The 72089-nt window shown below is 40.1% G+C and overlaps 1 long non-coding RNA gene across 1 annotated transcript; it reads left to right on the top strand.

Annotated features, from left to right (window-relative positions):
• The first annotated feature begins 30918 nt into the window (after positions 1 to 30918).
• LOC132533023 (uncharacterized) lies at positions 30919 to 66531 on the top strand. The gene is made up of 2 exons (XR_009544906.1): positions 30919 to 31166; positions 66300 to 66531. It is a non-coding gene; the product is annotated as an uncharacterized LOC132533023 (long non-coding RNA).
• The last annotated feature ends 5558 nt before the right edge of the window (positions 66532 to 72089 follow it).

Raw genomic sequence — 72089 nt, 5'->3', positions numbered from 1 at the left:
GTGGTGCAGAGAGGGATCCATTAGAGGTCTAGGCCCATTATATATTTGTGTGGGAGTCTAAGGATTCCCTAACTAGGGCCCCTAGATGATGAGATGGTGTACTATTGACCAAAAGGGCGTTTCTTTTAAGGTCTCTCCTCCTGCTTTGCAGGTGACCACTCTCTCCAAATGTCTGCATACCTTGTCTCTCCTATGAGTATCTCTTATGTAAAAATTTTCTCTTGCTATAAGGACATCAGTCATACTGGGTGAGAGTCCACCCCATGACCTCATTTGTATTTAATTACCTTACCTCCCCAAACAATAATGTTCTGGAGTGCTGGGGGTTAAGCATGTGAATTTGTAGGGCATGGCCTGCCCTCTAAACACACACATCCTCAAATTTGTTAAATACATTCAAAATACAGATGAACTCACCCCAATGAGAGCTCAAGGATCCAGGTTTGAGATTCTAGCCACAATACTGGAGCACCATGCCAAGGGGAAGCTTCACAAGCAATGGATTAGTGCTGTGGTGTCTCTACATTCCTCTGCCTCTATATCCCTCTCTCTTTCTCTAGTCCTAAAAAAACGAGAGTCCACTGGGAGCAGTGAAGCCATTAAAGTCATGAAGTCCTGTTGTTTTAAACCGGGCTGGCTTCATGGGCAGGTAACAGAGATGACCAGAGACACACAGCTGAGCTGAGAATGCAGTTTAATCTTTATTCATGAGCGGGCAAACATGTGCTCTTCTGTCTTTCTTCTCTGGCGGCCGAGAGGGACTCCTAAACTAATCACCATACAGATCTGTCTTGCATCCTTCTCCTCTGGCGGCTGTGGCAGGAACCCAGGAAGTATATAGGGTAGGGGGCAGGGAGAAGGGAGTAGCACGAAAACTAGCAAGGGACAAACCAAATCTCCCGATGGGGGAGAGCAAGACCAAACTAATGTGAAGCATAGCAACAATTCCCCCTTTTCTTTTTAACTAAATGACTATAATATAAGGAGTGTGGGGTGAACAGAAACCTATATCGTTCAGGCATTTTCAAAAAAGAAACTGGCACAAACATGGAGGAACATGTAAGCGAGCAACAAGAAACAGTGTGCTGCCAAGGGAAGGCCTGAGGGGGGTGTTTTTGCCTCTGTGGGCAAGACTTTATCAGCTAAAAATCATTTTCTGCCTCTGGGGGCTTCTTTTGCCTCTGGGGGGCATTACTTGCCTCGACGGGCATTACCTAGCATGGGGGCATATGACCTAGAGTACCAAGGCAGCTGGCTGCAGTCAGTCTTTGAGAAACCCAGCAGCATAAAGGGAAGCTGCTGTAGAGTAGTGTAAAGTGTCCAACAGGTGTACCAGTGAGTCCGATAGAAGTGTCAGTCTAAAGCAGATGTCCACTGAAGAATGCCAGGGGGTGGAATGTTGTATGAGGAAGGTCAGCTATTGGAATTCCGCTTTTCTGTAGAGAACTTGACAACTGAATTCACTTACTTATGAAACAAAACTTGTAGCAGGTTAGAATTTTACCACAAATGATAACTCTATTACAATTAGAAGTCTTTTTTAGTATGATTTTAAGGTTGTTTAAAGTTTGAACAATAAAATGTGGAAAGGTAAACAGAAGAACCATGGGAAAAAAAAACCTAAGTGCATGAGAATCATTAGCATAACCATTGTGTAATCTACCATTTCTAACTGAGAAGGATTCAAGAGTTTTACATATCAACAAGTCTATTTAACCTTTTGTTACACCCATTGAAGATGGAGACACACCCTAGGTGTGCGCAGGTTTTTTTTTAGACTAACTTAATTAAAATATATTGATTTTTAACTAATTTTTAACTCAGACTTTAAATGTAAGTTAATTTTACCTTTATGAGAACTATGTTGAAAACCTTTTTCATTTAACTCTGTCTGGTAAGAATATAGCCTTAAAGTTACATTTTTAACCTTAAAGTTAATGTTTACCAAACTTTAAACACACACATAAACATGGTCTTCAATACACAAGGAGGAAAACTTTTGTTACAAAGATATGTCATTTTAAACACAAGTTTAGATCTATACTGTCTTAGCCGTTCGGGGAGTCCATTGTCCAGCGGTGGCTTCTTGCGCAACTTTATCTCCAGGAATTGTAGGTAGCAATCTCTGCAGGAATCTCTGTGTTTTCTAGCTTTTCTGACTTCAGAGCCGAAATGGGGATCTCGGCCAGGGGGCCCAGTTTTGGCAGGGAGCCCGTGGTCTCCGGGTGGTCCAGGATCTATCCAGACTTCATAGCAGGAGGGCGGGTGGGCCGGCCGTGCAGAAGGCATGGGCTGAGGTGCCCCAGGGTGGCATCCAGGATGGGATGCAGCCCTGCCCGCCATGCCTGCTCCCCTGCTCTTGGCAGCCAAGCAGCATGGGGGGAGCCCACGCCCAATGCCCTGCGCCACACGGCGGAAAGCCGGCTCATGCGGGCTGGCATTGGGCTCCTGCGGGCTGGCATTGGGCAGAAACCACAGAGTGGTCCAGAGATAAATGTTCCAGAAACAGCGAAACAGTCTCATGAAGAAAGGGCAGAGGCCTTTGGAGATCTCTTCACAAGCAGAAGAGAAGGCCATAGTGCATAGGTAGCCAAATTGTCACTTATCTAGGGGATGGGCAGATCACGTCCCATGTTGTAGGTGCCATGTGTTGTTTTAACCAGGCTGGCTTCACGGACGGGTAACAGAGATGACCAGAGACACATGGCGGAGCTGAGAACGCAGTTTAATCTTTATTCACGAGCGGGCAAACTGTTCTCCTCTCTTTCTGCTCCGGCAGCAGAGAATGACTCCTAAACTAATCACCACACAGATCTCTCCTGCATCTTTCTCCTCCAGCAGCTGCAGCAGGAACTCAGGAAGTGCATAGGGTAGGGGGCAGGGAGAAGGGAGTAGCGCGAAAACTAGCAAGGGCCAAACCAAATCTCCCAGTGGGGGAGAGCAAGACCAAACCAATGTGAAGCATAGCAACAAAGTCCCAGCAAAATAACCTCTTATGGCAAAAAACTACATGTGTATAAAAATACACACGTGCAGAATACATTTGTCCCAGCCCAAATATTTCCCAGAAGTTGAATGCTATAAAATCTCTCTACCTGGAGCAGATCTTAGGCTTGGAATTTGAATAGGAAGAAAGGAGTTGAAATAATTTGTCATTCTACCTAAGACCAGAGTTTATTCCTGGCTTAAGGCTCCACAAAGAGAGCCTTTGGTTAACAGGCCTACATTCTCAGGTCAGTTGGAGGGAACTCTCCTGTGAGTTTAACAACTCAGAACTGAACCAGGAGAAAGGAATCTACCTCTTGCCAGACCATGGCCCAAAATCTTCAGGGTGAATTGGTCTAAACATTAATGTTTGAGAAGGAGGATGCATTTATTTCCCACTGCCTTCTTCCAAAGGAACTGATTTCCTCTGTTGTAGGAAAAGAAGACAGAGCAAGCTGATTCAGCTCACTGTCAGTAAAAATAGCTAAATAGGCAGCTTGAGTGAAATTTAGCAGTTCACCTGTTTTCCCTATTATCAACTGCACAAGAGAATGTATCAGGGACTACAAAATTAGAAGCCACCGTAAAAACCAAGGCTCTGTGTAAAAACCCTCTATTAGAAATTGGGAAGTTCTAGGGGCACTCTCAGATTGAAAACAGGCAGCTGCTTTGCATCCTTCTTCTGAAACAGCTGTCAGGGGGGATAGCAGCCCACAGGAAGCCTCAATGGCACTAGTAGCATGTCAGGGAATAGTCTGTGGAGCATTTGCCAGTAGAGGGATTCCAGCAGATCACATGCACAGGGGAAAATCTTGGATTTTCTGTGCTTATCTACAGCCTTCCCAGGTTCAGCTTGTACTTCTATGGAGCCCAACATCCACGACAAGGTCACTTTTATTGTATAAGACGGGAACTTACATGTTCTGAACCAGAATCTTTACATTTACAGTTGAACCCCCTTCCATCTGGCTCTTCACCAACCAATAAGACTTTCTTGAAAGAAGAGATGCAGAAATTCTGCTCCTCAAATGAATTAAAAAAAAAAAAACCTGCCACCTCTGAATCTTATTTGTGTCTACACTCAATGCTAAAGAGAATTCCAATAGCCAAGGCTGGGATTAATAAGAGAAGGGTCAGGAGCAATATGACTTTGGCATTTAAGGAGAAAGAAATTAGTGCACACAAGATTATTCTCAAAAAGGTAATGAGAGTTGGTGTATGGCAACAAAGCAAAGGACTGTAAGTGGATGGGGAGGGGTTTCCAGGTCCTGGGGCATGGTGGTAGAGGAGGACCTAGGCTAGGAGTGAGAGTGTTTTGCAGAAAATTGAGAAACCCCATGTATCAACAACTGTATTTGCTATAAACCATTAAACCCCCTCCCCAAATAAAGAGAGAGAAAGAGAGAGAGAGAGAGAGGGAGAAAGGTCAGGCACATTAGTTTGAGAACACATATTATAGTTTGCAAGGGTCTGGTTAACGTACACAGCAATCCCCTCTTCAAGGACGTGGAGCTTCAAAAGCAGTAAAGCCAGGGCTACAGGTATCTCTTTCTCTCACCCTCTCTGTCTCCCCCTTCCCTCTCAATTTCTCTCTGTATACAAAATAAAACAAGATAGTAAAAGAATAAGATATGGATTAAGAATAACAGACATGCCCCAGCCTGCCCACCCATCACCATGACGAGATGAATCATCATGTTGACAAATTACCCCCATAAGAGAAGACCCAACAGAGAGTAAACATAGGCAGTGTTGCCGCTGGATCTCCCCTAGGGCAATCTGTGCTATGTAGAAGGCCTACACAGTGCACACATGTGAGATTAAAAAAACCACTTGCCCCATCGCATGGATATCTGCTTCCCTGAGGTCTGGGTCCTGCCCAGGAGAGGGACTGGGGCCCTGATTTACACCTCAGAGGACCTGGCCAGGCAGCTGCTGGGACCAGCTCTTGGTTTTATGAGTGCCTCACAAGGCATTGCTTCTAACTTTAGAATTACACTCCAAACTTTGATCTTCCAGCACTGCTTGGCTTTGGGCAATACATAAAATTGAGAGCTGCAACATGTTTTTTAAATTTGATTCCCCTGGCAGTTTCAGAATAAGGCTAGGAATTATTTTCAAATGAGAATCTTTGACTGCATAACACAAGCTTCCAAAATTAAGCAGAAACACATGGCAGCACTTATTATTAAACTTCCCTTGGAAAATAATGGTTTAAAATATCAGGAGGGGACAAGAATTGGGAGTGGGGTCAATTTGATAAAACTTTGAAATGTGAAGCCTAAATTTTAAAAGTAAAAAGTCCTAGTCTGTTTGGGGTGAGGTGTGAAGATTATTATGAGCTTCTCTAGCTTGTCATTATTAATATATATGTTTTTTTAATATGACCATTCTTAAAGGTGAGAAGAAGGTGCTGAGTGGTTTCCCAAAATGAAAAATTTGGGATGTCTGATTATAGCTTCCCCTCATAAGGTGCACTTTTAAGAAAATAATGAAGAAGGTGGAATTTATTGTGTTATAATTTGTACTTGGTACTGTGTCAAGTGTAGCAGGAAACAGAAGCCTTCTAGCAAGGTGTGCTGTGCATTTAAGCTGCTTTTGACCAGGACACTCAGCTCGGCCACAGTCAGATACAGTGACACCTTCTCGCCTCAAAATAAACCAGTATTCAGCTCTGCTCTCCTCCTCAAGCCTTTCCCAGAATGTTAGGGCACACTGATGTTCCTGGAAACCACGCAGTCTCATTCCTCCAGGCACTCTTTAATTCTTCCTTCCCTTCCAGGATGAAATCAATCACTATGTTCTCAATGAAGCCTTTCTGCTCACCTCAATTAAGTGCTTCCCTGTGCCCTCATCAGCCCACATCCTTATTGTGAGTATCACTCATTTAGAACTTACAATTTCCTGCTGGATTTGGTTAGTGATCTTACAACTGTGGCTCTTCCCTTCCCAGGCTTCTTTAGAAGCTCTGCATTGACAAAAAACAGCTCTGATCAATTTTTGGCATCCTACCCACTCTCCCAAAAAACAGCTCTGATCAATTTTTGGCATCCTACCCGCTCTCCCAATCTCATTCAGTGTCCTGGGACTGCAGGGGGAGAAAAGCAATGCTCTAGTCATGACTAGAGCTTATCTTCTAGCATCACCCAGAGGATGCCTGAGCAACAAATGAAAAAGGAAAAAGAAACCCAAACTGCTTCCACCCACTGCCCTCCCCAGATTAAAGAGACCTTAATCTGGCATCCACTGGAGGCTGGGCCTACTGGGGAAGTAGGAAAAGCCACTGAGCATGCTCAGCTGTGACAGAGATGGGGCAGGCCCCTTCCCCATTCCGGGTCTGCAAATGCCTGGCTTTCTTTCACTTATAACCTTTTGACAATTGATTCCTTGCAGTGCCACTGTCTGGATCGAGACTGTATCGAGACTTTCCCCACATCTGCAGGGGTTTTCTCCATATACTCTAGTTTTTCTCCCACAGCCCAAAGAGCCAAAAATGTGCATATGAGGGGCACCGGTGGTTCCCAATGGTCCCAGTCCCAGAGAGGAAGGGAAGGGAGGACCACTCTTTGAGGGAAGGGTATGTTGTGCTAGCTGGGGGTCTCATCCTGTGCTCTGAGCTCCTGGGATAGACTCCAGACCTCAGGACACTGAACTGGAACAAATGTATGAAGTCTAAAAAGTTCTCCTAACAATGTTTCATTTTAGTATTTGATTGTTTTAAAAACTTTTTTGGATGATTTCTGTGCAGCATACTGTTAAGAGAGAGAGAGAGCAACTTCCCACACCATCTCTGTAGCATTTCTGAAATAGTATTAATACCACTAGTACAGGTCTTCCAGAGGTGGGACTATGGAGCACCAGCAGCTGTGTTTCTCTCTTCATCTCTCCCAAGTCAACTAAGAATACCAAAGGAGACCACCTGGGATCGCAACAAGACAGGACTAGAGCAACTTCAGGAACCCACCAAGTCACTGGTGAGTGCTAACACATGTGGCTCATGGCCAGAGAGGAGCCTAGGGAGAGATTAAGTGGCTGGTAACAGTCCAGCAGTTTACCACTTGAGACACCACCTCCAGTCTGTTTCACCAGCAAAAGGACAGCTGAAGGGAAGAGAAGACTTCCCTAAGACTCACCAAATGCAACTCTGAGTCTCCATTGCTACTGCCCTCAGAATCTGGGGCAGCGGCAGGGAAGCCCTGGGCTGACATCAGGAAATAGGGAACTAACTAGGAAACTCAGTAGATCTATGCCCAAGTGGCCTAGCAGTGGGGCTGTGAGAGTCTCCTTGCATAACCATTGGATTATCTCTGCCCCACCCTGCTTTATCTCTTGGTCAGGAGTCAATGATTAAGCTAAGAAGTCTTATTATAGTTTAAAAGCCCTCAGGCTCCCATAGCCTACAAAGAGGCTTTTAAGCCACTCAGCTCCAACTCAGGGATTAAAATAACAGTGAAACAACTGTCAAATTCCATAACTGTGAACCCTTTAATTACCTTACTTAGACACAATTCAATTCAGGCAAGAGTAATTAGTAATTTGAAAAGTACTGAGAGAGGGAACTCATAACACACGCTATATAGAATGGTTAAACCAACAAGAAAAAATATTGGAGAAATGAACCAGGACAAGGGTCCAGCTAAAAGCCCCCCAAATGTTGAAGCACCAAATAATGATGTCAACATCCAAACACTAGTTAAGGAAATAATCACAGGAGTGAGTAAAGAGTTTGAAAGAATTGTCATCAGAAATGCAGAAACAACAAATGAGACCCTGGAATAAACACTAATTATCTCAAGGTTATTAGAAACTGAAAGCTGAAATAGCTGAGCTAAGAACACAACTAGCTGAACAAGCTAAAACAGTATCAGAACAGGATCACAAAATAGATGAACTCCAGAAAAAGTAGAGGGGAGAGAGAATAGAATAAATGAGGCTTAATACAAAATTATCAAGATAGAGGACAAATTAGAGACAACTAAAAAAGAAGTAAGAAATCTCCAAAAGAGATTAATAGATACTGAAAACAACAATAGAGACCTATGGCATGACTTTAAAAGCAATAATATACACATTATTGGCTTACCAGAGGAAGAGAGAGCAAGGGGAAGAAAGAATTCTTCAGGACATAATATCTGAGAACTTCTCTAGTCTAGACAACATCAAAGACATAAAGGGTCAAGAAGCCCGGATGGTCCCAAATAGAATTAACCCAGACTTAAGACACCAAGATACATCATATTTAGAATGTAAAGGAATAAGGATAAAGAAAGGATCCTGAAGGATGAAAAAAACAAACAAAGAGTCACCTACAGAGGAAAACCCATAAAATTAGCAGCAGACTTCTCCACATAAATACTACAGGCCAAAAGAGAATGACAGGACATCTATTGAGTGCTCAATGACAAAGGCTTTCAACCAAGAACACTGTATCCTGCTAGACTGTTATTCAGATTAGATGGAGGCATAAAAATCTTCTCAGACAAGCAACAGTCAAAAGAATCAACTATCACCAAGCCTGCCCTGAAAGAAGTTCTGAAAGTTCTCCTATAAACAGTCAGACCAACATAAATGGGCCATATATATGAATACTCTAAAAATCTACATATATTGTGTTAAAATATCTTCAATATTTGATATCAATAAATGTCAATGGCCTACATTCACCTCTTAAAAGGCACAGAGTAGGAAGATGGATCAGAAAACACAACCCAACAATATGCTGTCTACAGAAAACCCACCTAACTTAACAAGACAAACACAGACTCAAAGTGAAAGGATGGAAAACTATCATACAAGCCAGTGGCCCACAAAAAAGGGCAGGAACAGCTATTTTCATATCTGACAGAATAGACTTTAAATAAATAAAATTTTAAAAGATAGGGATGGACACTACTTAATGCTCAGAGGATCAGTCAATCAAGAGGACTTAACAATTATTAACATCTATGCACCCAATGAGAAGCCATCTAAATACATCAAACGTTTACTGAAAGAGCTACAGCAATATATTAACAGCAACACAGTCATAGTAGGGGACTTCAACACCCCACTCTCTCAACTTGACAAATGATCTAGGCAGAAAATCAATAAAGACATAAGGGAGCTAAGTGAGGAAATGGATAAACTAGGACTATTAGACATTTTCAGAGTCATTCATCCCAAGAAACTTAAATAGACATTTTACTCAAGTCCACATGGGTCATTCTTAAGGACAGACTATATGTTAGGCCACAAAAACAGCATCAGCAAATTCAGAAGCATTGAAACAATCCCTAGCATCTTTTCAGACCACAGTGGAATGAAACTAACACTTAACAATCACCAAAAGATTAGTAAGAGTCCCAAAATGTGGAAGCTAAACAGTAAACTACTTAACAACTACTGGATCCAAGGGGAAATAAAGAAAGAAATCAAAATGTTTTGAGAATTCAATGAAAATGAAGACAAGAGCTATCAAAATACTCTGGAACTGATAAGGCAGTACCAAGAGGGAAGTTCATAGCCATACAAGCACACATTAGGAAACAAGAAAAAGCACAAATAAACAGCCTGATTGCACATCTTAAAGACCTAGAAGAAGAAGAACAAAGGAACCCTAAAGCAACCAGAAGGACATAATATTAAAGTTAGGGCAGAAATAACACTGAAAATAAGAAAACCATACAAAAGATCAACGAAAGTAAATGTTGGTTCTTTGAAAGAATGAACAAAATCGTTAAACCTTTAGCCAGACTCACAAAACAAAAAAGGGAGAAGACCCAAATAATAGGATCATAAATGAAAGAGGAGATATCACAACAGACACTACAGAAATTCAACATATCATGTGAGACTTCTATGAACAACTATATGCCACCAAGCTAGAGAACTGGGAGAAATGGATGATTTCCTACATGCCTACAAACTTCCAGAATTAAATAAAGAGGGACTATATAACATGAACAAGCCCATCACAGCTAATGAAATTGAAACTGTTATCAAAAACCTTCCCAAGAATAAAAATCCTGGACCAGATGGTTTTACAAATTAATTCTATAAAACCTTCAAAGAAGAACTAGTACCTCTACTAGTCTTCCAGAATATAGAAGACACTGGAATACTCCCAGCTTCTTTGAAGCCAACATCACTTTCATATGAAAAGCATCCAAGGACTCAACCAAAAAAGAAAACTACAAACCAATTGTTCTGATGAACATAGATGCTAAAATATTAAACAAAATTCTAGCCAACCAGATACAGCAGTATATTAAAAAGATTGTTCATCATGACCAAGTGGAGTTAATCCCAGGGATGCAAGGTGTGTTTGATATATGTAAATCAATCAACATGATTCACCACATCAATAAAAGCAAGACCAAAACCACATGGTCATATCAATAGATGCAGAGAAAGCCTTTGACATCCCTTTATGATCAAAATGCCAAAAAAAAAGGGGGGGAATAGATGGGAAATTCCTCAAGATGGTAGAGTCTATATATAGCAAACCTGCAGCCAACATCATACTCAATGGTGAAAAACTGGAAGCATTTCCCCTGACATTAAGTACTAGACAGGGCTGCCCACTATTACCATTACTATTCAATATAGTGTAGGAAGTTCTTGTCATAGCAATCAGACAGGAGCAAGAAATTAAAGGGAGACAGACTGGAAGAGAAGAAATCAGATCAGACTCTCCCTATTTGCAGATGACATGATAGTATACAAAGAAAAACCTAAGGAATCTAGCAAGATTTTGGAAATCATCAGGCAATATAGTAAGGTGTCAGGCTATAAAATTAACATTCAAAAGTCAGTGGCATTCCTCTAAGCAAACACTAAGTTAGAAGAAGTTGAAGTCCAGAAATCAATTCCTTTTACTATAGCAACAAAACAATAAAATATCTAGGAAGAAACCTAACCAAAGAAATGAAAGACTTGTATACTGATAATTATGAGTCACTACTCAAGGAAATAGAGAAAGACACAAAGAAATGGAAAGATATTCCATGTTCATGGGTTGGAAGAATTAACATCATCAAAATGAATATACTACCCAGAGCCACATACAGATTTAATTCTATCAAGATCCTAACCACTTTTTTTTAGGAGAATAGAAAAAATTCTACAAATGTTTATCTGGAACCAGTAAAGACTTAGAATTGTCAAAACAATCTTGAGAAGAAAGAACAGAACTGGAGGCATCACACTCCCTGATCTCAAATTGTATTACAGGGCCATTGTCATGAAAACTGCTTGGTACTGGGACATGAAGAGACACACTGACCAGTGGAATAGAATTGAGAGCCCAGAAGTAAGTCCCCACACCTATGGACATCTAATCTTTGACAAAGGTGCCCAGACAATTAAATGGGGAAAGCAGAGTCTCTTCAACAAATGATGTTGGAAAAAATGGGTTGAAACATGCAGTAGAATGAAACTGAACCACTACATTTCAGCAAACACAAAATTAAATTCCAAGTGGATCAAGAACTTGGATATTTGACCAGAAACTATCAGATACTTAGAGCACAATGTTGGTAGAACTCTGTTTCCCCATAGATTTTAAAGACATCTTCAATGAAACAAATTCAATTACAAAGAAGACTAAGGCAAGCATAAACTTATGGGACTACATCAAATTAAAAAGGTTCTGCACAGCAAAAGAAACTATCTAAACCAAGAGATCCCTCACAGAATGGGAGAAGATCTTTACATGCCATACATCAGACAAGAGGCTAATAACAAAAATATATAAAAAGTTTGCCAAACTCAGCAACAGGAAAACAAATAAACCCATACAAAAATGGGAAGGGGACATGGACAGAATATTCACCACAGAAGAGATCCATAAGGCCAAGAAACACAGGAAAAAATGCTCCAAGTCTCTGATTGTCAGAGAAATGCAAGTAAAGACAACAATGAGATACCACCTCACTCCTGTGAGAATGTCATACATCATAAAAGGTAGCAGCAGCAAATGCTGGAGATGTTGTGGAGTCAAAGGAACCCTCCTGCACTGCTGGTGGGAATACCAATTTGTCCAACCTCTGTGGAGAACAGTCTGGAGAACTCTCAGAAGGCTAGAAATGGACCCACCCTATGACCCTGCAATTCCTCTCCTGGGGATATATCCTAAGGAACCCAACACATCCATCCAAAAATATCTGTGTATACATATGTTCTTAGCAGCACAATTTGTAATAGCCAAAACCTGGAAGCAACCCAGGTGTTCAACAACAGATGAGTGGCTGAGCAAATTGTAGTATATATACGCAGTGGAATACTACTCAGCTATATATAATGGTGACTTCACTGTTTTCAGCCGATCTTGGATGGACCTTGAAAAATTCATGTTAAGTGAAATAAGTCAGAAACAGAAGAATGAATATGGGATGATTTCACTCTCAGGCAGAAGTTGAAAAACAAGATCAGAAGAGAAAACACAAGTTTTCTTTTCTTTTCATGTTTTTCTGAACTGAAATTGGCATATTGCTCCAAAGTAAAAGACTCTGGGGTGGACTGGGCGGGGCGGAGGGGTAGAATACAGGTCCAGAAAGGATGTCAGAGGACCTAGTGGGGCTTGTACTGTTATATGGAAAACTGGGAAATGTTATGCATGTACAAACTATTGTATTTACTGTTGAATATAAAATATTAATTCCCCAATAAAGAAATTTAAAAAAATACCACTAGTACAAAAAAGAACATTATTCACAAAATTTTGTTTATGGGACTAAATTCCTCTTTGGAATGATGTACTTTTCAGTTCTAAGAAACTTCCTTTCCTCTTTCAAAAAAGCCAATGCAGTGAGCTCATCCAGTTCTTTGAACAGTTGGGGTCAAGATTTTATTTCCTGGATCAATGAAGACATGCCTGGTGCACAAGAGACAACTTTGTGCCTCTGGTTTAAAATCCAGTTTCTCAAAGTGTGGTCGACCTTCAGGGCAGTACCATCACCTAAGAGTCAGCAATGGAGGGTCTCAGTTTCCACTTAGATTCTGTGAATTAGGACTTGTGTTTTAACAGGATCACCAGAAAGCCATACACACATTATTAACCAGGTTTCCTTCCCAAAAGCCTCCTCCACCGCACCCATTCATCACTTCTACTTGGTATGTGCTTTGCAGAGATTCAGTGGAGAGGGTTTCTCCATGCTTTTACACCTTTACATTGTAAGTTCACCCAGAGGGAAAACTTAGGGAGATAAATAAGCTCCTAGGACTAAGATGCCTAGAGGAAGTCATCTGTTCTCTCTCTTTTTAATTACTTAATTTATTTATTTTTATATTACAGAATTACATGTCAACAGAATTACATGTCCCACCATTCCCACCACCAGACTTCTGAATCTTCACTCTCCCCACTGCAATCCACCACTGTTCCCTTAAGGTTGTAGACTTGGACCAACCATCTTCTCTACAACTATCTGTCCATGCTTATACATAATTGCCCCCCCCTTTTTTTTCTGATTCAATCCTCTCTTCCTCTCTAAGCCATTCATAACATCATAGCTTCTTCCATATGTCCCTCTCCTTTTCCTTCTATCTCACTCTGGGTGCTGATGGAGCTGGAGTTCAGAGTCCTCTAATCTTCATCCTATCACTTTTCTCCCACTGGGAGTATGGATCAAGGTTGTTTCATATGGGGGACCAGAAGGTAGGAGTTCTGGCTTCTGTAACTGCTTCTCCACTGAGCTTGGGCATTCACAGGCAGATCCATATCCCCAGTCTGTCTCTATCTTTCCCTAGTGGACCAGAGCTCTGGAGATTCCAGGATCCTGGACATATTGGTGAGGTCATCTGCCCAGAGAAGTTGGGATGGAGTCATGGTAGCATCTGTAACTTGGTGTCTGGAAGGTGGCATGACCTAAGTTGAGACAAATGGTTTATGAACAGGAACCAAAAAGTAGGATTAGAGCAGATGAGATTAGGGTCCTCCGTTCTTCTCCACGGGGAAACACCACTCTCAAAGTGAGGAGAAAGGTCTAAAGAATTAGGCACGAACCCAGGGACTGGATGAGAGAATACTACAATATATAATGAATCATAGCCCTGATAAAGGGTCCAAGAAAATCAGTAGGTGACTCCATGGTTCTGTGTGTTAAGTTATATCACATGTGCACATGCACACACACACGTAGCTATGCAGTAAGTGAAGGAAGGAATGGAGAGACTCCAGGAGGACATAGAAGAACCTAGTGAAGACCCCCACTGGCTTGGCAGAGTTTTCAAAGGTTAAATACAACCAAAGGCACAGATACTAAGTCCCAGGAGCTTGGCATATCTACTAAAAGGAAGACCTCTTTTATGTCTGGTGGTGTTTCTTAGAGTGAAAATCTCAGGTCACATCCTGGATCCCCAACACTCCTGAATACACCTGAGGTATTTCCTCTGTTCTTGAGATGATCCAAGTTCACTGCCCATACCTGAGAGCCACTAATTAATGCACAAGACAAACAGAAGTAATGGAGCTGTTGCTTACACAGCAGGAGAGGAGGAGAAGAAGAGGAACAGAAAAGCTACTGTGGTTCAGATCAGAGGGGCCTTTACATTTTAAGCTTGAAGAGGAAGGAAGAGGCAGATGAAAAGGCTAAAAATGATAGTTTAGAAGAAAATCCTAACTACTGAGGAGTGAATAAGAAGTAGCAGAAAGCAGCTTTGATAACAAAACCAGAGGAATTATGCAGTTATCTGCCAAAATCTACTGCTTCAGAGAGAAGCTCAAGAGTCATCTAAGTTGTTTTATACAGGGAATCAGACTGACTTGGGATAGGATTTCATTGGGTAGTGGGATAAAACTTCAAGCATTGCTTATTCAATTCCAGGGCTCTCTTGCAATGGAGATTTGAGCTGGAGGGAATTGTGCTGTGGTACATATTTATGTTTGAATGCAAGCCAGTACAAATTCTACAGGCACAAAGTTCTTTCATGCTCAAAAAAAAAGTTTCCTGTTCTTATATACTCTTTCATCCTAAATAGGAGGCACTTAATAGGAAATCTGTGTTGGCAATGCTTGGTATGAAGGATAAGTGTGTGTGTGTGTGTGTGTGTGTGTGTGTGTGTGTGTGTTTCCAAGAGAGAAATGTATATCTTCGCATCTTCACTGCACTGGTTAGTGTGCTTATTTTTCTGTAATGGGTAAAAGAATCTAATAAAGCATTTGCAACATGAAAGGTATTCTTGGTGATGTTTTAATATGCACTGTTCTCCAGGTTCCTTTTCTTTTTCTAATTCATTGCCACCTGCTCCCTCATTACACCCAGGTCTGATTTCATTCACCACAAAAGGTGGCTGTATGGCAGTAGTGCTTAGTGCACCTCTACCCCTCTACCACCCACCCCATCCTACCCCCGTCATTCCCCAGTCCTTCTCATGTCACCAAAATGCAAATCATCCAAAAGCCAAAGATAAAGTCCAGGTCCACAGAAACCTTTTGGAATGTGGGCACGTGGGGCAGATAAATACCTTCAAATTCTCTAAAAGACTTAAAGCTTTGAAGTCAGAAATCAATGACCAGCTTTTCAAAGGCAAGGACAACAGGTGTGCTCAGGTGAGCCCCAGACAGCTGAGTCTGTGAAATCCAGCGTCTGTGCAGGTGCAGTGGCTTCTGCAGCCTGGGATAAAGAATGAGGCATGAGACCGACCTTGAATCAGAGATGATAGGCCCAACCAGCCGTCCACGCCCCATTTGTCTCCAGATATGCAGTGCAGTGCCCTGGGTAGAAAACAACAACAGAGCAGATGGACTTTCTCAGAGGAACCTGCTTCCTGCTCCAAAGCACTCAAGATATGGGTCAAATGTAATTGAGAAGTTTTTGATCTCCAAACCAAGGAACCAAAGCTTCCAGAGCCCAAAAAGAAGAATCACAAAGACAAATAGTCATGGAGCTGGAGTGGAGCAGGCTCCAGATGTGACCAGCAGGGATAGAGACCCTCAGGGTACCTGTTTGACCTCCAGATGTTGGGATATTTGTCTGGGTCTGCTCACACTTCTCCCCATCAAAAGTTTCCCTGGGCAACCTTGCTTAGCTCTGTGTTTTTACATTCCATTTATATACCAATCGCTCCCAATGCTAATTCCTCATCATGACTTCTCTCCTAAGCTTGAGGCTCAATATCTAATGGTCTGTCCATCCTGTTGGATGTCAGTAGTGCCTGTGAGACTGGTGGATACAGACCTGAGTATCTTCTTTTGCACTGTAGCCCTAAATCCCAGTGCCCCATCTCAGAATGACCATCACCAGCTCAAGAGGTAACTTTATCTTGAACCCAGGTGCTCAAGCCGAAACCCTCCAGTCATCCTGGACTTTCTTCTTTGTCTCATTTCCCACATACAATCCATTAGCAAGCTCTGTAGACAAAAGATACCTCATGTCTAATTTCTGTGCAACACGTTGACCCAGTTTCTTCCAAAGCCTCACTAGCTTTTGAAACACTGACAGACAATTCAGATTCACCCACTTGATCCCACACTTGTCCATTCTGTGCCTCTATCCCACTGAAAACAAAGTGACTCCTTTAAAATGTAAATCAAGACTGAGAAATGTTGTGAGGCTTTTAACTGGTGGGATTAATGTTACCCTGCAGGCAGGGAGGGTTTCAAGGTAGAAAGAAGATAGAGCAAAGGAATGGAATAGGTGGGAATCTTTCAGGCAAAACAATGATTATGTAAATCGGCCATAGTATCAGGAATGCAGGGTAGAGCAGGGGGAGCTGGCTTAATTCCCTACATCTCCCCTTTCTTTTTATCTAATGGCCATAGTATCAGGAATGTGGGGTGCTTTGTGAGGCAGGGAGTCTGGTAGGACAAGGCACACCTTTGGGGTTACTCCTGTCCCTCCTTGCTCAACCTCTCAGTAGAGAGAGAGAGACTGACAGGAAAGACACTCCTCAGGTCAAGCCCTGCCAAGCTCAACCACATCCTCATAATTTCCCGACAGAGAAACAGCTCACTAGGTAGGGGAGGTGCCTTGCTATGTGCACTCCTAGGTATGAGATGCTGCACCTCACTGTGAGTACTGCAACACTAGGGAAAGCTCTATAGCTAAGGTATCTGTTTATTTATTTATTTTATAAATGATTTAACATGGTCTAAAATTATAAGATAACAGGGGGTACCTGTTATAAGATACCACACTGTTCCCACCATCACACTTGTATATTCGTATTCCCTCCACTGGAAGCGATAGCAGTTCTCCCAAGATTGTAGATATGGGTTAACTATTATTTCTACAGCTATTAGTCTATATTTGTATATATTTGCCTGTTTTTTACATGGTCCTGTCTTCTCTTCATTTCCAAACCATACACTTATTAATACTTCTGGATGTCCTTACTTTTTTCCTCTTCTCTTGGTCCTTATGGAGTTTGGAGTTCAGAGCCCTCTGGTCATCTTCTCCCTATGAAACAAAATTCTTTAAAGTGCAGAAGATGAGATATCCGGCTTCTCCACTGGATATGGACATTGGCAGGTGGATCCATACCCCCCAGGCTGTTTCTATCTTTCCTTAGTGGGGTAGGGTTCTAGAGATATGAGGTTCCAGGACACATTGATAAGGCTGTCTGCCCAGGACAGTCAGTATGGCATGATAGCATCTGCATATCAGTGGATGAAAGGTGGTAAGATATAAAACAAATGTTTCAATAAACAGGAACCCAAAGGTAGGAATAGAGCAGATGAAATTAGGGTTCGTTGGGTGGGAAGAAGCATAGTCTCATACTCGTGCTACCATCCAGTCTCTCTGAAGAGTGACCATTTTCATTCCTTACTTAGTGATGGAGCTTGGGAAGTAGAGGAATTGTAGTACATTCTTTGAACCCAACAGGGACTTGAAGTACCAAGTTCCAGCAGTCTGTCTCCCAGAATTGTCTGTAAATAACAACAACACTGTGTAAGACAAAGAGGCTGGAATGCCCAGTGATCTCAGCAGTCCCCTTTCAGGATATTTTAAGGTTTCATCCAAGAACAATGTTGTCATAAAGGCAGCTTTGGGCAGTGAGCACTATGGGAGAGAACTGTCAGGGTGCCTGCAGAGCCCCCAACAGGAAGTTCAGAGTGGCAGGTCGTAAGTTATTTTTTATAGGAGAAAGGTGGCTGCTTGAACAGTTATCTGGAGTCTCTGGCCTGCAGCCTGGGCTGAGATGTTACTGAATTTCATGCTTTGGGACAGAAAGTCACACCAGAAAAATATTCCCTGGTGCATCTTGGTGTGCAGTTGGATAGTCAAGAACTTATTCTAATTTAAATTAAATTATCCTATGGAGGTATACTATGGAGGATATTAATCAGGTAGCCTCAGTAAATACTGACAGAGCATTTAGAGTGTTTAACTCTTTGAGAAATTTGGTGATATAACTGTAATGAAAGAAAACAATAGTCTTTGTGGCTGACACAGCTCATATCTTTAAGCTATGTGGAGCATTGTCATGTACCATCCATTGCTAACCTGGAGACAAATGGTTCCTGCAAGATTGCTAATACATTTAAAATAAGTCTAAATGCCCATAAACAGATGAGTGGCTAAAGAAGTTATGAGATATATACTGTACAATAAAAAGAAATGATCTTGTAGACTTCCTAGCTTCTTCCAACATTAAGACCCCACATTTCATCTGTTATACTCTTATCTTTAGATTCCTGATGATTTTTTAAAGTCTTTTTGAAGTATTTTATTTATTTATTTTTTATTTTTGAGAGAGATGCAGATAGAGAAAGACACAGAAACTTAGGCAGAAGTTGAAAAACAAGATCAGAAGAGAAAATACAAGTAGAACCTGAACTGGAATTGGCGTATTACACCAAAGTAAAAGACTCTAGGGTGGGTGGGGAAGAGAATACAGGTCCAAAAAGGATGACAGAGGGCCTAGTGGGGTGTTGTATTGTTATATGGAAAACTGGCAAATGTTATGCATGTAGAAACTATTTACTGTTGAATGTAAAACATTAATTCCCCAATAAATAAATTTTAAAAAGAGAGAGAGAGAAAGACACAGAGACAAACACCAGAGCACTGCTCAGCTCTGGTTTATGGTGGTGTGAGGGATTGAATTTGGGACTTTGGAACCTCAGGCATGAGAATCTCTTTGCATAACCATTATGCTATCTACTCCCCGCAGGTTCCCAATTATTAAACAATTTGTTCTAATTTACATCTTAATGCTTTTCAGCTACCAAATTGCAGATGTTACCATGATGCCAGCCTGACTTCCCTGGGCAGATGACTTCACCAATGTGTCCTGGAAACCCACCTCCCCAGAGCCCTGCCCCAAAACCTAGGGCTATGATCGACTTGTCAGCACCCATGTCCAGAAGAGAAGCAATTACAGAAGCCAGACCTTCCACTTTATGCACCCGATAAAGTTTTTTGGTCCATACTCCCAGGGAGATAAAGAATAGGGAAACTTCTAGTGGAAGAGAAGGGATATGGAATTTTGGTGGTGGGAACTGAATTTTATGGAATTGTACCTCTTTTATTGCCACAGTTCTGTCAGTTGCTATCAAATTACTAATTGAAAATTAATATTACATCTATTGTGACAAAATGGATGGAACTAGAAGTGATTATGTTTAGTGAAATAATAAATGAAAGGGGATGCATTGGATCGACCTTCTCACGGGTGCATCCCGTGAGTACCCATTTATTGGGGAAACTGACGATCCTTCCTAGCCGACTGAATCCACATGGATCCCCGTCACTTTCAAAGCCAGCAACAAGCAGACATCAGGCTCAACTTGACGCTGTTGACTGGCTATGGAAGAAGGGCAAACGCTAGAAGAAGAAGAATAGATGAAAGATAACTACTGGGTGGTTTCACTCATATGGAAGATGTAGAGAACTGATAAACATGAACTTATAAAAAAAAAGGAACAAAATAAAGTAGAGAAGCAAAGAAACTGTTTCTAAGGCTTTATGTGGTTATCTTTGGGAAGTATAATGGTGGGGAGCTAGCACTTTGGTGGTGGGTATGGCATGGAACTATACCCTATAATCTTATTGTCTTATAACCCACTATTTATAACAAAAAATGGGGGAATGGGGAAGCTATGAGTATCACAGCATTAATTTATACCCTTCTGATGATACTACAAGGACTTCCATGATCCATGTGAGACACAGACTCATACTCTTTCTGAACTACAAGAAAAGATCAGCTAGTCCACTCACTTCACTGGGCAGATCTAGGCTTGTGAATATTAATGGACCTTTTGTTAAGAGGTTGGTGAGTTTCTGGTTGTGTAAACCTCCATCCTTAGGATAGAGAAACCTGGGTCTCTACCATCTACTAGTTGCAACAGTCCATAGCAGGTTAGCTCCACTCACATTTTGTTTGTTTGTTTATCTCTTAAAAATGGACCTGCTGGGAGTCGGGCTGTAGCGTAGCGGCTTAAGCGCAGGTGGCACAAAGCACAAGGACCAGCATAAGGATCCCAGTTCGAACCCCGGCTCCCCACCTGTAGGGGAGTTGCTTCACAGGTGGTGAAGCAGGTCTGCAGGTGTCTATCTTTCTCTCCTCCTCTCTGTCTTCCCCTCCCTCTCTCCATTTCTCTCTGTCCTATCCAACAATGACGACAACAACAATAATAACTACAACAATAAAACAACAAGGGCAACAAAAGGGAATAAATAAATAAAATAAAAAATAAAAAAATTATTAAAAAAATGGACCTGCTAATGAGTGTCAGCTCAGATGATTATATAAAAGACAACAACAAATAAATGAATAGGGAATAATACCTGTTGTGGAGTAAGTGCTCAATCATGTGTATTTTTTTTTTTTTTTGCCTTTTTGCCAAGAAATGCAAGTAAGCAGAATAACTCAATTATCAGTAGTACTCCCCGGCTATTACTCATACAATGTCATCTCCTGAAAGAGAAGGCTAGTTTCCATCTGGCTCTGTGTTCTGGTCATTCAGGACAATGACTGACCAGTGCCTAGTACATTGAATAATATATAATCATTTCAATACATCTCCCTCTTTTTCCCCCCAAACAAACAAACAAACAACAAAAAAAACTGAGTTCCATAAGCCATCTCATAACCCTATGCAGAATCCACAAAACTGTAGGCAGCTTCCTTTGGGACCAACATTTTCTGGCTAATTAAGATGAATGTTGTATCGATGAAAGATTATTTTTAAATGGTACTGATAGTGTTTAGACATTGTCATAACATCAGCCGGTGGATCACTAATTTGCAAATTTTACTAAAGATCTTGCCAATTAAAACCCACTCTAGACACTCTCAAGCACACTGTCGGTGACAGCTGATAGACCACATGGTAAAGACATGATCACATTAAAATCACACAAGACTGCTCTCCCTGGAAAGGCTGAGGGAACGAGATGGGGGCATGTCCCACAAGCAGGACCCACCGAGTCAACCCAGCCAGGCTGTCAGAGGAGAAAAGCAAGTCTTCGGGTTTTCTTTTACCCTCACTATTCTCCAAAACAAACAGTGCAACTGCTCAAGAAAGTCTGCAGGAAATGATCATCCTGAAAGACTGTTCCTGTGTTTCTCTTAGTGAGACTAGCCAAGAGAAATCAGTCTCTGCATGCAAGTGAAATTCACCCAAGGCAAAAGTCAACTTACCTGGGAGTCATTCAGCCTTAGCCCCAGTTCCTTTGGGGACAGTTTCCCCTTCTCCAGGAGTGTTGGAAGGAATAACAGTAAGAGTTCAGACTCTCTCTGAGAAGATATCCCCCAATTAACAGCCAGAGAATTCTTGTAAAACTCAGTTTTATTTATTTATTAATTTATTTATTTATTTGTAACTTAATACTGACTTACAAAAATTATAAAATAACTGGGATATAATTCTACACTGTTCCCACCACCAGAGTTCTGTGTCCCCCATCTCCTCCATTGGAAACTGCTTTAGTTCTCCCAAGGTCACAGATATGGGCTGAATATATATATCCATTTTTCAAAGGCTCTACCTTCACTTCCTTTCTAGAACACTCCTACACCTATTATGACTTCCAAGTGTCCTTGCTTTTTTTCTAATCTCTCTCAGATAAGAGTAACAGTACCTGACTTCCTCTGGAAGTCCTACTGATTGTTTCCTTTGTTGCCATGTTTGCAAAATATACATTGTTTGTCTGCACATTCCTTTGACTAATAATACCATGAGTTCTGTTTTCCATACTCTGTCTCATTATCACATAATCCTGCTCTAGGGCAAAGTCTCGATATCCCAGAGATTCTGCCCATGATCAGTAGAGGGATATATTGTCACATGCAATAACCCCTAACTCTGATGTCTGGCTGCTGCCCTAAGGGTCTGGAAGTTGTGCATGGGATAGCTGAAATAAACTCAGTATCTTATGGCATCAAAAGAAGGTACCTGACAGAATGAGACTTGGATAATTACAACTTCAAGCACTCTTATCTTGATGTCCCCCCTTGGAAATGTATTCTGATCTTTATCTGTGGGATGTGTAACCACCTGTGATTTGTACCTTAATAAATACTTGGAACCTTAGAATGGAAGGGGACACACTTGACATGGTCCTAGGTAGGGGTGTTGTTGGGAACAACACAGTTCACTTACAGTGAGCACAGTGGATTATGGGACATGAATTTGGGCTGGGTGGTGGTGGGGACATGAACTTAATTAGTATATGGCAGATATCAAGGCAATACAACAGACATATGTTAACTCACAAGGGATTTTGGGTAGAAGAAACTATTTAAGCAAGCACCTGGCAGTAGTTCACTCCCTTTTTGGCTCTTCTCCCCTTTAGTGCCCTTTTCCAGCTTGCCCTTTTGGCTCTCCTCACAGCCTTTCCACTGATGCTGGAACTCCTGGCATGCCATTTCCCCAAGACCCACCATGTAGCTTTAATGCTAGTAAGTAAGATTAAGGACTCCTGGGTCCTGCAATATCTCCTATTTTCTGCATCATGGTTTGTATGTACCTAAATAACCCACACTGTAATAAAACTGCAGTTTGTTAATCCCCAAGAAAGCCCAACAGAATATTTTATTTTTCTATATATGGCTCCCAATGTGGGGCAAGAATACATAACCTTGAGACTAAGAATTGTGTGCTTTACTGACTAAGCTAGCCAGGTTCCTGCCACATGCCTTAGCTAGACTTCTCCTATTTTCTCATCATAATTTTTAATGTACCTAAATAAGCCCTCTTTGTAATAAAGTTGCTGTTTGTTAAGCCCCCAGCTAAGATTCCAGAAGTTCTTTATTTTTACTATAGGATGTCATGTGTGTTTTCCCACCTGACTTCTGATCAGCTGTAGGGCAACTGGCTGTGGCTATTTTTTCTCCACCCTGGGACACATGTGATCTCAGCACCCTGGCAACTGGCCAAGGTTCTCCACCCACATATTATCTAGAGCTGGTATGTCGGTTCCTTTCCACAGGGTCCCTTCATAGATTTTTCTCAAGACATGGGTTTGATTTTAAGAACATGTCTCCTAAAAAAAAGGACGGGGAGTCATATGGAAGGTATCTCACCTTTTATGGACTCACCTTGGAAATCTTCCTGCCTCACAAATACCCATCTGCTCACCAATTAAAAGTCAGTTCATATGTAATAAGAGGAGGCAAATAAGACTCCACCTTTCGCTAATAGAAATGTCAAAGTCTTCCCCCAAAATGTAATAATTGAAGCTATTAATTTTCATTTATATTTAATATATATTTAGTTTAATATTGCTATGATCACTAGAGAAAACATTCATTTATACTTAATGTACTTTAAAGAACAAACTTCTATACATATACTATATGAACTGTCATAGAACATTCATTTATAGATAAAAATTCTAAGCTATTCTCTAGAGGAAATTTATCAAGTCCATATTATTATAAAGCACTAAAATATTTTTATCTTTATACACTTAATATCTTTCTTTTTCCCTTCAGGAAGTAAATCTTGAAAACACCAGAGGAAGTTAGGCACTATTTCTCTTATCCAGTGGAGAAGAGGAATAAAGGAAGGGTGCTTGGAAGTAATAATAGGGTAGGTGTGGCTTAGAAAGAAGTGAAGAAAGGACTATCTAAAGATGGGCACTGTATCATCCAGGGTCCTAGTCAGGGAATCCAGGGATTCCTTCATAGATGTGATGGGCTTAGGCATCTAACAGATCTCTGTCTTCATCATGACTTGTCATCTCCGACAGGAACAACATCATAAATCCCCTTGTGGACTTCTACAGGACATTGCCTGGTTTTATTAACCGCATGGAGATCTTGGAGGAGGCACCATTTACCCGAGTGCTTTTTAATCACAAAGACAGGAGTATTCCATGGGCCCAGAGAATGGGAAATGTTCTCAAGGACAACTGTTCTTGGACAAGCTCTTTTAAAGTTTCTAGCTTCTCCCTGTCAAAGGCCACTGCTCCACCCAGACAGGCTCGTTAGAAAGCCAGTCTAAGTAAGGAGTTCTGTTACTAACAGTGGCAGTTAGTATTGGGGGTGCTGGTCAGATCTAGAAGTCTAATGGGAGTGAGTGTGATGCCCCCCAGAGGCATCTGAGGATATTACCACATCAAGAGATTCCAGCAAGTCTCTGCCCAATAAATTGGTGATAATATCAGCTATCAAAGGATGAAAGCATCTGGTAGTCCCGACTGGGTCTTCCCACACTAGCAAATCTCATGTGAGGAAAGCTGGTGTCAATCCTCCAATGCCATGTAGATGTGGTCCTGGAAGGAGTTCCCAACTCTGGGGAACCTCTGCTTACCTTAAAATTGTCTTGTCTGCTCCAGTATCAATCAAACACTTAAAAGGAATTTTACCAATCCTTACTGTCATAGTAGGGCAACCCCTTTCTAAAACAGGTGGTCCACAAAATCTCAGGCCCTGAATCTGCACAGTTCACTTGCTCCAGGCAGCTATTTTTACACTGGGAGTACCCACACGCCACACGCTCCTCCTCCCTCTCACCCTCTGTTACTGTTACATGGTGTGGTGGGCGGAGCGATGGATTGGAACCCCGGGCTGGGCTCTTGTTTACGGAAGAAAGGCGTGGTGCCAAGCGGGTGACCCACTTGACTCCCTCTTGAAGGCAGGGCTGTGGGATGCCCCGCACCTATTTTAAATCCCTGTTTAAATCTAAATTTGGCAGGGGAGTGCAATTTTTATGAAACTTAGACCAACAATCTTTCCTCAAATGAAAACCTTTCTGGCATCTAGGACAAGGCATTCGGGGCCTCTGGTTCCCTGACTGGAAGCGGGGTCGTGGTTTATTTTCTGAACACCGGTTATGCCAATGCCCTTGGAGACCACACTGGAAGCTTGCCCCCTTTTTCTTATCTAGGGTGCCTGCAAAGGCCTGCATCATAATGGTTGCCTGATAAGAGCTTGATCCAATCTCCTGTGTCGCTATAATCGAGGTGTCTGGGTGTTCGTTTTTAAGACTGAGGCATGCTTGACAGAAGTCAGGAAACATGCCATCCCAGACAATAGAATGCAGGAGGAGAAAACGAGCCTCAAGATCATGAATCTTTCTCTCCAAACCTGATTGGACCCTGGTAATGAATTTAGCTAGGGATTCATCAGGTTCTTGGCAAAGGGAGAGAATGGGAGCTGATGCCACTCCCATGAGGGGTGTTAACGGCTCCCACGCTTGTAATGCACAGAGGCGTACCTGACCAAAATAGCTGAGGGAAAATTTCCCATATGATTGCTGAAGTCCTGTCTCCCACCGTCCCACCCCAAAAAGGGTCTCAAAATCCCAGTTGGGCTGATTCTGGTTATTTCTCTTGGATTGCTGTAAACATTCATCTCTAAAAAATGCCTCCCATTGAAGGAAGAGCGGGCCTGGGAGCGTAGCGTGAGCTACATCCCTCCAGTCTTGGAGGGTATTAAGGTTCTGGAGAAGGCCTTGTAAGATCTGGTTCATGGAACGTGGACTCCATCCTCATTAGTGGTCTGGTGAAGTTCCTTAAGATCTGTGGAGTAGGGAGTCGGGCTGTAGCACAGCGGGTTAAGCGCAGGTGGCGCAAAGCACAAGGACCGGCATAAGGATCCCGGTTCAAACCCCGGCTCCCCACCTGCAGGGGAGTCGCTTCACAGGCGGTGAAGCAGGTCTGCAGGTGTCTATCTTTCTCTCCTCCTCTCTGTCTTCCCCTCCTCTCTCCATTTCTCTCTGTCTTATCCAACAATGACGACAACAACAATAATAACTACAACAATAAAACAACAAGGGCAACAAAAGGGAATAAATAAATAAAATAAATATTAAAAAAAAATTAAAAAAAAAAAAAAGATCTGTGGAGTAATACAGGTACCATGCCTGAGGTCTCTGTCTATTGGGGGCAACATTTACCAGGAATGTGTGGACTTACTCTGGAGGAAAAGCTCCGTCATGAAGCCGGCAAAGGTATTCTGTGTCTGACAGTGGCATAGCGGTGCAGAAGCAGTGGCAGCAGCCAGAGACGTGTCTGCTGAAATGGAAGCCTCTGGGCGAAATGCAGAGGGCTTAGAGTGGGTCAAGATCGAGACAGGCTTTGCTTTCTCTAGAAAGCATGTATGGTGCTGGGTAAGCAGAATGACCTGTTCCCTTAAATCTTGTATCACAGCCTCAAGGTCCCTTAGCCTTTTGGGAGGGGACCCTGCATAGCTCCTGAAAGCTGCGACCATGGTCAAGAGGATCTAAGGTGCGGCCCCAAGCAAAATGTCCCAGAGAGAAAACCTTTCTCATGAAAAAAGAGTAGAGGGTTTGGGAGACCTCTTCATAAGGAGGAAGATCACCCATGGTGGAGGGGTTTCAGAAAAACAAGAAGAGGGAGAAAAGAAACTGCAGTGCCTTCGTTAAACACGAGGCTGCAGAGAGCCAAACGGCTGTATAATTATCTGAGGCGCCTTCATACGTCTGCTGCTTGTGTGGACCCGATGGAAAAATTGGGCTAGGGAGATTACTCCGTGGTGTCACACATACATTAAAACCCTCACTTCATTCCCCCAGTACTGCAAATATATATATATATAATTTTATAATTAATTGACTTAATGACTTCTAGGTATCATGGATGTGGCTCAATGCAGAGTATATACATAGGAACCTAAAGTCTGTTTGCAGAACTGCATAAAAATAAAATCAAATGTCTTCCATTTTCTTTTTGCATGAGTTTGTACACTGATACAAAGAGTAAAAATGTAGAAACATTTACATCACAGAAAATTTTCTGTAAATACAAGGAAAAGACATGCTTGTATTCTCACAATCCTAGGAGCAAAAAGAGAAAGTGTAGTCAATTTGTTTATTAAATATTAGATAAGTTCTTGATGACTTGCTTCACTGGATGCAACCAATTTACTTTGGGTTTATGTAATGTTTATTGATGTTAAGTAAAATAATCTCATTTATCTACATGGCCAGTATTCAAAATCATATTTCCAGATAAACTGGGCTTAAATATACTATCAATAACTCCCTCATCTGACCCTCCTGTTCATGATTCAGCTTCCTAGGTTTTGTTGAGAGTTTCAGCAGTGTCATGCTATATTTCAACTGTTACTACAACATTCCACTATCCATGTAATTTTATCAGCAGCACAAATTTGAATGATTTCGAGGAGGATCACTCTCAAAAATTTTATATTGCTTTTTAATTTTATTTATTTATTTATTCCCTTTAGCTGCCTTTGTTGTTTTATTATTGTAGTTATTGTTGTTGTTGATGATGTTGTTGTTGTTGAATAGGACAGAGAGAAATGGAGAGAGGAGGGGAAGACAGGGGGGAGAGAAAGACAGACACCAGCAGACCTACTTCACCGCTTGTGAAGCAACTCCCCTGCAGGTGGAGAGTGGGGGGCTTGAACAGGGATTCTTACAAGAGTCCTTACAGTTTGTGCCAACTGTGCTTAACCTGCTGCACTACCGCCCAACTCCCTTCATTTTTTTTTAAAGCTAAGCATACCCACACTGTGTCAGGAATTCTCAAGGTTGGCCTTCAAGTTTGTAAAAAATTCCCAAATTCCAAAAACTTCTGTGAGTTCAGACATTTCAAAATAAACTGCCACCATTCCATTCAATATCCTGTGGGGCTTAATCAGCACTCCCTGCCTCCCCTAATCAATCTCCTTCTAGTTTGTATTGCAGCATATCAAACATCTCCCGTATCCTTTCGGCTCTCGTTTCTGAAGTTATTTTTATATTTGAGTTTTTCTTTGACTCTGAAGACTTACTACAGAATTACTAAGAGAACAATTTGATGTATGTAAAAGAAGTAAAAAAAAAAGTCTCCAGTAGATAAGGATCTTCTTGATTACAAAGTCCTATGTAGGGTGGAGGGTAGATAACAGAATTGTTATGCAAAGAAACTGTCATACCTGAGGCTCCAAGGTCCCAAGTTGAAGCCCCAGCACCACCAAAAGCAAAAGATGAACAGTGCTCTGGTAAATAATAATAATAATAATAAAATAAATAAATGGAATGAGACAATGTCCTGCTTATAAAGATAACAGAAGGACTGAGCTTTGTAATGAAACCTCTAGATGCCACACATGGACTTTCAAAAGATGATAGATAAGAAGCAGCCTCACAGCAGCCTATGACACGGTCTGGCATCGTGGTCTCCTAGTCAAGATCTCAAGATGCCTGCCTCCATGGGTGACCAACACTATATCGTTTCTTCTCCAAAACAGAAGATTCCGGGTGCATCTGGGTGACAAGTCTAGCAGATGGAGACTTGTCTCAAGTGGCCTCCCCCAGGGCTCTGTTCTGGCTCCTACGCTATTTAATATTTACATCAATGACTTCCCAGAACTTCTTCAAGGAAGTTCATCTACGCCGATGACATCTGCTGTGCAACTCAGGCATCCAAGTTCGACATCCTCGAGGAAACATTCACGAAAGACATGTCTCTGATATCTGATTACTGTAAAAAATGGCGACTAATCCCTAGCACTGCAAAAACAGTATCATCTGTTTTCCACCTACACCATGCCTCGGCCTTGCGTGAGCTTAATGTGCAGCTTGACAATACGAGAATCCGGCATGAAGCCCAGCCAGTCTATCTTGGCGTTACTCTCGATCGCACTCTGTCATTTCACAAACATCTCATAAAAACTGCAGCAAAGGTGGGCGCGAGGAATAACATCATTGCAAGACTGGCCAGCTCCTCATGGGGCGCAAGCGCTTCCACACTACGATCATCATCTCTGGCATTATGCTATTCCACTGCAGAATACTGTGCCCCAGTATGGTTCTGTAGCCCCCATGTCCACTTGGTTGACTCCAAATTATACTCCTCCATGAGGATAATTTCTGGAACCATCCATTCCACCCCGGTTCCATGGCTGCCAGTTCTTAGCAACATCGCCCCACCAGATATTCGTCAGGATGTGGCATCATCTAAGTTCATTTCCCACATCTACGCTCGACTGGACCTGCCAATATACGCGGATATCTTTGCCCACCCTGTCCAACACTTGACGTCTCATCATCCAATCTGGTCTCCTACACCTACACTGAACTTCTCTGTTCCAGACTCTTAGAAACAGAGTTGGCAGTCAGCTGAGGTAAAGAACAAACACCTCATCACAGACCCCTGCAAGCGTCAACCCGGCTTTGACCTAGAACGTTATGATTGGGCCCTCCTCAATCACTATCGAGCAGGCCATGGCCGGTGCGCCGCTATGTTCCATCGCTGGGGAGCCAGAGACGACCCGAACTGCCCCTGCGCCTCCAGACAGACTATGACCCACATAGTCAACGACTGCCACCTCTCCAGATTCAAAGGAGGTCTCGAAACTTGACATCAGGCTCAACCTGACGCTGTTGACTGGCTACGGAAGAAGGGCAAACGCTAGTAGAAGAAGAAGAAGAAGAAGAAGAAGAAGAAGAAGAAGAAGAAGAAGAAGAAGAAGAAGAAGAAGAAGAAGAAGAAGAAGAAGAAGAAGAAGAATAGATAAGAAGTAACAAACACCCCCAGCTCCCCACCTGCAGGGGAGTCACCTCACAGGCAGTGAAGCAGGTCTGCAGGTGTCTATCTTTCTATCCCCTTGTCTGTCTTCCCCTCATCTCTCCACTTCTCTCTGTCCTATCCAACAACAACAACAACATCAATAACTACAACAAGAGAAGCAAAAGAGAAAATAAATATTTAAAAAAATTTTTTTTAAAGATTTAAAAAAAAAGAAGTAACAAACAACATAAGTGATTATTTAGAGCAATTGATAATCCATACTAAGAAAACACAATAATGTATACTTTAAGAGAACGTTTTAATTTAGAAGCAATACTGAAAAAATGTCTCTGGAAATATGAGTAATTAAGCCTTACGGAAAATAAAGGTATAGTAGCCCAAAGATTTTCCTCTTCCACTCAGGAAGAATACACTTTTTTATCCATGTCTTCTCTCTTTGTTTCTAAACTGTTTTGTTCTACTAGCATTGCCAAACAAAAAGGTAGGGATTGCTCAGTGGGTAGAGTCCTTTGCCTCACATGTAGCAAAGGGCTGAACACCAGCACTACACAGTAGATACTGTGGTTCTGGAAGGAGCTCTGGGTTTGTAGCTTTTCTCTCTGGTGCTGTGGTCTATCTTTATGTCACTAACTATCAGAGAAATGCAAATAAAGACAACAATGAGAAACCACTTTACTCCTATGAGAAAGTCATACAGAACCCATAGAAATATACTACAACTTTCAAGCATGAAAGGGGAGGAAGAAATTGACATATAGGATGGTCAATCAAAGAATTGTGGACAAAAACAATTGAAAAGAGACCCTCTTATTCATACTCATATACAATATGTTTATGTACAAATCATATCTGTACTTTTATGTATAACACACTTAAATGTAGTTTTCTATGTCTTAGATGATACCATCCTCTCTTCAGTACTTTTTAATCTTTATTATATCTTTTTTATTTTATCATATTTTGAGGTTCTTTAATTTGGTGTCTGTGTTTACAGACTGTCTGTTTTAGCTTATATCTGTTACCAATAACCTGTATTTCTCTGAAGGACAACTACCAGATGATTTTTCTCATAGGAACACTATAAAGTACTGATACACAGGAACTTGTTAAAAAAAGTAAAAAAAAAAAAAAAAAAAAAGAAAAAGAAAAGAAAAGTAGTAAAACTGTCATTAAGACTGTGAAGGGAGTTGGGCAGTAGTGCAGCAAGTTAAATGCAAGTGGCGCAAAGCCCAAGGACCGGTTTAAGGATCCCGGTTCGAGCCCCCGGCTCCCCACCTGCAGGGAAGTTGCTTCACAAGCGGTGAAGTAGGTCTGCAGGTGTCTATCTTTCTCTCCCCCTCTCTGTCTTCCCCTCCTCTCTCCATTTCTGTCTGTCCTATCCAACCACGATGACATCAATAATAATAATAACTACAACAATAAAAAAACAAGGGCAACAAAAAGGAATAAATAAATAAATATTTTAAAAAAAGAAACACACACACAAAAAGACTTTGTGAAAAGTGATTATCCTCTGAGAGAGGCAGGAAGGCCAAGAGCTGTGGTGGTGGGTGCAGGGTGGAACTATTCCCTTGCTACCTTGTGATCTTGTAAGTCATTACTAAACCACTAATAAAAAAATTTTAAAACCATACATAGGAAAAAAACAGCTCTTAAAACTTCCTGTTAACATTATTGCTAAATAGTTAACATCTTCCTATTGCACTATTACTCAGAAACTTTCAAACAGCAAAAGTAGTATTCTTTATTTTTGTATTTTTGTACTAGTAATTTAATGGTGACTTACATTATTATAAGATAATAGGGGTATAGTCCTATACCATTCCCACCAAAGTTCTGTATTTCCACTCTACCACCCTTCACCAGTAACCACCATAGTTCTCCTAAGGTGTTAGATAGGAGTTGACTATGTATTTTTATTAAGTTCATGTGTTTCAGTTTTCCATATTCCACATATGAGTGAAATCAGCTGGTAGCAGTCCTTCAGATTCTTACTTACTTCGCTAAACAGTCACCACCAGTTCCATCCATTTTGTCCCAAAGGACACAAGTCCCTTTTTTTGTTTTTTCTCCAAGGTTATTACTGAGGCTCGTGCCTACACTATGAATCCACTGTTCCTGTAGGCCATTTCCCTCCATTTTGTTGCCCTTGTGCCCTTGTTGTTGATGTTATTGTTTTTGCTATTCTTGCTGTTGTTATTGTTGGATAGGACAGAGAGAAATCGAGAGAGGAGGGTAAGACAGAGAGAGGGAAAGAAAGAAAGACAGACACCTACAGACCTGCCTCAACGCTTGTGAAACAACTCCCCTGCAGGTGGGGAGACAGGAGCTTGAACCAAGAACCTTACGCTGTCCCTTGCACTATTTGCCATGTGTGCTTAACTTGATGCCTGCTGCCTGGCCCCCCACAAGTCTTTTTTAATTGCCTACTGGTACTTTATTGAATATAAGGCCCATGACTTCTTTTTTAAATTTAATTTTATTTATAAAAAGGAAACATTGACAAAACCATAGGATAAGAGGGGTACAACTCCATACAATCCCCACCACCAGATCTCCATATCCCATCCCCTCCTCTGATAGCTTTCCTATTCTTTAACCCTCTGGGAGTATGGACCCAGAGTCATTCTGGGATGCAGGAGGTGGAAGGTTTGGCTTCTGTAATTGCTTCCCTGCTGAATATGGGCACTGACTGGTCGATCCATACTCCCAGCCTGCCTCTCTCTGGGAAAGCAGAGCTCCAGGATACATTGGTGGGGTTGTCTGTCCAGGGATGTCTGGTTGGTACCAGGCTAGCATCTGGAACCTGGTGGCTGAAAAGAGAGTTAACATACAAAGCCAAACAAATTGTTGTACCATCATGGACCTAAGGGCTGGAATAGTGCAGATTAAGAGTTGGGGGGGGGTCCTCCATTTTGTTGATAGATAGTAGGTATATTTTAGTTATATTCCAAAGGGCCTGTGGCTACACTAGCTTTTTTTTTTTTCCCCTGAGCCTGAAATCTGATATGCAGGCAGATCCTAGTTATTGTCTGAGGAGATGACGTCATGGCTGGAAAAGGAATAAAAAGCTGGATCAGGGAGCTGGAAAAGGAATAAAAAGCTGGATCAGGGAAGAGAGTAGCTCCAAAATATGGGAAAGGGTTATAAATACTGTTGACTGTAAACCCCACTGGTTTGACTTGGTCTGGGGCCCATATTCAGCTTAGGACAACTATGTGACCTCTGCATCCCTGTAGATCTGAGTTCACATTCTGTGGTCATGAGTAGGAACATTCCAAGCTGCCCCAATATCGACCCATCTTCCTCAGGTGTAGCATAGAGTATGTTGTCCAGACTCCTGTCAGAGGATGGGGAACATTCTCTACCATTGTTGATCCAAGTTGAGGGCAAGGTCCTATGGGGGCCCACAAAGGGCTCTATTTTGTTGTTCCTGATAGAGATGACCAGTAACAATGGAGAGAGGAATGTATTTGAGGTCTAGGCCCATCATGTCTGTTTGGGAATCTCAGGACTCTCCAACCAGGGCCCCAGCTGATGGTATGGCCTGACAGTGACTAAACAGTCACCATTAAAGTATGCCAGGCCATGACTTCTTTATATATATATGTGTGTGTGTGTGTGTGTGTATGACAATATACATATATATATGTATATGACTCAAATGACTTTTACTGCATTGTCAGTTTTATTTCCCTCTTACTCCATCAAAATAGTCTTAATAGGTTTGTTCCCCCAGGTATTTTAAATTTCTAATCAGGAAAATGAAAAGGCACACACCAGAGAAGCATATGGGCCATTCAGACAGAGATGGCTGACCCCATGCAGAAGCTGATGCTCTTTTTTATTTACTTTATTATTATTTTTTTATTTATAAAATGGAAACACTATCAAGACCATAAGATAAAAGGGTTATATTTCCACACATTTTCTACCCCCAGAGCTCAATATCCAATCCCCTCCCTTGATAGCTTTCCTACTCTTTATCCCTCTGGGAGTATGGGCCCAGAATAATTATGGGGTGCAGAAGGTGGAAGGTCTGGCTTCTGTAACTGCTTCTCCATTGAATATGGGCATTGGCAGGTCGGTCCATACTACCAGCCTGTCCCTCTCTTTCCCTAGTGGGGCAGGGAGCTGGGGAGGTGGGGCTCCAAGAAACATGGTGGGGTTGTCTGCCCAGAAAAGTCAGAAGCTATTCTTATACCTCTTATAAATTTTAGGTGTCCATTTTCCCCTTTCCTGTCAGGTAAGAAAAACAGGGCCTGACTTCTTCAGATGGTCTCCAGATTCTTGATTCTTCATTATGGGCGAAATACAAAACTTCTTGGTCACAAGAGTTCTGAGTCCTAGTTATCTTCCCCTAACACCTACCCAATTTGAAAGTAGGGACCAAAATTCTCTTAGGGGTGCAGAAGGAAAGAGTTCTGGTTTCTGCAATTGTCTCTCCAATGGACACAAATATTGGCCTGTCGATCCATATGCCTAGCTTGTCTCTCTTTGTCTAGTAGGGTCGGGCTCTGGAGAGGTGAGGTTCTAGGGTACACTGGTAAGGCCATGTGTTCATTGAGTTCATGATGGGATTATAGTAGCCTCTGAAATTTGGTGGCTGAAAGCCATTAAGATACAATGCAGGACAAGATATTCAATAAATAAGAATCAAAGAATAAGATTGCAGCCAATGAGAATAGGGAGCCTAGGATGGAAATAAGCTTAATTATCTATTTTAGGTATGTTTCTAGGAGCTCAGGACTTTAATAATCTTTGTTTGAGCTTAGTTGCTAGGATGAAATGAAAATGCACTAGGTGATGAGGTGGCCTGGCATTTGCTAAAATGGCCATCATCTTTAAGTGAGCCAGTCACTGTCCCTACCCAGTGTTTTTAGCTCCTCCTTTGTCTGACAAGCTGAAGCCTGTCTCTCAGTTGTTAAGGCCTTGAAAGCCATTTGTTATATTCAATCTGGTGTTAGATTTAGAGTCCAATATTGAGTTAGAAAGAAAAATAGATCTAGGTTTTTAGTGGGATCTAAGTCAACCTCAAGTTTTTGACATTTCCTTGTTTGATAATTATTATAAAGGTTGTCATAGGGACAATAGTACTCCTTTATTTTATTTATATATATATACATATATATATGTACATATATATATATATATAGAGAGAGAGAGAGAGAGAGAGATTTATCTCCAGACTATCTGTTGGCCAATTGTATATAGTGACACTAGTGTTCTTCGTGGCAACAAAATCAGCTGTCTTTTGAAGAAGAGAAGCAATACTCCAAGTCAATCATGGATATGACTACGCATATCCATTTGTTCTCATTATTATCAAAGCATGTTAGCTTAACAGATTTATTTCCTCAATAATTTTCTGTTTTCTTTATATTATCATTGGTTTATATTATTTTTCCCCTAATACTGTTACAGTTCCCTTCCCTGTTAGTTTGCTATGATCTTGGCATCTAAGCTTTCACAGACTCACTTAGTGATGACTATATAAAGTTGAGGATCAATGAGTTTCAGTGGTTCTTAGATGAGTGAATAGAAATATCAATTAAGGTCTGAAAATGGAATTGCAGACTGGCCTGTGGATCTCAAAGCAATTTACCAAGCATCAGTGTATGAGCTTACGATGTCGAGGGCGAGTGATTGTGTCTGCATTTGTACGTGGGGTTGCAAAACCCAGGGCCCATTTCTCTTAGTGTGTTATGCCCCACCAAGCTGATGATAAGCCTGGGAACTCTTGAGAAGCCAGTGGGGGCCAGTGAAAGCTCTGCTCTGCAGGGCAGCCTAGGGGTTACACTAGTTTCCAGAGGCAGAGCTTGCAGATCAGTTGTCCCACCAGGAACCACACAGCAGATTGAGTACTCCCAGACATGAGATCCTTCCACTTGAACTAATGGAGATACTTTTAGGTCCAACCAGTGTCTTTTATGTATAGAAGTTGTTGACCCAGATCCTACCCATCTGATAAATCCATACTACTAACATCCAGGTAGACACTTCGTAGATCAGTTCCACCCAACAATGCAAGAAAGCAAGCAAAATGAGACTCTGCTTCTTTCTTCCAAAGGCTAAGCAAAACTCTCATTGTAAGCTTTTCATTGTCCTTTCATTGCCTATAACACCTCAGTTTTTTCTTTCTGAGGATAAATGCAACTACCATCACAAGAGTCTTGAAAAGACACACACATACACACACACACACACACACACACAAAGAGGATAGAAATACTAAAATCATGCATAATTCCATCACCAGGCAGTAAGCAACTAATATTCATTAAATATTTTCCAGTCTTTTTTCTATGCAGCTTACATATAAACACATAAACCATACAATAGCACAGAAACCATACTTTATACATTATACATGTTGTCTTGTATTTTGTATTTAACATTATAGTACGAATAGTTTTTCTTGGTAAATATTCTACAATATGATGACCAGATGTTCCACAATAGTTCACTATGAATCATCAGGATAAGTTCCACAGATGGTAAAGCAGTATTTCCCCTATTCTACTCTACTCTACTTTAATCTACTCTACTCTACTTTAATCAACTCTACTCTACTCTACTCTAATCTACTTTCTCTTCTCATTTTATCTTATCTTATTCTACTCTCATCTACTTTCTCTTCTCATCTTATCTTTTTCCTTCGCTTCCCACTTCTTCCCTTCCCTTCTCTCTCTCTCTCTGTGTCTCCCTCTTCACTCCCTCCATCTGTGTTGTTTTCACCGGGCTGGCTTCACGGGCAGGTAACAGACGACCTGGCACTCATGGCTGGGTTGTACACAGTATCTCTTTATTCATGCAGGATGCAGCGCAATCTATACCAAGCTAAGTTAAAGTAACTAACTACAAACAATCTTGTCCTTATAAATATACTAGCCCAGTAGGGTGGGAACAGGATGCGATGCAGAGAGGGTGGAGAGAAAAGTGACTGGTGAAAATCAGGGTATGACAAGGAGAGGGGGCGGAACAGGCAAGAATTCTACCACTGAACCACCAATGCCCTGGAGGAAGGGTAGTGCTTATTAACAGAGGTTATGTAAATAGAATACAGTGTTATGTAAATAGAATGCAGGGGGGATTAAACCAAATGAAACAGAAGGGGTTTTTAAAAGCAGAATTAGAAGCATACCAACACATCTGAAATAAAATAGCTGATGAAACAGTCATCAGAGTTTGTAGACACACAATAAATAAACAAATAATACCATTGGGTAGCTTTCAATGCAGATCATTACACATATACATCTCTGCTTGTTTTTTGGTATACCATAGGGTTAATGTGGCCATGAATACTTTAAATGCTTATGATGCATATTTTCTATTTGTGTCACCTCCCCTCTTAAAATATTGTATCAAGTTATGCTCTGATCAAGAAAGCAGACCAGTAGTCTGGGAGATGATGCAGTGGATGCACTGGTCTTTCAAACATGAGGTCCTGAGTTCAATCCCCAGCAGCACGTGTACCAGAGAGATGTCTGGTTCTTTGTCTCTCTCCTATCCCTATCATTAATAAATAAATAAAATATTTTTTAAAAAGAAAGCAGAGCATAAGGCTAAGGTTAGAGAGTTATGTTCTGGTCAGGGGAGCAGAAAATAAATCCCTTAGGCTAGAGAAATAGTGTAACACTAATGCAAAGGGCTTAAACACAAGAGGTCCAAGGCAGCACTGAGTGGTGCTCTGGTGAAAAACTTTAAAGAGAGAGAGAAAGAGTTTCCACCAATGGGATATAGAGCAAAAAACAATATAGGTTGAATCCTCAATGGACAGCACATTTGGACTATCACAGGACATTTGGTGACTCAGAAGGGACAAGGGAAGATTGCTAAGTGGAAGTTGAGGCCTTACGTCCCTATAAAGAGTAAGACTGTTTTTGGTGAGGGTGAAAGATATTGATACCTATCATGGGAAGATGTAGATATATACCTTTATGGAAAAAAAAAATCCTATGAGTCAACATTTCCTCAACAAAGCGAGAGAGAGGGAGAGGGAGAGGGAGAGGGAGAGGGAGAGGGAGAGGGAGAGGGAGAGGGAGAGGGAGAGGGAGAGGGAGGAGAGGGAGAGGGAGAGGGAGAGGGAGAGGGAGAGGGAGAGGGAGAGGGAGAGGGAGAGGGAGAGGGAGAGGGAGAGGGAGAGGGAGAGGGAGAGGGAGAGAACCTTAAATGTTCTTTGGTCATTTCCTCCCACTGGTTTGCTCTTGAATGAAAATGAACATTGTTGCTGAGGAATTATTCTGATGCAATCTCCGCCCCCAGGTTTTACTACGCCCTGCAAAATCCTAGCAGTGCCCCCTTCAGCCAATCCTGGCCCCACACATCACCCCTGGTTGTCGCTCAATAAAAAGCCCCCTCACCCCCCCCTCTGGGCTCTCAGCTCCCCCTTTCTCAGATCTCGCCCCCTTCTCTCTCCCCGTGGTCAGGTAGTAGGGATGGCAATTGCCTGCTGGCTCCACGTGGTCTGAACCAACCCCCCCCCCATCCTATAATAAATATTTGTGTACCCCTTTGCTCTGGACGTCCACTCTCTTCTCCGCGGTGCAGCCCGACACCATTGATACCTATCATGGGAAGATGTAGATATATACCTTTATGGAAAAAAAAAAATCCTATGAGTCAACATTTCCTCAACAAAGCGAGAGAGAGGGAGAGAGAGAGAGAGAACCTTAAATGTTCTTTGGTCATTTCCTCCCACTCAAGTTTGCTCTTGAATGAAAGTGAACATAATTATTGCTATCTAGAAGTAAATATTGCCTTGAGGGCCAGGCAGTAGTGCAGCAGGTTAAGCGTACATGGCATGAAGTGCAAGAATCATTGTAAGGATCCCAGTTCAAGGCCCCAGCTGTCCACCTGCAGGGGTGTTGCTTCACAAGCAGTGAAGCTGGTCTGCAGGTGTCTGTCTTTCTCTCTGTCTTCCCCTCCTCTCTCAATTTCTCTCTGTCCTATCCAACAATAACAGTAATAATAACAACAACAACAAGGGCAACAAAATGGAAAAAATCCTCCAGAAGCAGTGGATTCATAGTCCGGGCACTGAGCCCCAGAGATAACCTGGAGGAAAATAAAGAAAGGAGGGAAGGAAGGAAGGAAGGAAGGAAGGAAGGAAGGAAGGAAGGAAGGAAGGTAGGTTGCCAGGGAGCCAACGGAGTACTTAGAACACAGTATAATTTCTACCAAGACCCCAACACTCCCCATAAGCTAACTATACTGAATTTGGAGTCCTGTATCATGTGATATAAAAGAGAGATGACAGAATTTTATTCTCTTCACAAATGAAAAGAACCCTAAACCTAGGTCTTATACTTAAATTCCCCATATTTAAGAAAGAACTAAACACAAACTATTCTTTCTGCATATAAAGAAGTAAGTCAAACGAATAACCTCTATACAACAAACTTGAAATATTTTTCCCCTGCTACTAAAGAAGACACTTTCTTATTTTTTTCAACCTGTGTAAATGTTTCAAAATTTCTATTTCTCTCAAACTGTCATGAAAAGGACTCATTATTCTGTGCACATATACTTCTACATTTTTCTGTGAAAGTCAATATTTATTGCACTTTTTCCCCTGCATTTCTTAATGGAACATGTGTGTGATTATTGAATAAACATGAATGTATTGAGTTTTGCAACACTTCTTCTCCAGTAATTTGTTAGGATTTTTTTTCACTCTTCTAACTCAAAACAGATTTATTTTTCTAATAAGATTTTGCAAGTTCTTCATCCACAGTATCCACTAGATTTATTTCATTTTCAAAATATAAACTGCCGCACCTGGGCAGCAAGTTTTTGTGACCACTCCAAATGGTTTGTAATGGTTCCTAGCATAGAGCCCAGAGCAGTGGTGTGCACACTCACCAGATGTATGTCCACTCATGCATTACTTTTTGGTTCAATATTTTTTGGTCTGCTTATTCCATCTCAGTATCCCTGACCACATTCTCAGGTTTTATTTCATCCTTATTTGCACATCATGCAAGACAGCATTTCAGCAGAATAAAGAATCCTTTGAAATATCTCACCTGAAAATGGACAAGCTAGTAAATTTCTGTTGTAAGAATTTATTATTGTTATTGTGATTATTATTTAGCATGGGTAAAACATCCCTGCAGTACCCCCTGGGTTTTTTTTTTTTTTATTTTATTTATTCCCTTTTGTTGCCCTTGTTGTTTTATTGTTGTAGTTATTATTGTTGTTGTCGTTGTTGGATAGGACAGAGAGAAATGGAGAGAGGAGGGGAAGACAGAGAGGAGGAGAGAAAGATAGACACCTGCAGACCTGCTTCACCGCTTGTGAAGCAACTCCCCTGCAGGTGGGGAGCCGGGGTTCGAACCGGGATCCTTATGCCGGTCCTTGTGCTTTGCGCCACCTGCGCTTAACCCGCTGCGCTACAGCCCGACTCCCCCCCCTGGGTTTTAAAAACCATCTTCATGGCATTGTCCTTCTTTAGCCTGCCTATATTCCTCAGTCATTGTCTCTTCATGAACCCAATGACCCAATAATGAGGAATACTAAGACCTGCTCCCCCCAAAAAAAGAACTTCAAATTTTACTTTTTTTTTTAACATTATCATGATTAGGTTAGCTTATATATTTGTTTCTTCCTTTTTCTGTGGGGTTATAGATTGACTTGTCCATGGCCAACTGAGAATCAATTACAGAAGTCAGAACTCCCACTTTCTGCACCCCCAAAAGAATTTTGGTCCATACTTCAGTGAAGGAGAAATGATAGAGGGAAAATGACCAGAGGACTCTGAACTCTAAACTCCATCTGGACCTGGAGAGAAAAGGAAAAAAGAAGGACACTCAAAAGTAGTAATTGTGTGTAGGTGTGATTTAGAAAGGAAGAGAAGTTGGGACCATGGGAAAAAATGGGCAAATATATATATATATATATATATATATATATATATATATATATATATAAATATAGACAACTAGGTATATAAATAATAGCTAACCCATATCTGTGACCTTGGGAGAACTTCTGTAGCTTCCAATGAAGAGAATGGGGATATAGAGCTCTCGTGGTAGGAACAGTACAGAATTATATCCCTGTTGTCTTCTAATTTTGTAAATAAATACTAAGTCACTAATAAAATTAAATTATATATTCTTCCTTTGTCCAATGAGTTCAAAATATCTTATAAATAAAAAGTATAATTTTCTTCAATATCCATGTTTTCAGCAAGATTTCATGCATTTGAATAACACCTACAAGACCTTTATATCTCATTATAATAAAGTGAATCCATAGAAGTAAATTCAGGTATTTTCAAGACACAATATCTTGTTAATTTATAATTATTTAATATGATCATTTTCATTATTGCCCTACTTGCTGAAATAGTGGTGGTTTTAAGCTTGGAAATTTGATTCCACAATTAAGTAGTCTTCCTCACAGAGATGTCAGTGCTTTACAGTTTTTTTGTTTGTTTGTTTTTAATGCTTTAATATATATTGATTTACAAAATTACAAGTTAGCAGGGGTACAATTCTGCACAGTTCCCATCAACAGAGTTCTGAACCCAGAAGTCCTCTATTGTAAGCTACAGCAATTCTCTTAAGGTTGCAGATAAGGGTTAACTATTATTTCCACAACTATGCATTGGAAGGAAAGGAGGGAGGTAGGGAGAGAGAAATATAGATGAAAGAGAGAGAGAGGGGCGGGGTGGGGTGGGGCAAGGCGGGGCAAAACAAAACAGCATGCAAGCCTGGCTTTAGCCCAGGCAGTTCACCTCTGAGGACTCCTTCTGTCCAGTACACATGACCTGGTTTGAGTCTAATTCTCACTTTACTAGGGGTAGTTTTTATGTGTGGTATCTTTCCCTCCTTTCTTCTCTCTCTCTCTCTCTCTCTTGCTTTTAATTTGAAAAAAAAAAAGTTAATCCAAAGTGCTAGAGGCCCAGAAATGACATTAATATATATATATATATATTTTTTTTTTAGAAGAGAAAGCAATCCACATTTTCTACACAAGTTAAGCATATGTATACGTTTGAATTTTTTTCAGCCATCATCTTTGCTTTCATATTAAATAACAACTCATACAGCAATCAATCTCTTGACAGCACTTGAGTGATGAAAAGACAACTCAATAATCTATCCCCCAAATCACCGTCACATCATTCTCATCTAGTCTCACCCATTTCACCATGAGTCAACTATTTGTTCGAATAAAAACCTTCAAGTTTTCACTGGTCACCCCCACCTGCTTTCTAACATAACATGCGATACCAAATCCTAGTGGCACTAACTGTAAAAATCCATGTAAACTTGGTCACTTTCTCTCTCTCCATTGGTATCAACTTGTTTGAAGCCAATATCCTTCAGAACAACTGAAACTCAAGAGCTTTTTAATCATATATATTCTTCCAATCTACGAATAAAGGATATCTTCCCATTTCTTTAGTCATTCATTTCTTTTAAAAATGTTCTATAATTTTCACTGTAAATGCCCTTCACCTCCTTTGTTATAGTTGTTTAAGATATTTACATCTCTGAGTTTAACTATTATTGCTTTCTTTTCCCTTTGACTCATCATTTTTGGATAGAAATGCCACCGATTTTTGTGTACTGGTTTTGCTTCCTGCTACTTTACTGAAGTTATTGATGATTTCTCATAGTTTTTTAGTAGGTTTTTTTGGATTCTCTAGACATATTACCACATCATCAGAAAATAGTGATAGCTTAACTTCTTCCTTCCCCATTTGGATTCCTTTAACATCTCTTTCTTCCCTAATTGTATTGGCACAGACTTCCAATACTGTGGAATAGTAGTGATGATAGTGAACAAACATGGTTAGTGCCAGATTTTAGCAGAAGAGCTTTCAGTCTTTCCTAATGGCATATGATGCTATCTGTGGAGTTGTCATACATAGCCCGTATCATGTTGAGGATGTTTGCTCCTAGCCTGTTTTTTAAGGGTCTTTATCACAAAAGGTTACTGAATTTTGTCAAGTCTTTATGCCATCTATTGAATTAATCATGTGATTTTTTATCTTTCCTTGTGTTGATATGGTATATGATACTGATTGTTTTGCATATTTTGAACCAATCCTGCATATGTGGAATGAATCCTATCTGATTTTGGTGGATTGTTCTCTTTACAGGTTTTTTTTTTTAATCCAATTTGTTAAGATTTTGATGAGGATCCTTGCATCAATATTCATCAGTTTTCTTTTTTGGTAGAATCCTTTCCTGCTTTAAGAATCAGAGTAGCGTTAGCCTTATAGAATATGTTTGGGAGTGTTTCTCCCATTTCAATTTTTGGAAGTACCAGGGGAGTGCAGGTTGTAGTTTTTCCTTGAATATATAATTTACTAGTATAGCTGTCTAGACTTGGGCTTTTATTGTCAGGAAGACTTTCAGTTACTGCTTCAAATTCTGTCCTAGTGATTGGCCTGTTGAAGTTGTCTACTATCTCCTTTTCATAAGTTTGGATTTTTGTTTGTTTGTTTGTTTGTTTGGATAATTACAGAGAGAAATTAAGAATAAAGAAGAAAATAGAGAAAGAAAAAGAAATACACCTGCTGAACTATTTTCTTCCTCAAGTGGGGACTGAGGGTTTGAGCCAGGATCCTTGCACATTGTGACATGTGTGTACATGTGTGCAACCCCACCTGGCTCCTCTACTTCTTGCTTGGCAAGTGGTATAACTATAAAAATGTTCATTTCATCTGTTTTGTTTAATTTATTTGCATAATGAATCCCATAGTACTCTCATATGATCCTTTGTATCATCAGCAGAAATCTCACCTCTCTCATTTCTGATTGTGTTTATTATAACTTTCTTTGTTCTTAGTGAAATTAGTTAATAGTTTATCTATTTTACTTATGCTTTTTAAGAACAAATTTGGGTTTAATTAAGCTTTAGATGGTCTTTTGGGTTTCTATGTCATTAATTTTTGCTGATTTTGACTATTTTCCACCGACTACTGGCAAATATATATATATGTATATACGAAACACTGGCAAAACCATAGGATAAGACACAATTCCCACCACCAGAACTTCATATCCCATCCCCTCCCCTGATAGCTTTCCTATTCTTTATCCCTCTGGGAGTATGGACCCAAGGTCATTATGGGGTACAGAAGGTAGAAGGTCTGGCTTCTGTAATTGCTTCCCTGCTAAACATGGGTGTTGACAGGTCAATCCATACTCCCAGCCTGCCTCTTTCTTTCCCTAGTGGGGCGGGCCTCTGGGGAATCAGAGCACCAGGACACATTGGTGGGGTTGTCATTTGTGTCTCCTCATTGCTCCTTTTCTAGCTGTCTCAGTTGTGATGTTAGATAATTTACTTGAGATCTTTGCTCTTTGTTAACAGGGGCCTGTATTGCTATACATGTCTCTCTTAAGATTGCTTTGATCACATCCCATAGAATTTTGTAGCTGGTTAGTTTGTTTTAGTTGTTATTCAGGTAACATTTATTTTCTCTTTTGGTTTCTTCAACAGCTCACATGTTATTCAGAAGCACATTTTTCAGTCTTCACACTTTTGAGGTATTTCTTTTTTATTTTGCTTTCCTGTTGTTGATTTCTAACCTTTGTCCATGGTCTTAAAATATACTTTATATATATATAATTTCAATATGTACTTATTTGTTAAGGCTGGTTTTGTTTGTTTTTGCCCTCACATATGGTCAGTACTTGTGAATATGCCATGAGCACTTGAATAGAATGTGTATTATTTCTTCAGGGATAGAATATTCTGTATCTGTAAAGTCTCTCTCCTCTATAGATTTATTTAAGGTTGCTATTTCCTTGCTGAATTTTTTTTAATCCTAGTGAACTGTCTTTTCCTATAAGTGATGCCTTTTTAAAAATATTTTTACTTATAAAAAGGAAAAGTTGACAAAAAACCATAGGATAAGAGAGTACAACTCCACACAATTCCCACCACCAAAACTTCATATCCTATTCCATCCCTATCCCATCCCCTCCCCTGATCGCTTTCCTATTCTTTATTCCTCTGGGAGTATGGATTCAGGGTCATTAATGGGTACAGAAGGTGGAAGGTCTGTCTTCTGTAATTGCTTCTCCACTGAACATGGGTGTTGACAGTTTGATCCATACTCCCAGCCTGTCTCTCTCTTTCCATAAGTGATGTTTTAACTGTCCTACTATTATTTTGCTGTTGCTGATGTCTCCCTTGAGGTCAGTTACTACTTGTTTTATATATTTGAGTTTACCCATGTTGGGAGTGGATATATTAATGATAAGTTAGATTTTCTTTTAGGATTAATCTTTTGACCATTATGTAGTATTCATCTTTGTCTATTTTTAAAATTTTTATTTATAAAAAGGAAACACTGGCAAAAACCATAGGATAAGAGGGGTACAACTTCACACAATTTCCACCACCAGAACTCCATAACCCATCCTCTCCCCAATAGCTTTCCTATTTTTCATCCCTCTGGGAGTATGGACCCAGAGTCATTATGGGGTGCAGAAAGTGGAATGTCTGGCTTCTGTAATTGCTTCCCCACAAAACACAGGCATTGGCAGGTCAATCCATACTCCTAGCCTGCCTCTCTCTTTCCCTAGTGGGGCGGGGCTCTGGGGAAGCAGAGCTCCAGGACACATTAGTGGGGTCATCTGTCCAGGGAAGTCTGGTGGCATCATGTTAGCATCTGGAACTTGGTGGCTGAAAAAGAGTTAACATATAAAGCCAAATTGTTGACTAATCAAGAACCTAAAGGTTGAACCAGTTCATATGAAGAGTTGTGAGGTCTCTGTTTTGTAGATACTTAGTAGTTCTATTTTAGTTATATTCCAAAGAGCCCATGACTATACTAGTTTTTTTTTTTTCCCCGAGCCTGACATCTGATATGCAGGTGGATCCAAGTTATTGTCTAGGGAGATGGTTTTATGGCTGGAAAAAGGACAAGAAAGCTGGATCAGGGAAGAGAGTAGTTCCCAATTATGGGAAAGGTATATAAATATTGTTGACTGTACCAAAACCTAGACACAGAGAATGTCCCATGAGATAGGATATATGTTCACATGTATCCATAAATTACTGCAAAATATATACCTGAAAACAAAAGTGCACAATAGTCTGCATTGAGTCTGTTATGCAGCAAGCAAGTAGATCTAAAAAGACTTAAAAAGACACCATAAAGTTCCTAATGAAATAGTGTCTACTTACACTTAGATACCCTCCTCGCCTACTTCCTATTAAACTTCCCTCATTCACTCCAAAGTTAACCTTATCAAAGTAAGGAATGCAAAAGCTGAATAAGGGCGAGAGACTGGAATACTTTAATGATGACTCTTTAATCTCTGTCAGGCCACCCCATCAGCTGGGGCCCTAGTCAGGAAGTCCTGATATTCCCAAACAGACATGATGGTCCTAGACCTTAAATAGAACCCCTCTCTCAATTGTTACTGGTCATCTCTATCAGGAACAGCACAGTAGACCCCTTTGTGGGCCCCCATAAGATCTTGCCTTCAACATGGATCAACAATGGTAGAGAATGTTCCCTGTCCTCCAAAGGAAGGCTGGACAACATACTGTATGTCCCACCTGAGGAAGATGGGCCCTGAAATTGGGTCAGCTTGGAACCTTCCTACTCATGATCACAGAATGTAAGCTCAGACCTACAGGGAGGCAGAGGTCACATAGGCTCCTAAGCTTAATATGGGCCCCAGATCACATCAAATCAATGGGGTTTACAATCATCTTTGTCTCTTATTACCTTCTTTGCCTGGAAGTCTATTTCAGTTGATAGCAGAATCATTGTTCTTGCACTTTTTTTTCCCTACAGTATTGGCTTTGAACACATTGTTCTACCATATTATTTGGAGTCTGTTTCTCTTTCCTTTAGATATATGTTCCCTGGAAACACAGAATAAGTGGATCTTGTTGTTCAATCCATTCAGACATTTTGTGCCTTTTAATAGGTAAATTAGGCCATTCACATTTAAGATGACTACTGATATATGCTATTCTGGTTTTTCACTGAGACTGTTTTATATTCTTATTGATTCTTTTCCTATTTTCATATATCTGTCTTTCCATGTGAACAGGTTTAGTTTTTATGTATTTTATTAGTGATTAATATTGATTTACAAAAATTGTAAGTTAATAGTAGTATAATTCCATAGCACCACCAGAGTTTTGCCCCCCACACACACACACACCTCCACTGGAAATTGCAGTAGTTCTCTCAAGATCACTAATATAGGCTGGTTCTGTAGCTATATATCTATATCGACATATATTTCTTTTCCATTTTTTCAATGGTCCTGCCTTTACTTTCTTTCTATGTCTCCCCTATACCTATTACTACTTCTGGGTGTCTTTCCTTTATTTCTGTCCTCTCTCAGATAAGAGAAACAGTGCCTGATTTCCTCTGGTGTTTTCCAGATTCACTTTTCTTTCATTGCTGGTATAAAAACAAGATTCTTGGTGACAAATGCTTTTGGTACTGATAGAATGGGGATGCAGAGACCTCTGGTTTTATTCTCCTATCATTTACCTCTCTGGGAGTATTAACCAAAATTCTTTTTGGGGTGCAAAAAGTGGGAGTTTTAGCTTCTGTAATTGCTTCTCTGCTGGACATAGATGTTGGTAGTTCAATTTATACCTCCAGCCTTGTGAACGGTTTTCATTTTTTTCTAAACTTTTTATCTTTACTATTGAATAGAGACAGCCAGAAATCAAAAGGGAAGGGGGTGATAGAGAGGGAGAGAAACAGAGAGACATTTGCATCACTGCTTTACCACTGGAAAAGCTTTCCCTCTGCAGGTGGAGACCAAGGACTCGAACCTGAGTCCTTGCACTCAACTAGGTGTGCCACCACCCAGCCCCATGAACAGTTTTCTATAATGATTCTTTTCACTAGTTTTATTTGTACTTTCTATGGATTTCTGTTCAATATTTTGTTTTGGTATTACCATAAGCTTCATATCTAACTTATTATAATTATCTTTTTTAAGTTGGTCTTATCTAAGCATCATTTGATTATACTGCTCTGTCTTCCCTTCTCCCTTTTCTACCACTTTCTTCTTCATATTGTAGTTGTTTGTGGTTTTGGTTCTATTCCAGTGCTGATCATCTCTCCTATAATTTCTACTCTTCTATTTATTCTTTGCCTGTGGAACTCTTTTTAATAGGCTTGTAAGACCAGAATACTGGTGAAAAATTCTTTCAGTTTCTCTGGATTTTAAGACATCTTTAATCTCCCTCATATTAGAAAGATATTTTACAGAATAAAGTATTTGTGACTGGAAACTTTTATCTTCTAAAACTTTAAAGGTTTCATTCTACTCTTGTTTCTAGAGAAATATAATGAAATCCTGACAGCTTTACCTTTTTTCTTATACCTAGAAACCTGTAATATTTTTGTTTAAGCTTGAGTTTTGATAGTTTTACAATGATGTCTTGCTGCAGGTTTTTTCAAATTCAGAAATTTACCCTTTCTCTCAGCTTCCTAGATATCTAAGTTCTAAGCATTAGTCTGCTGTAGAAAGTTTTCTGCTATGATTTCTTGAATATGGTCTCTATTCTTTTTCCTCTAATCTCCCTCTGGAATCCCTATAACTCTCACATTCATCTTTCTTATGGAATCTTCTTCTTCACAGAGAGTTGATTCCTTGTTCCTAAACTTTATATTTTTTTTCTTTTAATTTTTTATTTATAAAAAGAAAACATTGACTAAACCACAGGATAAGAGGGGTATAACTTCACACAATTCCCACCACCAGAACTCTGTATCCCATCCATCCCCTGATAGCTTTCCTACTCTTTAACCCTCTGGGAGTATGGACATAAGGTCATGTGGGATGCAGAAGATGGAAGGTCCAACTTCTGTAATTGCTTCCCCACTGAACATTGGCATTGACAGGCCAATCCATACTCCTAGCATGTCTTTCTCTTTCCCTAGTGGGGAAGGGCTCTGGGGAAGCAGAGCTCCAGGACACATTGGTGGGGTTGTCTGCCCAGGGAAGTCTGGTTGGCATCATGCTAGCATCTGGAACCCTATTCAGAGAATCCCTGGTCTTAGTCTGCTGCTTGTTGGAGCTTATGCCAGCCACTGCATCCAAGTCACCATCTTTGTTCCTAAACTTTATTCACCATCATCTTTAATATCATAGAGTGTGCACACTATGTACTCTAGGTCTGATATTCTCTTCTCTGTGTCATTTATTCTACTTCCTAGATTTATCATTTGAATCTTACAAGCATTCAAAGAGTTATTCACACCCTGTAATTCTATTTGTTTTTTTTTAAATGTTTCCTGTTACCTTACTGAAATAATATCTCAAGTCATAAATATGTTTATTTATTTTAATTTCAGTGCTGGATCATAAGGTATTTCATTGTTCTTTCCATGGGAATCTGAATTTAAGTTAAGTAAACATATTCAGGACTTGAGATATACTCTCAGTAAGGTAATGTTTGTCAGACTTTATGTAGTTTCTTCAAAAGTCTCAGCTGTAGTTTGATGATATTGTTGTGTACTTTTGTTGAATTTCTGGTTATCTCCAACAGTTACAAAATGACTACAACTACTCCATCATCATGCCTCTACAAGTCTCTATAGATGATCTTTCTATGACTGATATATTCTTACAAATTAAGACTTAGCACAGATGTAACATCCTTAAAAAGATTATTCATGCCCATTTCAATTTTCTCTGACATCACCCGGCCTTATTTCCTTCCTAGTAATCATCTCTTTTAAAATTATCTTCTTAAGTTTGTTTACTATTTAATAGCTTATCACTTCTCTGTAATATGAGCCCCGTGGGAGGAGAAACCTCATCTCTCATTCACCACTGTAATACTACCAAAGTTTACACATGAAATGAACGTTCACTGAATGAATTAATTTTTCAGCCTGGAAATCAAATTCCATTCAAGTTTCCTTACAATCCACCTCTAATATACACTCTAGCCTTTTTCTCAGTGTACTATCTGCAAGCTATATCAACTACACAGTAACAGTTCAAGACCCAGTGGTGTTAATCAGACTATTAATTCATCTTGAAGCATCCTTTCTCAACTTTCCCTCACATCTCTACTCGTCTACCCTCCCATCTACCCAGCCACACTGCATTCAATTCTACTCAGGGCTTTTGTTCTCATCCTCTACTGAGCAGCTAAAGTCCTTTCCTCTTGATCCACAGCATTTTGTCTTTCCATCAGAAGGTCCTTAACACAGCAATGCTTCCATAATTATACATTTATTTCATACTTCTCCACGATACATACTTTTCCCTGAAAGCAAAAGCTTAATCAATTTCTTGTCCTTCATAGTAAATAGTCAAGTCACTGGTAGGAATTCAGTAAATGTTTTCTTCTGACTGAACTGAATTGAACTAAGAAAAAGATAACCCAAAAGCTTAATTCTGTGCCTTGAATCAGATGTTTTTAACTCCCAGTTGGTTGCAAAATACACAGATCTTCAATTTACTTATTAAAGTTTTCTTTTCCTATGAGATAAAGAGCCAGGGAAATGTTCATATCTGAAATAAAGTCTCAAAACTAAATGTACATCCAATAGTGCCTCAGGCATGCAAGTCCTATGCTCTACACCAAACTGTCTCACTTATGAAATTAGATGATTTAATGGAATAAATGTTAGAGTTCTCTGTGATAATGAATTTTCTGAGTTCACTGTGCCTCTTGCAAAGACAGATGTGGTCAGGAATCACTGAAGTCATGTTTTTTTGTATATTTGTCTTAAATAACCAGCTGCTTGTTTACCCTTTATTCCTATGTTTGGCCGAAACTGGATTGCTTCTCCCACACATGTTTTTCCTTCAGAGTGTTGATATTGGGATATATCCTAAATGATAACAAAATACCAGACTTCTAGGGTCATTGGCTTAATGCAGCTGTGACTGATTGAGGTTCATGAAAGTCACCACTTGTCATTTGTTTATATTGTTGCTCTAGTGGTTTTAGGAACTTTCATTGCTAGATAGTTAGAAACCTCATCCCCAGGCCCAGACATTCCCCTACTTATTGTTAACTGGTATAAAAGTAAGAGATTGTGTGGCACAAATCATCCTGTTAATGTTTAGCAAAGACTCTAGAGCATCTTAGTAGATTGTTGAGGAAGAAACAGACTCCAGTGGTTCCTCCTTGAATTAATATACTCTTGTTCTAAGGGTAAAAAGAACACTGTAGCAGGATGGAACACTGTCTTCTCAGGCAAGGCTGGCTCACAAGAAAGTATGACTAAAGAATCTTAAGCAGCTCAAAAAGAAAGTGGTCATATATAGGTATTTTTGTAACTAAGAAAAGAAAACAGCAAAGTTCTAACTGAAGCAAGGGAACAATATGACACACATGTGTAAAATGCACAGGTCTTAAATAACCCAGGACTAGCTACATTGCAGACAACAAATATCGTCTCCTCAGTTCTAGTCTGGAAGTCTCTGTGGCCGGGGTGTGTGTGGGGGGTGCGGTGTGGTGTATGATTCCTATTCCTGACATGCCCATACAAGATGAAGTAAGTATGTACTATCACATGGTGGCAAACATCTAAGAATAAGGAGATGCTTTAAACTGGCCAGAGAAAGATTTTCATTTTGCAGCTTTACTCTTAGCAACATTCCTTCTCTTCAAGTTCCCCTCTTTTTGCCTCCTGCCCCCCCCCCAAGATAAAGAAATTATCTTCTAAAGGAAACATAGAATACGATAAAAGAAAAAAATTAGTTTCACTAATTTGGGTACACTAAGTTTGTATCAAGAAGGAGAAATGGAAGGTGGGTTCAAGACTACCTGACAGAAACTTCTTCAGTTCACTCTGATGCAGGTTAGTTGAATTCAGTAGTTAAGATTCAAGGAGTTAGGGAAGAAGAAAATAAGAATGTTTGAGTCTAAACAGAGAATGTATTGCACTATAGGATGATACGGTTACAAAACGTTTACTAAATGGTAGTGAGAAATACTGACCCACAATCAGAGTAAAAATACAGCCTCTCCTAACAGTGCTCTCTGTCTGATCCTGCCTCAAAAGTCACTCAATAGTGTGCACTTGGTTTCTCTGCTTTCTTTTTTAATCCAACAAGTCAGGATATGTAACAAAGATCATCCTGAGTTTCTCTCCCTCTGTCTCCATATCTGCTCTCAATCTCTCTCAGTCCTATAAAATAAAAAGAAAGAAGACAGAGGGATGGGGGGGAAATGCTGCCAGGGGAGGGGTATTCATGCTGTAGGCACCAAGCCCCAGCAATAAACCTTGTGGCAATAAAAAAAATAAGTAAAATAAAAATACTTCTCCACTTTTCTCCATTGCAGTGGACTCTGAAATGTGTCCCCATGACTTTGTGCCAATGAAGATTTGTCTGAAACATTTGGGAATTTACATTGTTTCAAACAAAACAAAGAAGCTTCATTAAGATATCACTCCAGGAACCTTATAAGAAACCTATCCCTTGGCAGAGTTGATCCCTGTCTGCTACAGACAGGAAGATACATTTATTTAGATACATTAACTTACACTGATGGAGAAATAGATCTCTCTCTCTCTCTCCCCACCGTGTGTGTGTGTGTGTGTGTGTGTGTGTGTGTGTGTGTGTGTACATACTTTGTGCAAAAGAGAAAGAAAGAAAGTGTGTGTGTTTATTTATTTAAAGGACTACCAACTGAGCTGCAGGTTTCACAGAGAAATAAAAGTAAATAAGAAATCATGAGTAATAATGAAATGTGTTGATGTAGGGCCTCACCATCTACCCTGCTGGGCTTTGAGAAGAATTTGCAGGAATCTTTTGCCAAGAGCAGTTTGCAGAGTGGATATTCAGTTATTCAAATACTAAATATTCAGACAGTAAAAATTATTGATACAATTGCAAGATACTGATTTCTTGTAGTAATTGTATGTTATGATTACAGTAAGTTTCTCATGATATAAAGTACAACTACTGTGGTCCACTGGGAAAAAAATTCCTTGAGAACAGCAACATTTACACCTTTCCTCTACCACTGCTACCAGGATTAGCTTTTCATACAAGCAAATCTCCCATTGAAGTAAAATGTCTATTTAACCCCAGAAAGATAAAACAGTGCCTTGAAACTGAAGGGAACAAGATATACTTAGACTCAAGTTAAATTGCACAAGAGATATTTAAAAGACAAGCAGGACTCTAAGTTTTTTGAAGTAAATGTGCTGACTAAGTAGCATCATGTTCTGCCAAGTTTAGTTGCCTTGAAATATTAGAATTATATTTGAAGAAAGTGGATGTGGGCAACGGGTCATATGTATTTGATCATTTAATTACAATGTTCAGATCAAGAGACAATATGTGCTTACATGTTAGTTGGTTAGTCACACTGGGAACTTGGTTCACTTCTGAGTGCTATATTTGAAGGTAGGGGAGGAAGAAGATTAAACAGAACTGTTCCATAGTGGTGAATGATTCAGGATTATTTCCCAGGAAGCAGAGTTAAGGGAACCATAATTACAAATCTGAAGACAAGAAGAACAGATCAGACAGGAACAGGAAAACCTTTTTTTCCTGGTCTTCTTTTTTTCATGTTTTTCATATTGCATTCGTTATGCTTTTCCAAGTACACTATGGTTACCTGTATAATTTCTTCTTTGTACAACTGTTTTTGTCCTTCTGACTGCTGACTCCTCCAATTCCAACTCAGTATTATTGCTTCCAGAAAAGCTTCCATAAGTCCCTTCCCCTGCTATTAGTAGAGGATTACATATTCTTACTTTTTAATTGATGATTATGGTAAATATCTCTGTGTGCTTCTTTTTCTGTCTTTCTAAATGAAAAAGTGACCCAGAACGGGTCCTATTTCCCTTAATACAAATAACAGTTTTAATAGAAGAACTAGATCAATGGAACTGTACAGAGTGAACAAATAGACTCATATATACAGACAACTAAATCTCAATAAAGATACAAAGCAATTGTAAAAGAAGAGTACAATAAGAAGGTGGACAGAAGATATAAATAGACAGTTCTCTAAAAAAGAGATATACATGGCCCACAGACATATGCAGAAATGGTCCAATTCACTTATTAGAGAACCGCAAATTGAAACCACCTTGAGGTTCCACCTCACACCTGTGAGAATGGGCTCCATCAATAAAACAAGAGAAGCTAAGTGTTGGAGAGGCTGTGGAGAGAGAGGAACTCTGCTACACTGCTGGTGGGAGTAAATTAGTGCAGCCATTATGGAGACCAGTATGGAGAATCCTTAAACAAATACAAATGGAAATACCTTATGATCCAGCAATTCCACTACTAGGCATATAGCCAAAAGATATAATAACACTGATTCAAAGATATATACATATATGATGAACATAGACTTTATCAAATAAGCACATAAAAAGTTTCACCTTAAGTCTTAAAAAATGTGAACTAAAACCCCAATGAATATGACCACATACTAATTAGAAGTTGAAATGACTATGTCAGATATTGAGGAAGATGTGGGACAACCACAAAACTTATCCACTGCAGATACAGATGCAAAATGGCAGTTCTACTCTAGAAAACAAGCTGACAGATGGTTAAGGTCTGATGACTAAGGACTCAACAAAGTGAAACCTGTTATTGAAAAGTGTCACAGAAATAGCCTTCTTAAAATTACTCTTTGGTTATGTCTGTCCTGTAATCAATCCAACAATTCCACTCCCGGTATTTATCAAAACGACAGACTCCTGTGTATTTATCAAAAAAGCATACAGCTGTACAACATAAATACTAATGTTCCTAGAATCGTATTTATAGCAGGGAAAAAAAAGACCCCAGAAAGAATCCAGATGTCCATAAATAAAGTACAACATATTCTATAGTGGAATACTACTCAGTAATGAAATGATCTCTCGATATGCTCTTTGACACAGATGAATTGCAAAAGGGCACAAAGACTTCTGAAGGAGATAGATATGTTCATTATCTTGCATGTAGTGCTGATTTCACAGATGTATAGAAAGCCTATTGAACTGTATTCTTTAAATATGTACAGCTTATTACCAGTTATCCACTTAAAGAAACATTTTTTCTTGTCTTTATTTATTTATTGGGTAGAAACAGTCAGAAACTGACAGGGAAGGGGGAGATAAATATGGAGAGAGACAGAGAGACACCTGCAGACCTGTTTCAATACTAGCAAAGCTTTCCCCCTGCAGGTGAGGAACGGGGCCTTGAACGCGGGTCCTTGCACATTGTAACATGTGTGCTCAACCAGGTGTACCACCACATGACCCCTCCATTGAAAAATCTTTAAAAGCACAGTAATAGTAACTTCTAGAATCTAATTTTTCAATATGCCTTAGATGTAACAAAGGACCAAGATATGTTAACACATTAAAGGCCTAGCTAGGGTGGTATTCCAGACTGACTCTATAATTCATTTTTATACTATTTAATTCACTGAGGCTAGGAGACAGAACCAAAGAATGATTTTAAGAAACCTATTTTTATGACACTCTTTATTAACAGGTTCCTCTTTGTTGAATTTCCAGCTATCAATGTTTACATAAAACCTTGATTCATGAAAATGAATTCAGCAATTATAGAACTGCTTCTTTAGAAGCACTAATTGACCATGCAAGCTGCGAAAAAAATGTGTGACAGGCCTACTTCTTTAGTGTTTCTTCCATATGATAGGCCAGAAAAAGGAATGATTTCCTTTTAAATGCCATGCAAAGGGAGAGCACTAGAAAAACTCAGAGGGACTCACAATTTTCTGGTTGTCAGCCCCAAGTTCTGCTTCCTCAGGCGCAGTAGTTCACACAGGTGTAGCCAGTTAGCTCGTTGTTCGTTTGATGCTGAATTAAAGTTGTGCACTGCCCATTCCAGGTTTAGCCTTTTGTTCCTTTAGATAGATGATGTTAACTACAGATGTATGGTGCTTGCTTCTTAGGTGGACATAGGCTTATTTTTCTGTTTTTGAATCAGCAGGTCTCTTCTCTAACGATGTGCAATCACAAATCTGGCAGACTGTTTCATTCCACATGCAGAAAGAGACCACAGGAAGTATTTCCATTCTGAATCGCATAGAATTTGTGATTTACATGCACCTTTTGAGTCAAAATCAAACATTTGCCCTGGATTGGCCCGAGTTTAATTAAAATGATGAGAATGTGTGATAGGCATTTGGTCTGAGGCAAAAAGGATGCACAGTATTGAAATTTGGAACAAACATTTTTTTAAATGAGAAATGCATGGTTGGCAGTGATAAGAAATGCCAAGACTATGTATTACATGGGATCACGGGTTGAAAATAGAAAATATCCTAAAAATTCTGGCACACTGTGAAACTGTCGTAGAAGGTTTGGATCGGATTACACGCTTTATGGATAATGTCCCTGTAACTAACACTGTAGATGTTCCTAATCTTTTCTATAGTCTTTTTGTGGCTCCCCACGTAGAGCTGATGGGTTGCTCATGAGTCCTGGCAGATTTTCCCATTTCACCATGCAAAAGAAAAGGATGAGAATGTTTATCTCAAAGGGTTAATTTCAGCCAAACTGATGATCCTCCAAACACACTAATGCCAACAAAGTCATCAGGAAACAAAGTGTGAATGGCCAACTACAGAACGTAGATAACTAATTATTTGATTTGAGATCAAAACTGACCACTTTCTCCACTGCAAAAATTTAAAAAAAAAAAAAAGCAATGAAGGTGGGTGATATTAAAGAATGTTTGTTGCTGCAGTGTATTTGGGCAAATGTACACACACATCATTTACTAAGTGGATTTGCAGGTGAATATTATCTGGGCTCTCGAAGTGGAAACAGTTGAATTAGGAAAAGTTTGAGCTCCTGATACTTTCTCATTCGTACAGGATATTCTTAAGCTTCTTAGTTTACTATGTAAACATTAAAATTCCTAGATAAGGTACTTGAAATCATCCATAAAAATTATCACATTGTGAAAACATATCATACTAAGGTAGATTGGCCTAACCTAATATATTTTAAACCACTCAATAAATAATAAGTAGAATTATTTGCACAGGTGAGTAAACTGGACTATCTTTTAATTGGAACCATTGCATTAATCCATAAAGAAATGTCTAGTTTCTACAGAGAGGGAGAAAGAGAGAGAGAGAGACAGAGAGAGAGGAGTGAATGGACTCTCTTTAGATATCCTAAGACCAATTTCCAGTGGGAGTGTGTAGAGAATTCCCCACACCAACAAATAATTTGGGGCGCTTTCAGGATGTCTGAGAATTCAATCCAGATCAGTTCTGACACTGTTGACCCAGAAACACCATAAGATCCTTCAGATAAACAACTCTATCTCCCAAGACCAGTGTCCACTTCCAACACCAGTCACAAGTCCAGGCTGATACTTGCGCTTCTGACCAACTGACTCTTTAAATCAGAGGTTCCCAATATCCCTTTTGCAAAAGCACCTCACAGAACTGAGGAAAGCAATATTTCCAGTGGATCACTGATTTATTAGAATATATATATATACATATACACCATATATATATATATATATATATATATATATATATATATATATATATATATATATATAACATCCAGACAGGAGAAATGCAGAGAGCAAGGTGTGAAGAAGAGGTACAGAGCATTCACACACTCTTCAGGACACTGCTTTCCCATTTCTCCACTTGCTCATCAACCCTGAAGATCTCCAGCATCTACTCTTTGTAGACTTTTTTTTTTTGCCTCTAGGGTTATTGCTGGGGCTCGGGTCCTGCACCATGAAGCCACTGCTCCTGGAGGCCATTTTTCCCCCTTTTGTTGTCCTTGATGTTGTAGCCTTGTTGTGGTTATTGTTGTTGTTGATGTCGTTCGTTGTTGGATAGGACAGAGAGGAAAGGAGAGAGGAGGGGAAGACAAAGAGAGGGAGAGAAAGATAGACATATGCAGGCCTGCTTCACCGCCCGTGGAGTGACTCCCCTGCAGGTGGGGAGCCGGGGGGCTCAAACCCAGATCCTTAAGTCGGTCTTTGCACTTTGCGCCATGTGCGCTTAACCCACTGCACTACCGCCCAACTCCCTTTTTAGAGACTTTTATGTAGGCTTCAGGACACAGGCATGATAAATTTTTTGGTCATTGGCAATTAAGCTTAATCTCCAATTCCTCACCCCTCCTTTGAGTTCTGAAGACAGGACTGGAAGTCCCATTCCTCTAAACACAGAAATGTGTCTCGGCAACCCTTCCCAGACTAGGACATTTTCCAAAACTTACCTTCATTACCTTAAAAAGGGACACCTTTAAGACTTTCAAGGTTTACTGCAAACTGTGACCCAGAAACTTTAGGAAAAGACTAAATATGTATTTAAAAATGCACCTTGTTATCTAAATGACCAAATGTTCACTTCTTTAAAAAAATCTCACTCTGATGGTGGGAACTGTATGGAATTATACCCCTCTTATCCCACAATCTTGTCGGTCACCTTTAAATCACTAATATGAAAAAAATATATCATAGTATCAAAATCTCTTATACCATCTCCATGGGATTCAAATTCCCAACTTGAATGCCAATTATGCAATCATTCTTTAAGTTTTTTCACATTTTCTTTCAGTCACATCATCTTTATTTCTGATGTTAAAGTTACTGATATTTTATATAACATTTCTGCAAGTTTGCATGATTAAACTATGCGATTGTGCCAGCTTGCCAGACCTGCTAGTTGGTTGAGTTGTTTTCTAGAGTCATCAAATAGCCATCTTAATGATGTTATAGATTCTAACCTATTATTTGTGTTTATATTTTTTAATCTTCTAGATTTTAATTTATTTTGGATAGAAATAGAGAGAAATTGAGAAGAAAAGGGGGAGATAGAGAGGGGGAGAGGAAGAGAAACACCTGCAGTACTGCTTTACCTACTGTGAAGTATGCCCCACTGCAGGTGGGGACCAGGGTCTTGAACCTGGGTCCTTGCCCACAGGTCCCATAGTAATAAAAAAGTTAACTTTAGTGTTGTGTTGTCTTCTTCCCTGTCTCCCTATCTCTATCTACATTTCTGTCTATCTTTAAAAGCCAGCTTAAAACAAGGAAGCCATAGTGATAAACTGAAAAGGAAAAAAAAAGGAAGAGGGGAATCAAAAATCATGAATGCTAAAGCAGCATGTAGCCAGATACTTAATGATAACCTGTTAGAGTACAGAAGCTCAATTTCCTCTTTCTTAAATTTATTTATTTATTTATAAAATGGAAGTATTGACAAGACCAATTCAGTCTCCTGCAGCACCACCTTTGCTGAAGTGGTACTCTGGACTCCCTGGGGCTCCTCTCTACTCCCCTCTATTTAAACATGGGAATTTTCCAGACATTTGAGTACATATCTCCAAGTCTGATTCTGGAATTTTCTCCTTTCTTTGGATCTACCTTTTCTTCTGTGGTGTTTACAGCATCTCCCAGGTTGGAGATATGAGCAGCAGCAATGCCATACTCACATGTCTCAGCTTCCTGGGATATGGGTGGCAGTTTCACCCATAGTGCTCCCATCCCCATCCTTCCTTTCTCATTTCTGAATTCCAAGTAGCTGTCCATGCTTCATTTCTGATGGCTGACACTCTAAGGCTTCACTCCTTTCCTCTCTCCTTCTCTTCCTTTCTCTTTCCCTTTTTTTCCATTCTCTTTATTGCCTCCTTTTCCTCTCTCTTTCTTCTTTCTTGTATCTTTCTTCCTTTCTTTCTTCTCTCTTTTCCTTCTTTCTAATGGAGCTGAGGTCTTGCACATATGCAATTTCACTGTTCCAGGCCACTTCTTCATTCAGAGAGACACAGAGTGGAAAAGATGCCACAGCACTGGGGCTTTCTCTGGGCTTGAATCAGGCCCATGTCCATGGCAAGGTATTCACCCTTCCTGGTGGACTAAATCTTTGGTCCCCTTTTCTGTTTCTGCTTCTTTTTCACTGACTGTTTTGTTGTGTTTCATATAACTCAAGGATAATTTTTTAGCTATCAGTATGAGGGTTCTTTGTTTCAATCTCTTAGCAGGAAGGAAGTTGCAATATAAAGAAAGTGATGTGTATGTGGAAGTGAGTCAAGAAAAGAAACAGGAATGGAGGGAGGGAGACAGAGGACTAGAAGGAGAGAGAGATAAAAATGAAAGGAGAAGAAAGAAAAAATGAAGAAGAGGAAGTAAATAGTTCAGAGGAGAGAGAAAGATGTCCAGTTTTTAAAAAGAAAAGGTTGGAAGGTGATTTTTCTTAGTGAAATAAAGAGGTGAAAGAAAAATACCACATGGTTTTGCTCATATGTATAATCTAGGGAACTGAACACATGAACTTGAAGAAGAGAAAGAGGAGGAAAGAAGGAAAAAAAAGAAATAGAAGAAGAAAGAGAGGGGAAGAAAGAAAGAAAAGCCTCTAAGATGTTTTGAGAACTATGGTGGCAACATTGGAGGGTGAGGAACACAGAATTTTGGCAATGGTGGTTGTTCTCTGATAATCTTGTAATCCATCATTAAATCAATAATTAAAGAGGTTGGGAAAAAAAGAGTGGGGAAGGATGAGAGTCAAGTTTCCGGTGTTCCTCAGAGTGCACCACAGACAGCTTATTTTATTTCCTTTTCCAAAATATTTATTTCTGAAGGGTATTTTCCAGACCAAAAGATCTTGGTTGCAATCTCAGGAATTAGATTCATAAGTCACATTTCTCTGAATTGCTGAGAGAAAACTGGGTCCACAATTATCTCCAGGAAGAAATGAAAGATTGTTTTGAATTATTTAAAAGTATAGATTTCCTAAAACTCCCTGAGTTACTTCTCTCCTGAGTTTTCATATTATATTTAAAACAATATAAACACCCAAGACCACTAGGGATAAACAGAAACAGACCTGCCAATGCCCATGTTCAGAAGAAAAGCTATTACAGAAGCTACAACAAACACCTTCTGCACCCCAAAAATAATTTTAGTCCATAACCCTAGAAGAGGAAAAATCTTGAGGGCTCTGATCACAATCCAATTCTATCAAGACCCTGAGAGAGAAGAGAAAAATAGGAAAGACACATGGAAGTAGTAATAGTCTTAAGTATGACTTAGAAAGGAAGAGAAGGCAGGACCATAGGGGGAAAAAAATGGATATATGTCGGGGTTGCATCAAGGGAGAGAGACCAGGAACTTGTGGCGGAGCGGGAACACAAATCTTTATTTATGCGGACACCCAAGAGTTGGGTGGGATCACAGCGGGTTTAGACCATGGGGCGCTAGCATAATGGCCGCCTCCCACTGTGCACGCCAGCCCTTCTCCAGGTCTTCTCCAGATCAGAACACTGAAGAGAAAAAAGGGGCGAAACTAGGAATAGCAGCAGGTTTTATAGGGTAAAAACGGAAGTGGCAATTCAGGACAGAATTGGCTAGGAAAGAAGGTGGAGAAAAAAAAAAAAAGCATTCTGGGAACATCCTTAGTTGAGGTTGCTGTAGTTTAGCTGGTGGGAATTAGCAATACCCTGAGGGGATAACGTGGTGGGGGATATGTAAATAATACTTGCTTGGAAATATAGTGGTTTGTGGGTCCTGCCAATGTTCAACCACATCTGTACAATATCCCAACAGATATATATCAACACATATCTGTGATCTTGGGAGAACTATGGCAGTTTCCAATGGAAGAAATGGGGACACAGAACTCTGGTGGTAGAAATGGTGTGGAATTATGCCCGTTATCTTATGGTGTTGTAAATCAATATTAAGTAACTAATTTAAAAAATAACATATGTATATTTTTAAAGGTGGTATAAACATTTTCTTGAGAATATCTGCCATAAAGAAGGTCAGGCTGGCAACAACCAAGTCCAGCAGAGAAGCAATTACAGAAGCCAGAAATCCTACCTTCTGCACCCCAAAAACAATCTTGATCCATATTCCCAGTGGAGAAGTGATAGGAAGAAGAGGATAAGAGGGTTCTGAACTCCAGCTCCAACGGGACCTGGAGCGAGAGGAGGGAAAGGGGAAAAACATTTGGATGTAGGGTCAAGACTGGCTTGGAGGGGAAGAGAGGACTGAACCTGGAAGAAAAAGAGGGTAGGGTATGTACAAGTGTAGACAGATAGTTGTAGAGATGACAGTTAACTCATGTCTTCAGCCTTGTGAGAACCACAGTGGTTTTCTTTTCTTTTTAAATATTTATTGATTTATTCTTTTTTATTACCCTTGTTTTATTGTTGTAGTTATTATTGTTGTCATCATTGTTGGATAGGATAGAGAGAAATGGAGAGAGGAGGGGAAGACAGAGATGGGGAGAGAAAGATAGACACCTGCAGACCTGCTTCACCGCCTGTGAAGCGACTCCCCTGCAGGTGGGGAGCCGGAGGCTTGAACCGGGATCCTTACACCGGTCCTTGTGCTTTGCACCACCTGCGCTTAACCCACTGCACTACTGCCCGACTTCCCCACAGTGGTTTTCAATGGAGGGACTTGGGATTCAAAACTCTGGTGTTGTTAATGGTGTGGAATTATACCCCTGTTTACATGTAATTTTGTGAATCAATAATAATAATAAATTTTAAAAAAGAACCTCAGGCTGGCTGCTGAAGGCTTATGCAGAAAAAAGAATAGCCCTGTTCTATTATATCCACCATAATCACCCCAATTCTGCCCCCTCCCTGTGAATGGGGGTTTTGAAAATATCCTGTTCTGGTACTGAGAATTCAAGTTGTCCCTTTACAGGAATGTTCAAAGTAAAAGATGACAATCTTCGAAGTAAAAATACTAGATTTTGAACCTTGTTCTTAAAAGTCATTCACAAGAGAAGCACTTTTCCATCTGATTCTTTCAGTCTATTGCTTCTCAGAAAAAGAAAATAGGGGCTGCATGGTGGCACACCTGGTTGAACACACATATTTCTATGTGAGAGGACACAGGTTCAAGACCCCCACTCCCCTCATTCAGGGGAAAGCTTTACAAGTGGTGCAGTGTTGTAGATCTCTCTCTCTCTCTCTCTCTCTCTCTTTCTCCCTCCCTATCTTCCTGTCCCTGTAAAGTTCTCTCCGTTTTATCAAATTAAAAATATAATAAAAATATTTTTAAAGAAAAGAAACAGACTGTTAGTGTCAAGTACCAAAGACTTGCAAGGATTAAGACTGTTCCATGGGGTCCCAGAGAACGGTAATATTCAGTTTGCACATGGGACTGGCATCCTGGTGCTACTAGGCACTTGTCTGTTCTTAAACCCTACCCTAGGCAGGATGTTTGAATACCAAGCTATTCAACAAAAGTAATATAAATCACAGTTTCTGCTGTCAATCTGTCCACTCCTCGAGTACAGAGTTGATACTTTGAAGAGCTATTAGAAAATTAATTCTTGCAGAAGCCTTCTGGTTCTCACAGAGCTGCTCAGTGTTCCAAGCAGCAGGAATTACTGTTGGAACTGAAGACGGTAATAATACCCTCACTCCCACTAATGCAAAGTAGCGAGGCCTGAGCCTTTCTGTTTTGCACTACACACTGATTTGGAAGCAAATATTTTTCCAACAACATCACCAAATTGAAAGCATTTTGAAGACTCGGAAGCCTTCACAGAATACTGTTTTGGAATAACCAGCTCGCGTGGATCTGTCAGTGACATAAGCCATCCCCTTCAGTTCAGCTAAAAAATGAGAACTCGCTCTGTCACATAGCTCCAAACTATATATGTTTGTAGACAACAACTGAACACAGAGTATCCCAATATCCAGTAAATAGGTGGGAAGTGAAAATAAATAAGTGAAATAGTTTTTTTCCATTACTTATCCATGAAATGATGACATCTGAGGATCTCAGTATTGTTAGAAGCATATCTATTTGTATGTAAGGGTTTCAATCACTCTCATGAATCTAAAACATTCAATCAACTATGCACTGTTTTAATTATAACTTAACCAATACCCAAATAAGGATCGCAGGTAATACCCTATGATGAGTCCTATGACTAATATAAACTTATTTTGGAAATGAAGTTGGAAATTTAAGGAATTTAATCTCTACTAGAGGAGAAAAAAGGAGCACAAATGTCTGAATTCCAAAACATCATTCTTAAAAAAAAAATAAATAAAATAAAAAAGCATCTTTCTTGCTTCTATACTCTTCGAGCGTAAGTTAGGTTCAAGAACCACTAGTGACCATCCCACATGTATCTACCTTGTCATTTATCAATATTCAAGGGAAGCTTACAAAATAAACTACAGCTGCTCACAAACTATATTTTTTGTCTCACACACTCCAAGGAAACACACTACCACAGAAAACCTACTCAGCTCTAATTTTTATACTTTTACTTTCTTCTAGAAATCGTTTCAAATATACACAAAAGTAGGGCGCATATATAATGCACCTGTGGACTCTTTGCCCAGTTCCAATAACTAACAGCACTTAGTCAACCTCATCTCACCCGAATCCATTCCAGCCCCTCCCCACTGCAAACAGGGTGGATGATTTTGAGACTAATCCCAAACATCATATCATTTCTTCATTAAATATTTCAGTGTTGTCACATTGATTTTTAAATTATGTTTACATTTTAATGAATCCCTGGTATTTTTAGGTATTAATCAGGCTATCTCACATTCAAGGATGTATGCTAATTTCCACCCTATCTACACATATAAATGGTAGAGTTAGCCCATCTATTTTAAACAAATCATCACTGAAATAGTCTATAAGCATCTTCATTTTTAATCATCAAGGAGCTTTTGCACAGCAATGTATCTGAGTTTACAAGCTCACACTTTGTCAGTCACTTCCACACTATTATTTTGAGCATGTTAGTACTTGCCATTTATTTATTTAGAATATTTTTATATTATAATGAGTTTCTCACATTCTTGTTTTCTTTCCTGCTCCCAAGCAGTTATTGATCTGTGAAAAAAAAAACCTCATTCCAGGGAACAATTAGTCTGCCTTATGGGAGGGAGGTATGCCTAATTCATGGGTCTTCTTTCATGTGGCATTTAAGAAACAAAAGCATCAAGTTCAAAGAAAATGACCAGGAAAAGCATCCAAATACCTCAGGAGATGGGGAAGAGGGGAGGCACAGAACAAATTTAGTGTGGTCAAAGTGAGAAAGTGAACATTACATCATGAAGCTAAGTAGACACGATTGATTAAAAAGCCAGCCCCTTGATTCAAAATGAAGAATTACACTCCAAAGGCTCAGCTCGATTAGAAAGATGGAACCTTGCAATCAGAGAGCTCAACCAAAAAATAAAAGGGGGAAATAAATTCCCCAGTACCAGTAAAAAGTCACTCTATGTTAGTCTCTCCTTTCTGCCCAAAGTCAAACAAAAGTTTAGTGACACTCAATAATAGGTCAAAATAGCAGTCTGTGCTCCGCACACCATATTCAAACTCCAGTAAAATGTCTGTTTTTTTTTTCCTTTTAATTTCAAAGCCTTTTGATTAAAGTGTACCAGAAGGGCACTGACAGAGCAGGTTGTTTCTGTTCTTCCGCGGAATGTTTCAATGGCCGCCGTATACTCTCTAAATCTATTTACTTCAAGGCTGGAATGAAACAAACATGACAGATGGCTTTAAAAAAAAAAAAAATCAAAGGGGAAGTTCTTGGAACACATCCTTCCAAATAAAATTTTGTTTCTTTTTTTTTTGTTTTTTTGTTCCTTGAGCAGCTGAAATGATTTTTCAGAACATCTGATGAGCGATTTTAATACTTCAACTTTCTCCTCTGTGAAGCAAGCCCATTCATTTGGAGACTTCTGTTCTTTTGTTTTATTTCTGTGTCTTTCTTTGACAAGACATAAAGTCTGAAAACAACAATATGCTAAATGAATGGATCCATAGTATATTTGGCTACACAAGGGCTGCTGTGGAGCATACTTAGGATTTTGATGAGAGAACAAAATGCTTAATGGAAGAAATCTTGAAGAAGTGAAAAAGAAAGGGAATAGGCCACTGTCTTATTGCTCACACAAGAATATGAGCTTCTTGGAAAGACTGTAAGCAGAGACTAGTTCCTTTTCCCAAAGGCACGAGAGCTTGCTGGTTAGGGAAATTATAGGGAATGCTGGCGGAGGGGATGAGAGAGAGAGGGAGAGCTTGTATGCAGAGCTTGCTTCTGTTAACCTAAAGCAACAGACAACTGACCTAGCAGCCCCAGTATGGTCTCACTTACAAAGCTGAAGTTTCACTTGTGAAAACAGTCATCGATAGCAGCACCTTCTGTCAGAGTAGGCCTTTCTTGGTTTTGAAGTGAACTCATAATAGCAATAAAAAAGAGGAAGATCTGACTCCCAGGTCTCAGGGGTGGCTCTCTGTAAGAGTAGGGATTTATGTAATTTATGAAAGATTGGAAGAACAGATTTGTACTCTAAAATGTTTACTTTGAAAGGTATAGTTGAAAACATGCAAACTTAGCAGCCATTGCTTGAAGTAAGATAGTGCAGCATAGGGGGTTGGGCAGTGGTGCAGTGAGTTAAGCTCACATGGCACAAAGCTTAAGGACCGGAGTAAGGATCCTGGCTCGAGCCCCCGGCTTCCCACCTACAGGGGAGTCGCTTCACAGGTGGTGAAGCAGGTCTACAGGTGTCTATCTTTCTCTCCCCCTCTCTGTCTTCCCCTCCTCTCTCAGTTTCTCTCTGTTCTATCCAACAGCAAAGGCATCTATAACGGCAGCGGTTATAACCGCAACGGGGGCAACAAGTGGGGGAAAAGTGGCTTCCGGGAGAGGTGGATTCATAGTGCAGGCATGGAGCCCCAGCAATAACTCTGGAGACCAAAAAAAAAAAAAAAAAAAAAAAGAAAAACATAGTGCAGGACTATGAAAGATAAGGTCTTGATATCTCATCTTCAGCATCGCATATGGCAGACTAATGCTCTGGTTCTCTGTCTTTTTCTCATTAGTAAGTAAACAAATAAATCTTTCAAAATAATAATAAAGATAACATAGAGATTATATCATGTCTTGGTCTCATAGTTCAAAAGCAGAGGACTTAGGCACCCATAAAAAAAAAAAAAGCAACATGGAAGAATAAATATCATTAAAATGAATATTCTCCCCAGAGCCATAAACAAATTTAATGCAATACCCATCAAAGTTCCACCAAGCTTCTTTAAGAGAATAGGACAAACACTACAATCACTTATCTGGAACCTGAAAACACCTAGAATTGCCAAAACCATCTTGAGGAAAAGAAACAGAAATGGAGGCATCACACTCCCAGACCTTAAACTTTATTATAAAGCCATCATCATCAAAACAGCATGGTACTGGAACAAAAATAGGCACACAGACCAGTGGAACAGAATTGAAAGCCCAGAAATAAATCCCCACACCTATGGACATCTAATCTTTGATAAGGGGGCCCAAAGCATTAAATGGAAGAAGGAGGCTCTCTTCAATAAATGGTGCTGGGAAAACTGGGTTGTAACATGCAGAAGAATGAAATTGAACCACTTTACCTCACCAGAAAGAAAAATCAACTCCAAATGGATCAAAGACCTGGATGTCAGACCAGAAACAATCAAATGCTTAGAGGAAAACATTGGTAAAACAGTTTCCCACCTACACCTCAAGGACATCTTTGATGAATCAAACCCAATTGCAAGGAAGACTAAAGCAGAAACAAACCAATGGGACTACATCAAATTGAAAAGCTTCTGCACATCCAAAGAAACTATTAAACAAACAAAGAGACCCCTCACAGAATGGGAGAAGATCTTCACATGCCATACATCAGACAAGAAACTAATCACCAAAATATATAAAGAGCTTAGCAAACTTGGCACCAAAAAAACAAATGACCCCATTCAAAAATGGGCAGAAGACATGAACAAAACATTCACTACAGAGGAGATCCAAAAGGCTAACAAACATATGAAAAACTGCTCTAGGTTACTGATTGTCAGAGAAATGCAAATCAAGACAACACTAAGATACCACCTCACTCCTGTAAGGATGGCATACATCAAAAAGGACAGCAGCAACAAATGCTGGAGAGGTTGTGGGGACAGAGGAACCATTTTACATTGCTGGTGGGAATGTAAATTGGTCCAGCCTCTATGGAGAGCAGTCTGGAAAACTCTCAGAAGGCTAGACATGGACCTTCCATATGATCCAGTAATTCCTCTCCTGGGGTTATACCCCAAGGACTCCATAACACCCAACCAAAAAGAGGTGTGTACTCCTATGTTCATAGCAGCACAATTCATAATAGCTAAAACCTGGAAGCAACCCAGGTGCCCAACACCAGATGAGTGGCTGAGAAAGCTGTGGTATATATACACAATGGAATACTGTGCAGCTATCAATAACAATGAACCCACCTTCTCTGACCCATCTTGGACAGAGCTAGAAGGAATTATGTTAAGTGAACTAAGTCAGAAAGATAAAGATGAGTATGGGATGATCCCACTCATCAACAGAAGTTGAGGAAGAAGATCTGAAAGGGAAACTAAAAGCAGGACCTGACCAAATTGTAAGTAGGGCACCAAAGTAAGTGGTGAGGGGTAGACATGCAGCTTCCTGGGACAGTGGGGAGTGGGAGTGGGTGGGAGGGATGGGTCACAGTCTTTTGGTGGTGGGAATGGTGTTTATGTACACTCCTAGTAAAATGTAGTCATATAAATCACTAGTTAATTAATATGAGAGGAAGAAAATTAATTGTATGTCTCGAAGTTTGTTAAAACACAGACTGAATCTTTTTAATATATAGGCTGTGTATTTGATATGCGGATTCTCTCAAAAGCCTAAACCAAGTAGATCAGAAGCAACCAATAGCACAGCTATATAAGATACTGGGTACTGTACAGCAAACCATAACAAAAGGACTTATCAGAGTTAACCCAATTACCAAATAATGTGGTGATAACATTACCTATCGATTGTATTTTGGAACCCTAAGACAGCAAGAACCTCACATCTCCACTATAGAACCTCTACTTCCCCCAGTCCTGGAACCCTTAGATAGGGCCCACTTTCCCACATGCCTCTCCCAACTCATATCAAATAATATTGCATCCGCCGATCACAACTTAATCAACGCAACAATAGCCACCTCAACATGCTTCACTTCAGACTGTGTCCAGAGACTTCACGTGTGGAATGAAAACCCTTCAACTTCATTACTCGGGTGAGACCTTTCCTTTCATAGTATACTCTAATTTCATCTCAGGTGGTTCACTTTCTACCAAAGTCCCAAAACCTAGATATACACCAGTATCTGAGAGAGAGCATATGTTCACACGTATTCGTAAACTACTGCAAAATATATACCTGAAAGCCGAAGTACACTAGAGTTTGCAGTGAGTACCCCCCTAACACTTCCTCTCCACTATTCCAAGCTTTGGGTCCATGATTGCTCAACAATTTGTTTGGCTTCGTATGTTAACTCTCTTTTCAGTCACCAGGTTCCAGATGTCATCAGGATGCTGGCCAGGCTTTCCTGGACTGAACACCCCACCAATGTGGCCTGGAGCTCTGCTTCCCCAGAGACACACCCTACCAGGGAAAGAGAGAGGCAGACTGGAGTATGGACTGACCAGTCAATGCCCATGTTCAGCAGGGAAGCAATTACAGAAACCAGACCTTCCACCTTCTACAACCCACAATGACCCTGGGTCCATGCTCCCAGAGGGATAGAGAGTGGGAAAACTATTGGGGAGGGGGTGGGATATGGAGATTGGGTGGTGGGAATTGTGTGGAGTTGTACCCCTCCTACCCTATGGTTTTGTTAATTTATCCTTTCTTAAATTAAAAAAAAAGCAACATGAGAGCAATGATTTTTATTTATCATTATTATTTATTATTATTATTATTATTATCATCATCATCTTGTAAGTAAGAGACCCAAGTGATATCTGTCATATGCTGTGCCCGGGATTGAACCCAGGACCTCAAACATGCAAAGTATGTACTATACTCACAATGTAATCCCTCTGACCATGTGGATACCTGGGGTTTTTCGTTGTTATTGTAGTTGCTATTGTTTAAAGATTTATTTTCAAAAAGAGATAGAGAAAGGTCAGAGTTCTTCTCTACTCTGTCAAATTTCATATAAGGGATCTAACTTGGCACCTCAGGGAATTCCTTTGCTTTACTCCCAAGATAGTCTCTCTAGGCCCCCAAGGTACTGTTTTTTTCTTTGTTTGTTTTTCCTTTTTAAGCAGAGCACTGCTCAATTCTGGTTTATGGTGGTTCAGCTAATTGAACCTGGAACTTTGGAGCCTCAACCATGCAAGTTTGTTTACATAACCATTATTTTATCTCCCCCATCACAGGATATAATTTTTTAAAACTATCTATGTGTTTATCAGAGAGAAAGAGAGAAAACCTGGACATCACGTTGGCACATGAAATGTCAAAGATCACGGTCAGTACCTCATGCTTAAGCATTTTATTCTCTGTGTCACCTCAAAAGGGTATAACAGGGACTGGAGCTGGTGTGTTGCACCCAAGTGAAAGACTCTGGGGTGGGGGAGTGTTCAAGTCTTGCAACATAATATTGGAGGAGGACCTGGGGGGCAGTTAGAGTATTATGTGGAAAATTGAGAAATGTTACACATGTAAAAACTGCTGTGTTTTACTGTTGACTATAAACCATTAATCGTCCCAGTAAAGAAAAAAAAAGTGACTTTACAGTGAAAAAAAATGCATTAAAAATCCCTACACCTTGGCTGTGTGACTAGTGGTGAGGCAGCACAATCCCTCTGATTCCTTGTCATTCAAGCACTGCTCCCTGAAAACTACTTCTTAGAATTGTAAAAGGCTCCAAAGAAGTAATGTGTAAAAAAACCTTGATAGGATGGGTTAAGATAGGATTGGATACCACATGTTCAAAAATCACACACACCGACATTGAAATAGTCTGTTGTTTCCAGAAATGCATATGTATGGATGTAAATTATGGGAAATGACTATATGGGTATGTAGAAAGAGAATCCTCCTCTGAGTGTCTATAGTACTAGCTAAATGCAGGTATGCTCTATGAACTCACAAGGATCTTTCCTGAATAGAACCTAACAACAATAAAACAGGATGCTTTACTGAGAGAAGTAAGCCAACCAGGGGGCCAGGTGGTGGTGCACCTGGTTGAGTGCATATGTTACAGTGCTCAAGGACCCAGGTTTGAGTCCCTGGTCCCCACCTGCAAGGGGAAAGCTTCACGAGTGGTGAAGCCGTGCTGCAGGTGACTCTCTCTCCCTCTCTCTCTCTCTCTCTCTTTCTCTCTCTCTCCCTTTCTATCTGCCCCCCCTCTTAAATTCTGCCTGTCTCTTTCCAATAAATAAAAGATAATAAAAAAAATTTTAAAAATAAGTAAGTCAATCACAGAAGGACAAAAATTGTGAAATTCCATGCACATAAGGTGTCCTTAGATATCTAACTACTTTAGGTGCAAAGTGGTCAAATTCTTAGAAGGATAAAGTATAACGGTAGTGGTCTGGCCAGGGGTGGTGGTAGTGGAAAGAATGGGAGTTGCTGTTCAGTAAACACAGAATTTGAGTCACAAAAGAATGAAGAAGGGCTGTGGATCTGCTATATAACAATATACATATATTTTATCGACACTGCACATGAATCATTTAAATATTTGCCAAGAGGGTCCATTTCACCACAGGAAAGAAAGAAAGAAAGAAAGAAAGAAAGAAAGAAAGAAAGAAAGAAAGAAAGAAAGAAAGAAAGAAAGGAAGGAAGGAAGGAAATGGAAGTTCCACCCATAGCCCCAAATATTGAAAGTAAGAACTAGTTTTGATATGAAGACTCCCGACAGAAGCTTGCCAATAATTATCCTGCTGAGAAGCATGAAAAGATAATGACAATGTGAGGCTGGATGGCAATGCACATATTACCAAGAACAAGGACTTGAGTTCAAGCCCCAGCTTCCCACCATGAGGTCTACTTCATGAGTGGTGAAGCCAGTCTGTCTACCTTTCTCTCCCTCTCTCTATTTCCTCATCCTCTCTCAATTTCTCTCTATCCTAGCTAGTAAAAATTAGAAAGGAAAAAGTAAATAAATAAAAAGGAAAAAATGGCCACCAGGAGCAGTGGGGTCATAGTGTGAGTACTAAGCCCCAGTGATAACCCTAGAGGCAATAAAAATAAATAAATAAATAAATAAATATAGACAATGTCAAGACAAAATGCTAACTATTACTTACTAAACAAATAGAAATGACAGGAAGTAATTCAAGTTACAAGAGGAAAAAAAATCATTTCTTTCAAAGTGATAAGAAATAAAGAGGGAGAAGAAGCAGCAGCTAGCTTTGACCAATGCCCACTGCCAGACCCTCTGCAACATGTCCTCAGAAAGACCCATTTCATAAGGAAGAAGAATCCAGAATTAGATTAACAGGTACCTCCCAGTCA

The sequence above is a fragment of the Erinaceus europaeus genome, chromosome 15 (assembly GCF_950295315.1).
Source record: "Erinaceus europaeus chromosome 15, mEriEur2.1, whole genome shotgun sequence".
NCBI classification, from domain to species: Eukaryota; Metazoa; Chordata; class Mammalia; order Eulipotyphla; family Erinaceidae; genus Erinaceus; species Erinaceus europaeus.
This window is presented reverse-complemented; position numbering and strand designations above follow the sequence as displayed.